Source organism: Bos mutus, chromosome 19, assembly GCF_027580195.1.
Source record: "Bos mutus isolate GX-2022 chromosome 19, NWIPB_WYAK_1.1, whole genome shotgun sequence".
NCBI lineage: Eukaryota > Metazoa > Chordata > Mammalia > Artiodactyla > Bovidae > Bos > Bos mutus.
Genome location: NC_091635.1, coordinates 59,165,735 through 59,237,823, shown reverse-complemented (window position 1 = coordinate 59,237,823; position 72,089 = coordinate 59,165,735). Strand labels below are relative to the sequence as shown.

General features: G+C 39.3%; 1 pseudogene; it reads left to right on the top strand.

Annotated features, from left to right (window-relative positions):
• The first annotated feature begins 42,131 nt into the window (after positions 1 to 42,131).
• LOC138983951 (craniofacial development protein 2-like) lies at positions 42,132 to 60,421 on the top strand (annotated as a pseudogene).
• Positions 60,422 to 72,089: the final 11,668 nt, after the last annotated feature.

Below are 72,089 nucleotides of genomic sequence, written 5' to 3'. Positions count from 1 at the left end.
TGAATATTCAGGGCTGATTTCCTTTAGGATTGACTGGTTTGATCTCCTTGTCCATCACCAACTCCCGGAGTTCACTCAGACTCATGTCCATCGAGTCAGTGATGCCATACAGCCACCTCATCCTTTGTCGTCCCCTTCTCCTCCTGCCCCCAATCCCTCCCAGCATCAGAGTCTTTTCCAGTGAGTCAACTCTTCACATGTGGTGGCCAAAGTACTGGAGTTTCAGCTTTAGCATCATTCCTTCCAAAGAAATCCCAGGGCTGATCTCTTTCAGAATGGACTGGTTGGATCTCCTTGCAGTCCAAGGGACTCTCAAGAGTCTTCTCCAACACCACAGTTCAAAAGCATCAATTCTGCACAGTCCAACTCTCACAACCATAAATGACCACAGGAAAAAAACATAGCCTTGACTAGATGGACCTTTGTTGGCAAAGTAATGTCTCTGCTTTTGAATATGCTATCTAGGTTGGTCATAACTTTCCTTCCAAGGAGTAATTTAATTTCATGGCTGCAGTCACCATCTGCAGTGATGTGGTCCACTGGAGAAGGGAATGGCAAACCACTTCAGTATTCTTGCATTGAGAACCCATGACAGTATGAAAAGGCAAAATGATAGGATACTGAAAGAGGAACTTCCCAGGTCAGTACGTGCCCAATATGCTACTAGAGATCCGTGGAGAAATTAACTCCAGAAAGAATGAAGGGATGGAGCTAAAGCAAAAACAATACCCAGCTGTGGATGTGACTGGTGATAGAAACAAGGTCCGATGCTGTAAAGAGCAATATTGCATAGAAACCTGGAATGTCAGGTAGATGAATCAAGGCAAATTGGAAGTGGTCAAACAGGAGATGGTAAGAGTGAATGTCGACATTCTAGGAATCAGCAAACTAAAATGGACTGGAATGGTTGAATTTAACGCAGATGACCATTATATCTACTACTGTGGGCAGGAATCCCTCCAAAGAAATGGAGTAGCTACCATAGTCAACAAAAGAGTCTGAAATGCAGTACTTGGATGCAATCTCAAAAACGACTGAATGATCTCTGTTCGTTTCCAAGGCAAACCATTCAATATCACAGTAATCCAAGTCTATGCCCCAACCAGTAGCTTTGACTAGATGGACCTTTATTGATAAAGTAATGTCTCTGCTTTATAATATGCTGCCTAGTTTGGTCATGGTTCCCCACCACCCCCGCCCCAAGAAACAAGTGTCTTTTAATTTCATGGCTTTAGTTACAGTCTGCAGCGATCTTGGAGCCCCCCAAAAATTAAGTCTCTCACTGTTTGCACTGTTTCCCCATCTATTTGCCATGAAGTGATGGGACTGGATGCCATGATCTTTGTTTTTTCAATGGTGAGTTTTAAGCCAGCTTTTTCACTTCTCCTCTTTCACTCTCATCAAGAGACGCTTTAGTTCTTCTTCACTTTCTGGCATAAGGGTGCTATCATCTGTGTATCTGAGGTTACTGACATTTCTCCTGGCAATCTTGATTTCAGCTTGAGCTTCATTGAGCCCAACATTTCTCATCATGTACTCTGCTTTTAAGTTAAATGAGTAGGGTGATGATATAAAGCTTTGACATACTCCTTTCCCAATTTGGAACCAGCCTGTTGTTTCATGTCTAGTTCTCACTGTTGCTTCTTGACTTGCATACAGATTTCTCAGGAGGCAGGTAAGGTGATCTTGTATTCCCATTTCTTGAAGAATATTTCAGTTATTTGTAATCTACACAGTGAGAGGCTTTGGTGTAATCAGTAAAGCAGAAATAGGCTTTTTTGTTTTGTTTTTTTTTTTTTCTGGAATTCTCTTGCTTTTTCTATGACCCAATGGATGTTGGCACTTTGACCTCTGTTTCCTCTGCCTTTTCTAAAACCATTTTGAAGATGTGGAAGTTGTCATTTCATGTACTGTTGAAGCCTGGCTTGGAGAATTTTGAGCATTATTATGATAGTGTGTGAGATGTGCATGCAATTGTGTAGTAGTTTGAACATTCTTTTGTATTGCCCTTCTTTGGGATTGCAATGAAAACTGACCTTTTCCAGTCCTGTGGCCACTGCTGAGTTTTCCAAATTTGCTGGCATATTGAGTGCAGCGCTTTCACAGCATCATCTTTCAGGATTTGAAATAGATCAACTGGAATTCCATCACTTCCACTAGCTTTGTGTGTAGTGATGCTTCCTAAGGCCCACTTGACTTCACATTCCAGGATGTCTGCCTCTAAGTGAGTAATCGCAGCATCATGGTTTTCTGGGTAATGAAGAGCTTTTTTGTATAATTCTGTGTATTCTTGCCACCTCTTCTTAATATCTTCTGCTTTTGTTAGGTCCATACCATTTCTAAACTTTATTGTACCCATTTCTGCATGAAATGTCCCCTTGATATCTCTAATTTTCTTGAAGAGATAGCAAATCTTTCTCATTCTATTGTTTTCCTCTGTTTCTTTTCATTGATCACTAAGGAAGGCTTTCTTATCTCTCCTTGCTCTTCTTTGGAGCTATGTATTCAAGTGGGTATATCTTTTTTCCCCCTCTGCATTTGGATTATCTCCTTTCCTCAGCTTTTTCTAAGGCCTCCTCAGACAACTATTTTTACTTTTTGCATTTTTTTTTTTTTTTTTTTTTTTTTTTGATTCTTTAATGGAATTTTGAGACTATTTAATCATCCTATACTATCTTAATTTTCTTAAAAAGATCTCTAGTCTTTCCCATTCTGTTGTTTTCCTCTATTTCTTTGCATTGATCCCTGAAGAAGTCTTTCTTATCTCTCCTTGCTATTCTCTGGAACTCCACATTCAGATGCTTGCTGCTACTAAGTCGCTTCAGTCATGTCAGACTCTGTGCGACCCCATAGACTGCAGCCCACCAGGCTCCCCCATCCCTGGGATTCTCCAGGCAAGAACACTGGAGTGGTTGTCATTTCATTCTCCAATGCATGAAAGTGAAAAGTGAAAGTGAAGTTGCTCAGTCGTGTCCAACTCTTAGCGACCTCATGGACTGCAGCCTACCAGGCTTCTCCGTCCATGGGATTTTCCAGGCAATAGTACTGAAGGAGGTTGCCATTGCCTTCTCCTTCAGATACTTATATCTTTCCTTTTCTCCTTTGCTTTTTGCTTCTCTTCTTTTCACAGCTAATTGTAAGGCCTCCTCAGACAACCATTTTGCTTTTTTGCATTTCTTTTCCATGGGGATGGTCTTGATCCTTGTCTCCTGTACAATGTCATGAACCTCATTCCATAGTTCATCAGGCACTCTATCAGGTCTAGTCCCTTAAACCTATTTCTCACTTCCACTGTACAAGCATAGGGGGTTTGATTTAGGTCATACCTGAACGGTCTAGTGGTTTTCCCTACTTTCTTCAATTTAAGTCTGAATTTGGCAGTAAGGAGTTCATGATCTGAGCCACAGTCAGCTCCCAGTCTTGTCTTTTCTGACTGTATAGAGCTTCTCCATCTTTGGCTGCAAAGAATATAATCAATCTGATTTCAGTATTGACCATCTGGTGATATCCATGTATAGTCTTCTCTTGTGTTGTTGGAAGAGGGTGTTTGTTATGACTAGTGCATTTTCTTGGCAAAACTCTATTAGTCTTTGCCCTGCTTCATTCTGTATTCCAAGGCCAAATTTGCCTGTTACTCCAGGTGTTTCTTGACTTCCTACTTTTGCATTCCAGTCCCATATAGTGAAAAGGACATTTTTTGTTGGGGGGGGGGGGTGGGTATTAGATCTAAAAGGTCTTGTACGTCTTCATAGAACTGTTCAACTTCAGTTTCTTCAGTATTACTGGTTGGGGCATAGGCTAGGATTACTGTGATATTGAATGGTTTTCCTTGGAAATGAACAGAGACCATTCTGTCGTTTTTAAGATTGCATCCAAGTACTTCACTCAGACTCTTTTGTTGATCATAATGGCTACTCCATTTCTTCTAAGGGATTACTGCCCACAGTAGTATATATAATGGTCATCTGAGTTAAATTAACCCATTCCAGTCCATTTTAGTTCGCTGATTCCTAGAATGTCAATGTTCACTCTTGCCATCTCCTGTTTTACCACTTCCAATTTGCCTTGATTGATGGATATATCATGAAATAAAGGAAAACAGCAGAATGGGAAAGACTAGAGATTTCTTCAAGAAAATTAGAGATACCAAGGAACATTTCATGCCAAGATGGGTGTGATAAAGGACAGAAATAGCATGGACCTAACAAAAGCAGAAGATATTAAGAAGAGGTGGCAAGAATACACAGAACTGTACAAAAAAGGTCTTCACGACCCAGATAATCAGGATAGTGTGATCACTCATGAGACATCCTGGAATGTCAAGTCAAGTGGGCCTTAGAAAGCATCACTGTGAACAAAGCTAGTGGAGGTAATGGAATTCCAGTTGAGCTATTTCAAATCCTGAAAGACGTTGCTGTGAAAGTGCTGCACTCAATATGCCAGCAAATTCGGAAAACTCAGCAGTGGCCACAGGACTGGAAAAGGTCAGTTTTCATTCCAATCCCAAAGAAAGACAAGGCCAAAGAATACTCAAAGTACTGCACAATTGCACTCATCTCACACGCTAGTAAAGTAATACTCAAAATTATCCAAGCCAGGCTTCAGCAATAAGTGAACCATGAACTTCCAGATGTTCAAGATGGTTTTAGGAAAGGCAGAGGAACCAGAGATCAAATTTCTAACATTCCACTGGATCATCAAAAAAGCAAGAGAGTTCCAGAAAAACGTCTATTTCTGCTTTATTGAGTATGCCAAAGCCTTTGACTGTGTGGATGACAATAAACTGTGGAAAATTCCTAAAGAGATGGAAATACCAGATCACCTGACCTGCCTCTTGAGCAACTCTTATATGCAAGTCAGGAAGCAACAGTTACAACTGGACATGGGACAGCAGACTGGTTCCAAATAGGAAAAGGAGTACGTCAAGGCTGTATATTGTCACTCTGCTTATTTAACTTCTATGCAAAGTACATCATAAGAAACTCTGGGCTGGAAGAAGCACAAGCTGGAATCAAGATTTCTGGGAGAAATATCAATAACCTCAGATATGCAGATGACACCACCCTTATAGCAGAATGTTAAGAGAAACTAAAAAGCCTCTTGATGAAATTTAAAGAAGAGAGTAAAAATTTGGCTTAAAGTCCAACATTCAGAAAACTAAGATCATGGCATCTGGTCCCATCACTTCATGGGAAATAAATGGGAAAACAGTGGAAACAGTGTCAGACTTTATTTTTCTGGCTTCCAAAATCACTGCAGATGGTGATTGCAGCCATGAAATTAATACACTTACTCCTTGGAAGAAAAGTTATGACCAACCTAGATACCATATTAAAAAGAAGAGACATTATTTTGCCAACAGAAGTCCATCTAGTCAAGGCTATGTTTTTTTAGGTGGTCATGTATGGATGTGAGAGTTGGACTGTGAAGAAAGCTGAGCGCTTTTGAACTGTGGTGTTGAAGAAGACTCTTGAGAGTCCCTTGGACTTCAGGTAGATCCAACCAGTCCATCCTAAAGGAGATCAGTCCTGGAACACCTTCCAATGGTGTTCATTGGAAGGACTGATAGAAAAAGGGAGGATAGAGGATGAGACAGTTGTTTGGCATCATTGACTGGATGGACATACGTTTGACTAAGCTCCAAGAGTTGGTGATGGACAGGGAAACCTGGCTTTCTACAGTCCATGGGGTTGCAAAGAGTCAACCACAACAGAGCTACTGAAGTATCTGAACTGAACTGAATCTTTAAATCACTTCCCACTCTTTTCCTTTTTACTGGAACAAAATTTTGACTCAGCTAATTGCATCAATTATGTCAATGAGACCTAAGTTTATATTTCAGCCTCATGTAAAATTTCATGTGTCCATGCAAACGAAACAAGTGACAAAGTATTGGTCTCCAAAATATACACACAGCTTCCCTTGTGGCTCAGCTGGTAAAGAATCTGCCTGCAGTGTTGGAGACCTGGGTTCGATCCCTGGGTTGGGAAGATCCCTGGGAGAAAGGAAAGGCCACCCACTCCACAGTTCTGTCCTGGAGAATTCAATGGCCTGTCGTAGTGGTCTTCCACTAAAGAAGAAACTTTATTGGGCATCCCTGGTGGCTCAGCCAGTAGAGTGTCTGCCTGCAATACAGGGCACCTGGGTTCGATCTCTGGGTACAGAAGATCCTGTGGAGAAGGAAATGGCAATTCACTCCAGTATTTTTGCCTGGAAAATTCGATGGATGGAGGAGCCTGGTATGCTACAGTCCATGGGATCACAAAGAGTCAGACTGACTCGTTCACTGGTTCACTGAGCAACTGGTTCACTTGCAGCTCAATTCCAGGAAAAAAATTAACTACCCAGTCAAAAAATGGGCCAAAGAACTAAATAAAGATTTCTACAAAGAAGACATACAGATGCCTAACAAATACATAAAAAGATGCTCAACATCATTCATTACCAGAGAAATGCAAATCAAAGCCACAGTGACCTTCTATCTCACACCAGACAGAAATGCTGCCATCAAAAAGTCTATGAGCAATAAATGCTGGAGAGGGTGTGAAGAAAAGGGGACCCTCTTACAGTGTTGATGGGGATACAAACTATTACAGCCACTATGGAGAACAATGTGAAGATTCCTTAAAATCTGGAAGTAGAACTTCCATACAACCTCAATGTGCATACACATTGAGGAAACTAGAATTGAAAGAGATTCATGTACCCCAATATTCATTGCAGCCCTGCTTACAATAGCTAGGACATGGAAACAACCTAGATGCCCATTGGCAGATGAATGGATAAGGAAGTTTTGGTACATATACACAATGGAATATTACTCAGCTATAAAAAAGATGCATTAGCGTTAGTTCTAATGAGGTGGATGAAACTGGAGCCTATTATACAGAATGAAGTAAGTCAGAAAAAGAAGCACCAATACAGTGTATTAATACATATATATGGAATTTAGAAAAATGGTAATGGTGACCCTTTATACATGACAGCAAAAGATATACAGATGTAGAGAACAGACTTTTGAACTATGTAGGAGAAGGCAAGAGTGGGACGATATGAGAAAATAGAAATGAAACATGTATATTATCAAATGTAAAATAGATGACCAGTGCAAGTTTGAATGAAGCAGGGCACTCAAAACTTGTGCAATGGGACAACTCAGAGGGATGGGGTGGGGAGGTAATTGGGAGGAGGGTTCAGGATGGGGGGACACATGTATACCTGTGGCTGATTCATGTCAATGTATGGCAAAAAACACCATAATATTTTAAAGTAATTTGCCTCCAGTTAAAATAAATAAATAATTTTTTGAAAAGTTCATGTGTCCTAATTAGAATCACTTTACTCCTTAAACATTTTTAATTCTTTCCCTTTGAAAAATAGGGGTTTACATAGCAGTTTAAAATAATTTATCTGCTACATTGTGCTTCCCATCAATTCTTCTGTGATAGACACAGAAATGCACCACTATGAATCCCCATTTAAGGAAGGACTTTCTGTCTAACTGCATGGAGAAAAATCAGCAACCCATATGAGAGAGCAAGGAGGTTGAATGGTGGAAATTAGAAATTAGTGATGGTTCTCCCTTAACTTCAAGGGGACTTTTCCCATTTAATTGTGCATCAATAAATAGTAAGATTGTCATAATTGAAAAGAAGAGAGAAATACTCAGAGATTTTGATTTTCAAAATTCAATACAATAATTTTTAGAATAAGGTGAGACCTTGGGGGTCTTTTATCAGCACAAATCCAAGCTTAAACCATAGATATAGAAGAATATCAACTAGAAAATTTTTCCTTTCAATATTTTTGTCCCCAAAGACCAAATTAAACCTATGTTCAGAAAGGTACATCATGAAAAGAGAAGTATTAGCTATGTCACAAATCTTTTCTAAGTTCTAACCACTCTGTCTCATAATTAGAAGGAAGCAGACTTTTCTCATGCCTCAGGAAGAGACCCAAACATCCTAGGAGTAGTTACAGCCCTAAAGAGTCTTTAAGTATACACAGCAGTGTTGTACCTTGTGAACTAGAGGCCAGATGCTGTTGAGCCTGACTCAGAGAACATCATCATGGGGAATTTCTGGCCATCTCTGCAGGTACTAGTGGAGATAGAAACAGATTGTCAACACCAAATGCCCACCCTAGAAAACTGAAGATTAGACACCATTTTATGGAGGCCTTCTTGGAACTGAGAAAATATATCAAGGAAAGAGGAAAAAAAGAAAATAAAATCTTAAATTTGTTGAGTTTAAATTAAAATTGATGGATAAGCCATCGCATTGAACTATATGCAAGGTAATGATAAAATGTGTTCTTGCTATAGAAAATAAGAGCTCAATTTAGAAATAACGTTTGGCTTTTCTGTATTTAGAAATATACATGAATTTTTACACTTGGATTTGAAGTGTATGAAAATTATAACCACTGCATTTGATTTCTCTACTGTTTTGTTTGTTTGTTTTTTGTCTTGTCCTTTTTTTTTTAATTTTTTAACTTTACAATATTGTATTGGTTTTGCCATATATCAACATGAATCCACCACGGGTATACATGTGTTCCCCATCCTGAGCCCTCCTCCCTCCTCCCTCCCTGTATCATCCCTTTGTGTCGTCCCAGTGCACCAGCCCCAAGCATCCAGTATCATGCATTGAACCTGGACTGGCAACTCGTTTCATATATGATATTATACATGTTTCAATGCCATTCTCCCAAATCATCCCACCCTCTCCCTCTCCCACAGAGTCCAAAAGACTGTTCTATATACATCATAAATCTGTTAAAGTGAAAGGGAGAAAGATTTGCACTGAATTGTAGGGAAGAAGCCCTTTATGGATCACTGTCTAGTAGTGATGAAGGGGCTTGGATAACACTATGAAGCAATGAGCCATGCTGTACAAGGCCTCTCAAGATGGATGGGTCATAGTGGAGAGTTCTGACAAATGTGATCCACAGGAGGAGGGAATGGCAAACTGCTCCAGTATACTTGCCATGAAAACCCCATGAACTGTATAAAAAGGCAAAAATATATGACACCAAAAGATAAGCCCCCTAGATTGGAAGGTGTCCAATACACTACTGGGTAAGAGCCAAGGAAAAGTACAAATAGCTCCAGAAATAATGAAGCAGCTAGCCAAAGTGGAAATGATGTTCAGTTGTGGGTGTGTTTGGTGATGAAAGCAAAATCTGATGCTGTAAAGAAGAGAAACTGAAGTATTAGGTCCATGAATCAAGGTAAATTGAGCATGGTCAAATAGGAGATGGCAAGAGTAAACATTGACATGTTAGAAATCAGTGAACTAAAATGGACAGAATGGGTGGATTTAATTCAGAGGACCATTATCTCTACTACTGTGGGTGAGAATCCCTTAGAATAAATGGAGTGTCCTTCATAATCAACAAAAGTGTCTGAAATGCAGTACTTGGAGGCAACCTCAAAAATGACAGAATGATTTTGGTTTCATTCTAAGGTGAACCATTCAACATCACAGTAATCCAACTCTATGCCCTAACCACTGATGCCAAAGAAGCTGAAATTGACTGGTTCTATGAAGACCTACAAGACCTTCTAGAACTAGCATCAAAAACAGATGTTCCATTCATCATAGGAGATTGGAATACAAAAGTAGAAAGTCAAGAGAAACCTGGAGCAACAGGCACATTTGGCCTCAGAGTACAAAATGAAGCAAGGGAAAGGCTAACAGAATTCTGCCAAAAGGACACAATCATCATAGTAAACACCCTCTTCCAATAACACAAGAGATGAATTTACACATGGACATCACCAAGTGGTCAATACCAAAATCAGATTTTCTTTTTAGCCAAAGATAGAGAAGCTACAGTCAGAAAAAACAAGATCTGAAGTTGACTGTGGCTCAGAGCCCATCTCCTTATAGCAAACTTCAGGTTTAAACTAAAGAAAGCAGGGGAAACCACTAGGCCAGTCAGGTATGACCTAAATCAAATCCCCTATAAATATACAGTGGAAGTGATGAATAGATTCAAGGGATTAGATGTAGTAAACAAAGTGCATAAAGAACTGTGGAGAGAGGTTCATAATATTGTACAGGAGGCAGTGACCAAAAGCATCCCAAAGAAAAACAAATGAAAGAAGTCAAAGTGGTTGTCTGAGGAGGCTTTATGGATAGATGAAGAAAGAAGAGAAGTGAAAAGCAAAGAAGAAAGGGAAGGTATACCCAACTGAATGCAGAGTTCTGGAGAATAGCAGAGAGACAAGAAGGTCTCCTTCAATGAAGAATGTGAAGAAACAGAGGAAAACAATAGAAAAAGAAAGACTAGAGATCTCTTCAAAAAAATTGCAAATATCAAAGGAATATTTCCTCTAAAAATGGTCACAATAAAGGATAGAAATGGTAAAGAACTAATAGAAGCAGGAGAGATCAAAAAGAGATGGTAAGAATACACAGAGGGACTTTACAAAAAATATCTTAATAACCCAGATAGCCACAATGGTATGGTCATTCACCCAGGTAGGTATTCTGGAGTGTGAAGTCAAGTGGTACTTAGGAAGCCCTACTAGCAATAAAGTTAGTGGAAGTGATGGAATTTCAGCAGAACTATTTAAAATCATAAAAGATGATGCTATTAAAGTGCTGTAACTCAATATGTCAGCAAATCTGAAAAAGTCAGCAGTGGCCACAGGACTGGAAAATGTCAATCTTCATCCCAATTCCCAAGAAGGACAGTACTAAATAATGTTCAAACTACTGGACAGTTGCACTCATCTCCCATGCTAGGGAGATAATACTCAAAATCCTTCAAGCTAGGCTTCAGCAGTAGTGAAATGAGAAATTCCAGATGTTCAAGCTGGGTTTATAAAAGGTAGAGGAACCAGAGATCAAATTGCCAACATTGGCTGTATCATAGAGAAAGCAAGGGAATTTCAGAAAAGTATTGACTATGATAAAGCCCTTGACTGTGTGGATCATAACAAACTGTGGAAAACTCTTTAAGAGATGGGAATACAAGATAATCTTTCCTGTCTCCTGAAAAAGCTGTATGCAGGTCAAGAAGCAACAGTTAGAAATTTGTTTGAAAGAACTGACTGGCTCAAAATTAAGAACGGAGTAGGGCAAGGCTGTTTATAGTCACCCTGTTCATTTAACTTATAGTCAGAGTATATCATGTAAAATGCCAGTCTGGATGGGTTACAAGCTGGAATCAAGATTTCTGGGAGGAATATCAACAACCTCAGATATGTAGATTGTCAGGAAGATCTCCTGGAGAAGGAAATGGTAACCCCCTCCAGTATTCTTGCCTGGAAAATCCCATGGATGGAGGAGCCTGGTAGGCTACAGTCCATGGGGTCGCAAAAGTCAGACACAACTGAGTGACTTCACTTTCACTTTCTTTTTCTTTAATGGCAGAAAGAGAAGAACTTAAGAGTCACTGGATATGGGTGAAAGAGGAATGTGAGAAAGCCAGCTTAAAACTCATTATTAAAATAAAAAAAGTCTAAGATCATGGCATCTGGTACCATCACTTCATAGCAAATAAAAGGGGAAAAGGTGGAAGTGATGACAGAGAGTTTTCCTCTTCTTGGGCTCTAAAATCACTGTGGATGGTGACTGCAGCCATGAATTAGAAGATGATAGCTTCTTGGCAGGAAAGCTATGACAAACCTAGATTGCGTATTGAAAAGCAAAGGCATCACTTTGCCAACAAAGGTCTGTATGGTCAAGGCTATGGTCTTTCCAGCAGTAGTGTATGGATGTGAGTGTTGAACCAAAAAGAAGGCAGAGTGTTGAAGAATAGGTGCTTTCAAATGGTGGTGTTTGAGAAGACTCTTGAGAGTCCCTTGACTCTCAAGAACCAATCAATCTTAAGGGAAATCAACTCTGAATACTCATTGGAAGGACTGATGCTTAAGTTGAAACTCCAATATTTTTGCTACCTGATGTGAACAGCCAACTCCTTGGAAAAGAACCTGATGCTACAAAAGATTGAAAGCAGAAGGAAAAGAGGACAAAAGAGGGTAAGATGGCTGGATGGAATCTCCAATTCAGTGGAAATTAACTTGGGCAAACTCAGGGAGATGGCGAGGGACAGGGAGGCCTGACACACTGCAGTCCATGGGGTCACAAAGAGCTGGACATGACTTGGCGACTGAACAACATGGGAAGAAGTTATAAAAGCCAACAAGAGGAAGTGATGAAATAAACATGAGGAAAAAAAAAGAAAAAAAAAAAGCATTTTCTCCTCTCAGAGATACTTGCTTTAAAGGGAAGATACAGGTGAATTTTTAGTTTAGACTTTGTCAGAAGGCTGTTTCTGCAGATGAATTTTCTGCTGTACTAGTACTGCAAGACAACTTGCATTCATTACTACTACCTAACCCTTGGGTTCTTTGGTGATCTTTTAAGCTATTGTATGTTTTCTGTTCTGGGGTATTTCATTATATGTAAGTCTAGTCAAAGCTATGGTTTTTCCAGTGGTCATGTATGGATGTGAGAGTTGGACTGTGAAGAAAGCTGAGCACTGAGGAGTTGATGCTTTTGAACTGTGGTGTTGGAGAAGACTCTTGAGAGTCCCTTGGACTGCAAGGAGATCCAACCAGTCCATCCTAAAAGAGATCAGTCCTGGGTGTTCATTGGAAGGACTGATGCTGAAGCTGAAACTCCAATACTTAGGCCACCTCATGTGAAGACTTGACTTTTCCACTCATTGGAAAAAGAGTTGACTTTTCCATTCATTGGAAAAGACTCTGATACTGGGAGGGATTGGGGGCAGGAGGAGAAGCGGACAACAGAGGATGAGATGGCTGGATGGCATCACCGACTCAATGGACATGAGTTTGGGTAAACTCTGGGAGTTGATGATGGACAGGGAGGCCTGGCATGCTGCGATTCATGGGGTCACACAGAGTCGGACACGATTGAGCAATTGAACTGAACTGAACTAACTGAAGTTATACATTTTGAGGAATGGGGCATCAGATTAGCTGAAGAGACATCATTAAGAAAAAAAAAGAAGGAGAAGGATGGAAAGGAAAGAGAGGGTTAAGAAGAGGGAGATACAGAAAAGGACCAAGTGAAGCAAGGAGAGAAGGAGGAGAAAAGGTGACAACTTCCTAAAGCTGCTAATTTGTGAAAACTATTCCTGAGAGAATCAGGAAATTGGCCAATAAACCTGTCTAAATGCAGGTTTGTTTGTTTGTTTTTTAACCAAACTGTTTCTTATCATCTTATTCCATAATAGTCAGGGTCCCACAATGTCAATTCAAAATTGCTTCTGAGATATAGTTTGGTAAAAATCAACAGTTTAGTCAATAATATTTCAAGTCACTGAATAACACATAAAGTAAATAACAAAGTAAATTATTTTCTTCTGAATGAGCTGAAGCTGAATGTTCAGAAGGAGAGAAGAAGCACTAATGCACTGCAATATTTAAACAAATCAATGTCCACTCTACTTTCAAAGTCACCAAACAAACAATTGATACCCAGTAGGCCTAGCACTTAAGGGAGCTCCAGGCAGCTACTAAGCCAGCCATTTATTTCCATTCCGTGATACCTTTGGAACATCATTAGCAACAGGGAAGCAATAAGACAAGTGAGTCAGATTCACATCTGTCTAAGTAACTGTGAGAGCTAATTTGTTTAGAATACCAGAGAGCTGCTTAGAATTTCACTGCTGCTGATGGCATTACACTGACCAGATTGTAAACATTTTTGCCAAAGGGGTTGCTTCAGCTTTGTCTGTCTCCATGAGAAAAAAATTTATTTTTTCCCTAAAAAGAGCTAGCAGGGACTGACTTTTCACTCCAAATTCAGCCCATGATTTTCAAGTCATTTATCCTTCTTGTGAAAAATGTCATGCCACTAAAATAAACCTTGCAAGACAGACCACAAAGTGATATACAAATAGCATTTCCCCCAAAAAAACCTTACACTTACAAATAGAATCTTAATGCCTTCTTATACAGACACTTAAATTCACTTTATTTTTTTTATTTCTGCTTCCCAAAAGACAAATGTTTGGGGTAAATAATTAACCAAGGTCTCTATATTCTCATTTGCTTTTCAAGTGTGTTGTCAAGCTTGGTAAATATTTTAGTAGCTGTCAGAGTAAATTTATCACCAAAGATGTCTACATTCTTATGTAACCCAGAAGGGAAAATCCTATTGATGTGATATATTTCAGTTTTTGAAGACCAAATGTCTAGCATGATTAAGATGCAAAAATAGAGTTAACAATAAGAAATCTCCAACTGCCATCTATTATGCAGCAATGAATAAAAGCAGATTGTTCTAAATTGAATCACTTGCAACTTTCCTTCAATCACATAACCAAGAACTATAGATGGAGAGAAAATTACAGATCCACATTTTTGAATATTAAGTGCACAACGGATTTATTTTAGAAAAAAGATGAGACAATAGTTTGCTGCTTCAGTGAATAATTTAAATATATATATACAGTGACTTTCCTGGCAGTCCAGCAGTTAAGACTCTGTGCTTCCATTGCAAGAGTCACAAGTTTGATCCCTGGTAGAGGAACTAAGATCTCACATGCAGCACAGCATGGCCTAACATAAATAGATAAATAAAAATAAAATAAAAAACAAAGCCATAAAAATAAAAGTTAAAAAATGAATTAAAAATTATATAAAAACAAAAAGTCAATGCACGGTACTGGATGCTTGGGGCTGGTGCACTGGGACGATCCAGAGGGAGAGTAGGGGAGGGAGGAGGGTGGAGGGTTCAGGATGGGGAACGCGGGTATACCTGAGGCGGATTCATTTCGATATTTGGCAAAACTAATACAATATTATAAAGTTTAAAAATAAAATAAAATAAAAAATAAAATAAAATATACAACATGAAAAAAAAAATGAAGTTCAGATAAAATAGAGAACAGACAAAATTGTCATTATTTGCCAAAATATCACCGATATCTGCTCCCTTAAGAGTCTGGGGAGGTCTACACTGGCATTACTGAGGGTGATAAAGAATACACTGAATATGGGCACAATAAAATGCCTCATGAACTAATGACTTAAGACTAACATAATTTTATGTATATACAATTAAAACATAATATCAAATATATACAATCATAGATTTATAATTAGCTGATAGATTTCTATGTGTTACTGCTACAAATATATAACACAAATAATATAGAAATTACTTGTGAAAATATCTAGTCTAGATGTGCTAACTGTGCTATCTGCATGATATTTTTATTCATAGAACATATAAATAATGTTAGGGAAAAACTTTAAAGGGAATGTACTTTTAAAGGACTAAAAGTGTAACAAATAGTAATCTTTGTGAAGTTTCTGTTGATCAATATAAATATAGTAGTTTAGATGAATAGTCAGCAAACAATGATCTATGGGAAAAAAATCCAGCTTTCCACCTGTTATAGTAAAGTTTTGTCAAAACCCAATTATGACCATTCTTTTATATTTTGTCTATGGATGCTTTGAACACTAGGTATTTCAATGATTTAATTCAGAAATAATTTAATACATAAGATCAGAAAATAGAAAAAGTGAAAGGAAACATTAATATAAATAATAACTGCAGTATCCAACTATATTCTTCCCCACTGTCTGCTTCCACCATGCTGGAGAAGATAAAAGGGAAGAGTTTTGGGATTATCAGAACCTAGAAGTTTGCCGACAAGACAACACAATCAGACTAGCTTTGTGGAACTGGGACTTAAGATTCTGCAGCAATATCCAGTTGGTATGGGAACAGCCACCAGGGCTTCCCTGATGACTTAGTGGTAAAGAATCCTCCTGTCAATGCAGAAGAATTGGGTTCGATCCCTGGGTCAAGAAAATCCCCTGGAAAAGGAAATAGCAACCCACTCCAGTATTCTTGCATGAGAAATCACTTGGAAAGAGGAATATGGAGGGCTACAGTGCATGAGGTTGCACAAGAATCGGAATTGACTTGGCGACTAAACAATAGGAAAACTGAAGGAGCATAATGAGGCTTGTACTATGCATGCTAATAAGCAAAATTTAAAACTAGAAATTTGGAACAAACATCTAAAGATTCTTTATCAAACAAGTAGCATTCACCAAATACAAGCTGTTTGTTATTATTTAACAATTCCAAAGTCATGAATAAAGAGTAGAAGATTTCTTTCTAACAAAGTCTAATGTTTGAGTTAGATTTAGAGATTCATATTTAGTTCAGTTCAGTTCAGTCGCTCAGTCGTGTCCGGCAATTTGCGACCCCATGAATAGCAACACGCCAGGCCTCCCTGTCCATCACCAACTCCTGGAGTGCACTCAGACTCATGTCCATTGAGTCAGTGATGCCATCCAGCCATCTCATCCTCTGTCATCCCTTTCTCCTCCTGCCCCCAATCCCTCCCAGCATCAGAGTCTTTTCCAACTCTTCACATGAGGTGGCCAAAGTACTGGAGTTTCAGTTTTAGCATCATTCCTTCCAAAGAAATCCCAGGGCTGATCTCCTTCAGAATGGACTGGTTGGATCTCCTTGCAGTCCAAGGGACTCTCAAGAGTCTTCTCCAACACCACAGTTCAAAAGTATCAATTCTTCAGTGCTCAGCTTTCTTCACAGTCCAACTCTCACATCCATACATGACCACTGGAAAAACCATAGCCTTGACTAGAAGGACCTTTGTTGGCAAAGTAATGTCTCTGCTTTTGAACATGCTATCTAGGTTGGTCATAACTTTTCTTCCAAGGAGTAAGCATCTTTTAATTTCCTGGCTGCAATCACCATCTGCAGTGATTTTGGAGCCCCCAAAAATAAAATCTGACACTGTTTCCACTGTTTCCCCATCTATTTCCCATGAAGTGATAGGACCAGTTGCCATGATCTTCGTTTTCTGAATGTTGAGTTTTAAACCAAATTTTCACTCTCCTATTTTACCTTCATCAAGAGGCTTTTGAGTTCCTCTTAACTTTCTGCCGTAAGGGTGGTGTCATCTGCATATCTGAGGTTATTGATATTTCTCCCAGAAATCTTGATTGCAGCTTGTGCTTCCTCCATCCCAGCATTTCTCATGATGACCATGCATATACGTTAAATAAGCAGGGTGGCAATATACAGCCTTGACATACTCCTTTTCCTATTTGGAACCAGTCTGTTGTTCCATGTTCAGTTCTAACTGTTGTTTCCTGACCTTCATACAAGTTTCTCAAGAGGCAGGTCAGGTGGTCTTGTTATTAACTGTAACTAATGATTAAAAGATAATAATTTAAGAGGGAATTCTGGGAGAAGTTTCATTGAAAAAATGTTATAGAAAATAGACTGGGAAGTGGAAGCTGGAAGAGTGAAGACAGATTAACAATGAGAAGCAGTGTTTGGGGGTGGAAAAAAAAAAAAAAAGAACTGTAATGTTTCTACTTTCTCCAAAGAAGTTGTAGAAACTTTAAAACTATGTTTCAGACTGAGGCAGGCTTGGAAACTGGTCGAATAACACTTTTTTGTGAAAGGTTTCCTTCTTTCTGCCTAGAAGAGAAAAAAAAATGAGTAAGAGAAAGTCACCAATTTTATTTAGTTCGCTTATTTAGAACACTGAATGTGCTCTAAATCTTGGAGCAAACAATCTCTTAGTTAAGTAGGGTAATTACAGCTATTTTCCTATGCTATCACTTCTCTCACACTACTCAACAGATACTTTTCCATTAATAGTTTCATGAAAATTATTTTTCTGTTGACTTTTAAAAATTTATGGCCAAAGAGAAGTTCTGCTAAAGCTAGACATGGAAAAAGATAGAATGTGAGAAATTAATTTTAGTAATTACTTACTTGCCCAAGGCATCATGATTGACAGATTTATATATGTTACAGCATATAATCATTGTAACAACTTTCTAATATAAATATTACCATGTCTATTATAAAGATGGAGAAACTAAAACTTATAAAGTTGAATTTGACCTATCACTGCATAACTAACCATCATAAAATATCATGTAGCTGCAGTCCTCTGATAGCTCAACTGGGGATGGGTGGTCTTGATATGACCTTAGTCTGATGTCTAGCTGTTGGTGATAATTATAGGCTGAACAATGTGTTTCTCACAGGCTAACATGGTTTTGTTACCTAACAAAAGCTCTAAAAGAAGCAAGAGAAACAGCAAGCCCAAATGAGCAAACACTTTTCAAGAAGTTCCTTGGGTAAAGTTTGCTAATGTCCAGTTGGTGAAAGCAAATCACAAGGCCAAGTCCAGAGACAATGAAGAAAGGGATTATGCAAAATCAAGGATACAGAGCCATGATTCATTGGGAACAAACACTGTAAAAAATTTTGTAGACTTACTATGTGGCTGAACTGAGATAGAAACATAAGTTCATCTGCCTTGAAAGTGTTTCCCCTATATTGGTGTTGTCTGATATAAACTTGCTGTGAAGTTTAAATCATTCAAAGTATGGATGAGTTAAATATGTTAAAAATATTTACATAAGTATTTGTTATACAGGAAACACTTAATAAAACAAGCTTTTATTATTATTAGCCACTATTCAGGGTTGCTCGCAACTAGATATTCAATAAGTACCTATTAAACTAATTTCAAAGTTTTAAGAAAATAAAATAGAGACTTCATTTTTTCCCTTTAGCAATGTATACCACTCTTATTTTATCCTATGTCTTCTAAATTGATATTAGAGCAACAGAGTTTAAAGATAACAGGGGTTATGCTATATGACGATACATTATTAATCCAGATAGCCTATGTTTGACTTCATACAAATTTGTTTCTGATCAGTTCAGTTCAGTCACTCAATCGTGTCTAACTACTTGAGACTCCATGAACCCCAGCATGCCAGGGCTCCCTTTCCATCACCAACTCCCAGAATCCCCCAAACCCATGTTCATCAAGTCGGTGATGCCATCCAACCATCTCATCCTTTGTCGCCCCCTTCTCCTCATGCCCTCAATCTTTCCCAGCATCAGCATCTTTTCAAATTAGTAAGCTCTTCACATCAGGTGGCCAAAGTACTGGAGTATCAACTTCAACATCAGTCCTTCCAATGAACACCCAGGACTGATCTCCTTTAGGATGGACTGGTTGGATCTCCTTGCAGTCCAAGGGACTCTCAAGAGTCTTCTTCAACACCACAGTTTAAAAGCATCAATTCCTCAGTGCTCAGCTTTCTTTATAGTCCAACTCCCACATCCATTCATGACTACTGGAAAAACCATAGCCTTGACTAGATGAAACTTTGTTGACCAAGTAATGTCTCTGCTTTTTAATATGCTGTCTAGGTTGGTCATAACTTTCCTTCCAAGGAGTAAGCTTCTTTTGATTGCATGGCTGCAATCACCATCTGGAGTCCCAAGAAATCAAGTCTGTCACTGTTTCCACTGTTTCTCCATATATTTGCCATGAAGTGAGGGACTGGATGCCGTGATCTTAGTTTTCTGAATATTGAGTTTAAGCCAACTTTTCCACTCTCCTCTTTCACTTTCATCAAGAGGATCTTTAGTTCCTCTTCACTTTCTGCCATGAGGGTGGTGTCATCTTCATATCTGAGGTTATTGACGTTTCTCCCTGCAATCTTGATTTTACCTTGTGCTTCATCCAGCCCAGTGTTTCTCATGATGTACTCTGCACATAAGTTAAATAAGCAGGATGTCAATATATAGCCTAGATGTACTTCTTTCCCAACTTTGAACCAGTCTTTTGTTCCATGTCCAGGTCTAACTATTCTTTCTTAATCTGCATACAGATTAGTAGTATATGTGCCATATTTTCAGAATCCACTTATTTACCAATGGACATTTGTGTTTTTTACAGTTTGGGGTTATTACAAATAAAAGCTGTCATGACATTTTTGTGTGAGATGTTTCTAAACTTATACTCTCATTTCTGTGAAATAAGTACAGGTCATATGACTGGTATGTTTAACATTTTAAGAAGCCATCAAGTCAGCTTCCAAGGTGGTTGTGCAATTTACATTCCTGTCATCTCTTTGTGACAGTTTTGGTTACTTCATATTCTTGTGAACACTTGGTATTTTCTTTCTTTATAATTTTCACCATTTTAATAACTGCAGTGATGGTTTATTGTGGTTTTAATTTTCCTTTCCTTGATGGTTTATAACATAGAACATTTTATATACACTATGTATCACATATTATTTTCTTAGCAATTGTTATAGAGAATAAAATTTAGTTCCTGGAACCCCTTGGGATATATCAATTTATTTTTTGATTTCTCACAATTACTTTAAACTCTCTATGAACAAAAACATTTAATTTTTTTTACATATTAAAATACTGTTATGTGGATTTTCTTTAAATGAATGTTATAGCAATACAGAGTGTATTCATAATAAAAGCTGTACCAACATGTATTAAACTATGGTATATTTTATAAAAGATTTTACAGTCTGAATGTTCTCAAATTGTTTAAAGTCAAAAATTCTGCATTATTTAGGAGATTTATAGGTAAGTCTGTGATACCACACAAGTATTTTTCTATTGCATGTACATTAGAATTGTCTATTTCTCTATCTATCTATCTATCTATCTGTACATATCTATCTCTATATATATAAATCTTTAATTTAAAAATTAGATTCATAAGGAGAGCAAAGCAGAAAAACCTATTTAACTATTTAAGCATAGTAAATAATAGAATAATACAACTCTTCCTAGAGTATGGGAACTTTGAAAAATTTCAGTGATAAATGCTTTTGACTCAAAGCATGCTTCTTGGAAGGCTGTGGTCTCCTGGGAGATGTCTGGGATATAGAATTTCAGTGCCCTATGTTTAGCTCCACTTATTGGATTAGATTCTGCCATTTTACAAGATTTTCAGAGGATTCATGTCCATATTAAACATTGTGAAGCAGTGTGGTCAGTGACTTGGCCTTCTGTTCAAAATGTAAGAAAATCATCTCATTTAACTGTCACTTCCCAAGCTTCAGTGATTAGGAAAAATATAAGTAATACATAAATTCTCTGTCCTAGGTGGTAGGTGTTTTGTCTCCTTTTCTATGGATTCAAGGAAGGCCAAACACAGGTGTTACTATAAGCAGTGCATTTTTAATTCATTTCACCTTGAAGCAGTTGTCCTCTTTTGCCTCAACCTAACTGAATCTCTGCATTTACATTTTGATGAATTATCTATGTCATTTACAAGCTCTGGATGCAGAGCCTCTCCAGAGATCACTTCAAATGCCTGTTAATTTTATTTCAACTGTGAATCCTATGTTTTAATGCATATTTACTCAGCTTTCTTAGATCAGCCCTCGCCTTGTTTCCACCCACTGGTGTAATGTAGCATGCCACTATTAAGCTTTTTATTAACTTTCTTATTTTCATCTCTGGCCTCATTACCTCACAGTCGTTTATGTTTTTCACATCAGTTGGACAACTGCTAGAGAGGTTCAGCAGTACATGAACCAAGAAATTTCAGATGTACAATGTGGATTTAGAAAAGGCAAAGGAACCAGAGATCAAATTGCTAACATTCATTGGATCATAGAGAAAGTGAGGGAATTCCAGTAAATCATCTATTTTTGCTTCATTGACTATGCTAAACCCTTTAACCATGTGGATCACTACAAACTGTAGAAAATTCTTAAAGAGATAAGCTTACCAGACCACTTTACCTGTCTTCTGAGAAACCTGTATGCATGTCAAGAAGCATCAGTTAGAACTGGACATGCAACACTAGACTGATTCAAAATTGGGAAAGGAATAAGTCAAGTCTGTACATTGTCACCCTACTTATTTAACTTATATGTATCATGATGAAAAATACTGGGCTGGATGAATCACAAGCTGGAGTCAAGATTTCCAGGAGAAATATTAACAACCTCAGATATGCATATGATACCAATCTAATGGCCTAAAGCAAAGAGGAACTAAAAGCTTCTTAATGAGGGTGAAAGAGTGGAGTGGAAAAAATAGGCTTAAACTCAACACTCAAAAAACTAAGATCATGGCATCTGGTCCCATCACTTCATGGCAAATAGAAGGGGAAAAAGTGGAAACAGTGACAGGTTTTATTTTCTTGGATTTCAAAATCTCTGCAGACGTGGACATCAGCCATGAAATTAAGATGCTTGCTCCTTGGAAGAAAAGTTATGAAAAACCTAGATAGCATATTAGAAAGCAGAGACATCATTTTGCTGACAAAGTTCTGTATAACCAAAGCTATGGTTTTTCCAGTAATCATGTACAGATGTGAGACTTGGAACATAAATAAGGCTGATCATTGAAGAACTGATGCTTTTGAACTATGGTGCTGGAGAAGACTCTTGATAATCCCTTGGACTGCAAGGAAATCTAATCAGTCCATCCTAAAAGGTCAGTCCTGGGTGTTCATTTGGAAGGACTGATGCTAAAGCTAAAATTCCAATACTTTGGCCACCTGATGTGATGAGCTGATTCACTGGAAAAGACCCTGATGCTGGGAAAGACTGAGGGCAGGAAGAGAAGAGGGCAACAGAAATAAGATAGTTGAATGACATCATTGACTCAATGGACATGAATTATAGCAAACTCTGGGAGATAGTGAAGGACAGGGAAGCCTGGAGTGCTGCGGTCCATAGTGTCACAAAGAGTTAGACATAACTTAGCAATGCAACAAACAACAACAAGACTAATTAAGAAAATAGATTATATCTGTTGCCCTGGCCTGATCTCAGCCATCAGTCTTACTCACTCAGTGGTGACTCATGGGGGTTTCTTTCAGTGTCTTCAATTGTCAGCCACAGATGACTGACTGTTGTAATTCATATATAAGTTAATCAGTAGAAACCAGAAGTAGTTCACTAAGATAAGGTTAACAACCATCTATAAAGTTTACATTTGCTCTCAGATGTGTGACATAACTTGAGTAATGGCAAGGGACACAAACTTATAGTGATGAATGATTTAAACTTAACTGATTTAAAATATAAATGTCCATATATAGAGAGGATCAAGATTTGAGTGGGTTAGAATATGAAACTTACCTTCTCCCCACAGATGTATGAAATATACATCTACATGTGAAATTACTCTCACAGAATTTCTGCCACTGAATGCTGGCAGAAAACTTTAGACTTCCAAAAGAAAAACCACCACCACAACAAATCACTGTGTAACTGAGTAGAGCAAATGAAAAAGGAGGAGAAAGAAAGAGAGGAATTAGGATGAGGCCTGCACTTCTGGAAGGGAGCCATGAAAAAAAAAAAAAGGTTTTTGTACACTGGGAAGTTCCCTCACTGGCAGCGATGGCAGGAAAAGCAGGGTGTGGGGGGGACTTTGGAGCCTCAGAGAAGAACACAGCAACAAGTGTACAGAGGGCAAAGTGGAGAATGCCATGCCCAGAGGGGTCAGGCTTACCAGCACTCTCCCGGCTGAAATGCTTGTCCACTTGCTCACTCAGGTGAATGGTGTCTGGGCACTGGTACTTGGGCTTCAGAAGTCAGACACCAGGGAAAGGACTGGTGTTGGCTGCATGAAGACAACATGAGGGGGCTAGGGTATAGTTCACCACAACTAAGGAAGTCTGAGAAAAAGCCTGGGTTTGCCAGAGAGATAAAGGGTCATTGTTGAGGGATGTGAGAGTAGAGCGGTGGGCCCGCCATAAGACCTTCTTTCTTTCTGCATCCATGGAAAGCAGGGTACTGCCTATACGAGCTCCAGAAATTGGTGTGAGACATAGCTGCTGATTCAGACTTCAGAAGCAGGACTGAACCACTACCACTGCTACTGCTGCCCCCAGATGTCCTATGAGCAAGTTTACAGCCCTTCCTCTAACTTCCCAGGAGCCTACATGGCCCACCCCAGCCAAGGCTTCTGCAATCTGGGGCCAACTTACCTGGGAGAGCACAGAGCATGCCCACTCTGTTGTAACTTCCTGTATATCTCTGATGCTGTAAGCATTTCACACAACACACCTTATCCCACCCCAGCCTGAGTGAATAAATGTGCCCCAATCAGCTACTTCTTTCACTCCTCTTGCCAAGGCAGCCAACAGACACCTGAGGGTGGCCCACATGAAGAGGTGAGGCCAAAACCAAAGTTGAGCCCTACGGGCTGTGAAACAAAGGACGATGAAGGGAAAACACTCCATGCAGCTGTACAAGCAGTGGATTGAATTACCAAGATCAGCTTGCTAAATCCTGCATCTGTGAAATAAATATTCAATAGACAGGGAGTGTTCCCACAACTGAGATCACTCTAGCTTTTAACAGCTATGAACTTTGGGGCAAGTACACACAGAGATTGGGCCAAGTCAGGGTCTGAACTTCCCCCACAGTGCCCATATAAGCATGCAGAGGTCAATCAAGAGGTACTGGAGGGCCTCCTGGACAGGTGAGGATTGATTGTGTTTCACTCTAAGGGCAAGGATGCTGACAGCTGAGGCCCCAGGAAAATAGTTATTAATTTTTTTTTGTTTAATTTTGTTTTGCTGTTATTTTATTATTTTTATTTCTACTTTTAATTTTTAGTTTATCTTTTTAAAATATATTTGTATTTTTCTATTTTTATGTGTTTTAATTTCTGTTTTTGTTTTCTTTTTTGATGGTTTTATTTTTTTGTTCATTTTTATTTTGGGGTTCTTGTGTTCCTTTGGTTGTTCTTTTGCTTTTAGTTTTCTTTCTTTCTTTTTTTTTTTCCTTTTTTTTGTCTATTTTGTTGCTTCTGCTTCTTTGATTTTGCGTTTACCATTATTTGGGTTTGTTTGTCAGTTTTCTTATCTTTTGTTGTTATGGGCTTCACTGCTGGCTTAGTGTTAAAGAATCCGCCTTTAATGCAGAAGGCTCCGGTTTGATCCCTGAGTTGGAAAGATCCCCTGGAGAAGGCAATGGCAATCTACTCCATTATTGTTGCCTTGAAAATCCCATTAACAGAGGAGCCTTGTGACCTATAGTCCATGAGGTATGGTGAGCTACAGTCCATTTGTTGTTATTGATGTTCCTTTCTGTTTTTGTTATTTACTTTTGGTTTTGTTTGTCTGTTTACTTTCTTTTCCTTTTTTTTTTTTTTTTGTTTGTTTTCTGCACAGCACAGCTTGTAGAATCTTGGTTCTCTGGCCAGAAGTTGGGCCTGAGCCTCTGAGGTGGGAGTGTTCAGTCCAGGATGTTGGATCACCAGAGAATTCCCAGCCTTAAGGAATATTAATCAGCATGAGATATACCAGGGTTTTACATCTTGACACCAAGACCTACCTACACCCAATTGGCTTCAGGCTCCAGTGATTGATGCCTCATGTGAAGGAGCTGACAACACAGAAACACAGCAATAGTCATCAGTAAACAGGCTGCCTGAAATCATACTAAGCTCATAGATACCCCAAAACACATAACTAGACCCGGCCTTGTCTATGAGGGGGACACAAGTTAGCTCCAAACACCAGAGGGCAGGAACCAGTTCCTTAAACCAGGAAGCCTACATAAACCCCAAGACCAACCTCATTCAATAGAGGACAGACACCAGAACGATAAGAATCTGTAAACCTACAGCCTGCAGAAAGAAAATCACACAGTGAGTTAGAAAAAATGAGATGACAATATGTTACAGACAGTTGCAAAGTTAAACCTGACAAAACCAAATAAATAAAGAGACCATAGGCAATCTACCTGAAAAATAACTTGGAGTAACAATAGAAAGATAACCCAAGAAAATAATCTGTAGCAGAGTGTATGAAACAAAAGAAAAGTAAGTGAGCTGGAAGATATAAGGGTTGAAATAACTGGAGCAGAGCAGAATAAAGAAAAAAGAATTTAAAAAAAAGTGGGGGGGGCATCTCAGAGGCCTCTGGAGCAATATTAAGTGCATGAACATTCAAATTTTAGGGGTTCCAGAAGGAGAATAGAGAGACAGTGTCTGAGAAAATATTTGAAAACATTGTAGTCAAAAACTTCCTGAACATAGAAAAGAAAATAGTCACCCAAGTCTGGGAAGTGCAGAGAGTCTCATATGGATTAAACCTAAGGAGAAACACACCAAGATATACATTAATGCAACTAATAAAAATTAAAGACATCAAAAAAATATTAAGAGCATCAAGAGAAAAACACAAAATAACATACAAGGGAGCCCCAATGTTATCGGAAGATTTTTCAGCATAAAATCAGCAGAGCAGAATGAAGAGGCATTCAGTTCAGTTCAGTTCAGTTCAGTTCAGTCACTCAGTCGTGCCCGACTCTTTGCAACCCCATGAATCGCAGCGTGCCAGGCCTCCCTGTCCACCACCAACTCCCGGAGTTCACTCAGATTCACGTCCATCGACTCAGTGATGGCCATCCAGCCATCTCATCCTCTGTTGTACCCTTCTCCTCTTGCCCCCAATCCCTCCCAGCATCAGAGTCTTTTCCAATGAGTCAACTCTTCGCATGAGGTGGCCAAAGTACTGGAGTTTCAGCTTCAGCAACATTCCCACCAAAGAAATCCCAGGGCTGATCTCCTTCAGAATGGACTGGTTGGATCTCCTTTCAGTCCAAGGGACTCTCAAGAGTCTTCTCCAGCACCACAGCTCAAAAGCATCAATTCTTTGGCACTCAGCCTTCTTCACAGTCCAACTCTCACATCCATACATGACCACAGTAAAAACCATAGCCTTGACTAGATATTTAAATAGATGAAAGAAAAAAAAAAAAAAAAAAACAAGATTAACTAGTCAGGCTGCTACTCAGATTCAACAGAGAAATCAAAAGCTTTATGGACAAGGAAACCCTAAGAGAATCCAGCACCACTAAACCAGCTTTATAACAAATGTTAATGAAAATTCTCTAGGCAGCAAACACAAGAGAAAAAAAACCTACAAAATACAAAAATGAAGCAAATAAGGAAACAGTTATAGGAAGATACATATAGATAATTACCTTAAATATAAATGGATTAGCTGCTCCAAACAAAATAACAGACTGGCTTAATGGACACAAAACACAGCCTGTATATATGTTGTCTATAAGACACCAGTTTCAGACCTAGTGGCACACAGATGAAAAGTAAGGAGATGGAAAAAGATATCCATGCACATGGAAATCAAAAGAAACGTGGAGTGTTAATACCCATATCAGAACAACAACAATAAAAAAAGACTTTAAAATAGACTATTAGAAGAGACAAGAAAAGACACTGCACAATGATCAAGGGATTGATCCATGAAGATGTAGCAATTGTAAATATTTATACAACCAACATAGGAGCAACTCAATACACAAGGCAAATGATAAGGGTCATAAAAGAAGAAATCAACAGTAACACAAAAATAGTGGGGAATTTTAACAGTGTACTTATACCAACGGACAAGTCATCCAGACAAAAAAATTAATAAAGGAAACCAGCCATAAATGACACTATAGACCAGATAGACTCAATGGCTATTTATAGGACATTCCACCAGAAAGCAGCTGAAAAAATTTTCTTCTCAAGTGAACATGGAATATTCTCCAGGATAGATAATGTTTTTTGTCCCAAATCAAGCCTCACACTGAGCCAAAATCTATGGAATGCAGAAAAATCAGTTCTAAGATAGAAGTTTATAGCAATAAAATCCTACTTCAAAAAACAGAAATCTCAAATAAACAAACTAAATGTACACGGCAGAAATTAAAGAGAGAAGAACAGCAAGAAGTTTGTTAGAAGGAAAGAAATTAAAAAAAAAAAAAAAAAAAGTAGAGCAGAAATAAATGAAATAGAAATGAAGAAAACAATAGCAAAGATCAATGAAAGCAAAGGATATTTCTTTGAGAAAATAAAGAAAAAGTAATGAAACTTTAGCCAGACTTAACAAAGAAAAGGGAGAGAATGCAACTCAAAGAAATTAGAATGAAAAAAGGTGAAGTTACAACAGAAGTTGCAGACATATGAAAATACAAAACTACTACAACCACTATATGCCAATAAAGTGGACAACCTGAAATAAATGCACACATTCTTAGAAAAGTATAACTATCCAAGACTGAACCATGAGTAAATAGGAAACAAGAATAGGCCAATCACAAGTACTGATATTGAAACTGTAATTTAATATTTCTCCAAACCAAAAGACCAGAATCCAATGGCTTCACCAGCAAATTATATCAATCATGTTGAGTAGAGATAACACATATCCTCAAACTCTTCCAAAAAATTTCAGAGGGAGGGACACTCTCAGTCACATTCTACAAGGCCACCATACACAGATACCAAAACCGGGGCGGGGGGCGGGGGGGTATCACAACGATACAACATTGTAAAGCAACTATACAAAATAAAATTAATAAAATAAAAGTCCATATAATGTCAATGAAATTAAACTTTGACTTGAATGTCACAGCATATCACCTTGTGGGTTTAGCACATTTTTAAAAATTATTTATTTTAATTGGAGGCTAATTACTTTACAATATTGTGGTGGTTTTTGCCATACATTGATGTAAATCAGCCACAGGTTCACATGTGTTCCCCATCCTGAACCCTCCTTCCACCTCCCTCCCTACCCCATCCCTCTGAGTTGTCCCAGTGCACCAGCTTTGAGTGTCCTGTTTCATGCATCAAACTTGGACTGATAGTCTGTTTCACCTATGGTAATATATACATGTTTCAATGCTGTTTTCTTAAATCATCTCACCCTCACCTTCTCCCACAGAGTCCAAAAGTCTGTTCTTTATATCAATGTCTCTTTTGCTGTATGTCATATAGGGTTGTCGTTACCATCTTTCTAATTTTCATATATACATGTTAATATACTGTATCAGTGCTTTTCTTTCTGACTTACTTCACTCAGTATAATAGGCTCGTTTCATCCATCTCATTAGAACTGATTCAAAGGTATTCATTTTTATAGCTGAATAATATTCCATTGTGTATATGTACCACCACTGATGGACATCTAGGTTGTTTCCATGTCCTAGCTATTGTAAACAGTGTTGCAATGAACATTGTGGTACACGTGTCTCTTTCAGTTCTGATTTCCTCAGTGTGTATTCCCAGCAGTGGGATTGCCGGTTGTATGGCAGTTCTATTTCCAATTTATTAAAGGATCTCTCTGTTCTCTATAGTGGCTGGACTAGTTTGCATTCCTACCAACAGTATAAGAGGGTTCCCTTTTCTCCACACCCTCTCCAGAATTTGTTTGCCAACTTTTTGATAGCAGCCATTCTGACCAGGGTGAGATAGTACCTCATTGTGGTTTTGATTTGCATTTCTCTGATAATAAGTGATGTTGAGTATCTTTCCATGTATTTTTTAGCCATCTATATGTCTTCTTTGGGGAAATGTCTGTTTAATTCCTTGGCCATTATTTGATTGTGTCCTTTATTTTTCTGGCATTGAGCTGCATGAGCTGCTTGTATATTTTTGAGGTTAATTCTTTGTCCATTGCTTTGTTTGCTATTATCTTCTCTTATTCTGAAGACTGCCTTTTCACCGTACTTATGGCACATTTTAAAATATGGGATGGAATAGAATACAAATGACTACATTTCATTATCTGTATTCAAATCCAAGTATTGTAAATAGCAAATTATTTAATAATGCTCTCACAAATTTCCTTGATAACAAGCTCAATAGGCTGAGTTATTCCTAAAAATATGAATTACCTATATATATACACTTAATTTAATATTACAAGTGTGTTCTGTACTTGATTTTAATAAAAATATTGAAGTTTAACCTGAGAATTCACATAAATATTCTATTAGAAAGGTTATTTCCATACAAAATTAGTAGATGATCATGTAAAACTTTCACATAATTATTTTTAAGCTATTACTTAGAGATAAATATGTCATAAAAATGACTTATGGAGAACAATGATTTTGATAATTGCCTTTACTTTTCTTCTGGAATATTAAGTTAAAATCATATTATTCTTCCCTATAACATTCTATAAAAATTGCACTTTTGTGATCTGCTAATTTTAGTGATCAGACTTCTTTAGTCTGAACACAAACATTTTTTGTTTCTTGCATTAAAAACATTGCAATTTTACTTTTTTTAGGTTTTGCCCTTTTTCTTTTAAAAAAAATTGGAGTATATTTGATTTACAATGTTGTGTCATTTCTAGATGTATGGCAAAGTGACTCAGCTGTACATATGCATATATTTATTCTTTTTAACATTATTTTCCCAAATAGGTTATCCCAGAATATTGAATATAGTTTTTTTGCTACACAGCAGGCACTTGATAGTTGTTTATCTTCTATATCATAGGGTTTTTAATCCAACATTTGTGATTTTTTAAATTCATTTATTTTTTAATAGAAGGATAATTGCTTTACAGAATTTTGTTGTTTTCTGCAAAATATCAAAATGAGTCAGCTATGTGACAAGTCGCTCAGTCGTGTCCGACTCTTTGTGACCTCATGGGATTTTCCAGGCAAGAATACTGGAGTGGGTTGCCATTTCCTTCTCCAGTCAGCTATATACATATATATACGTATGTATATATATATTTCCCCCTCTTGAAACTCCCTCCTATCTCCCTACCCATCCCAGTCCTCTAGGTTGATACATAGTCCATGTTTGAGTTCCCTGAATCATACAGTAAATTCCCATTGGCTACTTTACATATGGTAATGTAAGTTTTCATGTATTCTCTCAATACATCTCACCCTCTCCTTCCTCCCCCCTTCCATGTCCACAAGTCTGTTCCCTATGTCTGTGTCTCCAATAGCTGCCCTGCAAATTAATTCATCAGTACCATCTTTCTAGATTCCATATATATGTGTTAGTATATGGTGTTTATCTTTCTATTTCTGACTTACATCAGTCTGTATAATAGGCCCTAGGTTCATCCACCTTATTAGGACTGACTCAGTTGAATTCCATTTTATGACTGAGTAACATTCTATTGTATATATGTACCACATCTTCTTTATCCATTCATCTTTCGAAGGACATCTAGATTGCTTCCCTGTCCTAGCTATTGTAAATAGTGCTGTAATGGAACACCTGCATCTTTCTCAATTTTTGTTTCCTCAAGGTATATGTCTAGTTGCGAGAGTGCTGGGTCATAGGGTGGTTTTATCCCTATTTCTTTTAAGGAATCTCTATACTGTCTTCCATAATGGCTGTATCAATTTATATTCCAAACAACAAGTCAAGAGGGTTTCCTTTTCTCCACACCCTCTCCAGAATTTATTGTTTGTAGACTTTTTGATGGTAGCCATTCTGACTGGTGTGAGGTGATATCTTATTGTAGTTTTGCTTTCCATTTCTATAATAAAGAGTGATGTTGAGCATCTTTTCATTTGATTGTTCGCCATTTGTATGCCTTCTGTGGAGAAATGTCTGTTTGATCTTTTCCCCACTTTTTGACTAGGTTGTTTGTTTTTAATGTCTTGATTTGTATGAGCTGCTTGTATATTTTGGAAATTAATCCTTTGTTAGTTGTTTCATTTGCTATTATTTTCTCCCATTCTGAGGGTAGTCTTTTTATCTTGCTTATAGTTTCTTTGCTGTGCAAAATCTTTTAAGTTTAATCAGGTCCCATTTGTTTATTTTTGCTTTTATTTCCATTATTCTAGGAGGTGGGTCATAGAGGATCTTGTTTTGATTTATGTCATTGAGAGTTCTATGTTTTCCTCTAAGAATTTTATACTTTCTAGTCTTACATTTAGGTCTTTAATCCATTTTGAGTTTATCTTTGTATATGGTGTTAGGAGATGGGAATACCAGACCACCTGACCTGCCTTTTGAGAAATTTGTATGCAAGTCAGGAAGCAACAGTTAGAACTGGACATGGAGCAACAGACTGGTCCCAAATAGGAAAAGGAGTACATCAAGGCTGTATATTGTCACCCTGCTTATTTAACTTATATGCAGAGTATATCATGAGAAATGCTGGGCTGGATGAAGCACAAGCTGGAATCAAGATTGATGGGAGAAATATCAATAACCACCCTTATGGCAGAAAGTGAAGAAGAACTAAAGAGCCTCTTGATGAAAGTGAAAGAGGAGAGTGAAAAAGTTGGTTTAAAGCTCAACATTCAGAAAACAAAGTTCATGGCATTGAGTCCCATGACTTCATGGCAAATAGATGTAGAAACAGTGGAAACAATGGCTGACTTTATTTTTGGGGGCTCCAAAATCACTGCAGATGGTGACTTCAGTGATGAAATAAAAAGACGTTTACTCCTTGGAAGAATTTGGAGAAGGCAATGGCAACCCATTCCATTACTCTTGCCTGGAAAATCCCATGGTTGGAGGAGCCTAGTAGGCTGCAGTCCATGAGGTGGCTAGGAGTTGGACGCAACTGAGCGGCTTCCCTTTCACTTTTCACTTTCATGCATTGGAGAAGGAAATGGCAACCTACTCCAGTGTTCTTGCCTGGAGAATCCCGGGTACGGGGGAGCCTGGTGGGCTGCCGTCTATGGGGTCACATGGAGTCGGACACAACTGAAGCGACTTAGCAGCAGCAGCAGCAGACAGTATATTAAAAAATAGAGACATTACTTTGCCAACAAAGGTCCATCTAGTTAAGGCTATGGTTTTCCCAGAAGTCATGTACAGATGTGAGGGTTGGACTATAAAGAAAGCTGAGCACCAAAATATTGATGCTTTTGAACTGTGGTGTTGGAGAAGACTCTTGAGATTCCCTTGGACTGCAAGGAAATCCAACCAGTCCATCCTAAAGGAAATCAGTCTTGAATATTCATTGGAAGGACTGGTGTTGAAGCTGAAATTCCAATACTTTGGCCACCTGATGCAAAGAACTGACTCACTTGAAAAGACCCTGATGCTGGGAATGATTGAAGGCAAGAGGAGAAGGGGACAGCAGAGGATAAGATGGTTGGATGGCATCACCGACTCAATGGACATGAGTTTGAGTAAACTCTGGGAGTTGGTGATGGACAGGGAGGCCTGGTATGCTGCAATCCATGGGGTCACAAAGAGCTGAACAGAGCTGAGAGACTGAACTGAACTGCACTGATGGTATTAGGATGGTCTAATTTCATTCTTTTACATGTAGCTGTTCAGTTTTCCCAGCACCACTTATTGAAAAGGCTACTGCTGTCCCATTGCATGTTCTTGCCTCCTTTGTCCAAAATAAGGTACCCAAATGTATCCTGACATGAGGATTGTTACTCCAGCTTTCTTTTGCTTTCCATTTTCTTAGAATATATTTTCCATTCATTCACTTTCAGTCTATATGTGTATTTAGGTCTGAAGTGGGTTTCTTGTAGACAGCATAGATACCTGAATCTTGTTTTTTCATCTATTCGGTCATTCTGTGTCTTTTGGTTGGAGCTTTTAATCCATTTACATTTAAATAAATTGATATATATTTCTTAATTTCTCCTTCTGATTTTTCATTATTAATATATAGGTATGCAGGTGATTTCTCTGTATTGATTTTATATCAGCAAATTTACCAAATTCATTGATAAACTCTAGTTATTTCCTGATAGTATCTTTAGGGGTTTCTATGTATAGTGTCATGCCATTTGCAAGCAGTGAGAGTTTTACTTATTCTCTTCTGATCTGGATTCTTGTTATTACCTATTTCTCTGATTGCCATAGCTAGGACTTCTAAAACTATGTTGAATAATAGTGATAAGAGTGGACACCCTTGTCTTTTCCCTGGTATTACAGGGTATGCTTTTAGTTTTTCAGCATTTAGAATAATGTTTGCTGCAGACTTATCATATATGATCTTTACTATGTTGAGGAAGGTTCCTTCTCTGCCCATTTTTTGAAGTGTTTTTATCATAAATGGGTGCTGAATTTTGTCAAAGGCTTTTTCTGCATTATTTGAAATTATCATATGATTTTTATCTTTCAATTTGCTAATATGGTGTATCACATTGATTGATTTGCATATATTGAAGAATCCTTGCATCCTAACTTAATATGACATGATAAACCTGCCTTGATCATGGTGCATGAGCTTTTGAATGTGTTGTTGAATTGTATTTTCTAGAATTTTGTTGAGGATTTTTGCATCTATATTCATCAGTGCAATTTTTTTTTTTGTATTGTCTTTATCTGATTTTTATATCAGGGGAATGGTGGATTTATAGAATGAGTTTGGATGTGTTCCTTTCTTTGCAATTTTTTTGAAAGAATTTTAGAAGGATAGGCATTAGCTCTTCTCTAAATGTTTGATAAAGTTCGCCTGTGAAGTGATCTGGCCCTGGGATTTTTTTTTTTTTCAGAGATTTTTTTTTTTTTTTATAACAATTTCGGTTTTAGTGCTTGTAATTATGTTGTTCATAATTTCTATTTCTTTCTGGGTCAGACTTGGAAGATTGAACTTTTCTAAGAATCTGTCCTTTTATTTCAGGTTGTCCATTTTGCCATACAGTTGTTCACAATAGTCTCTTACAATCTTTTGTACTTCTGCATTGTCTGCTGTAACCTTTTATTTTTTATTTCTATTTTGTTGATTTGATTCGTCTCTTTTATTTCTTGATGAGTCTGGTTAAAGTTTGTCAATTTTGTTTATCTTCTGAAAGAACCAGCTTTTAGTTTTATTAATCTTTACTTTTGTTACTTTCATTTCCTTTTCTTTTTTTCTACGTTGAACTTTATGGTTTCTTTCCTTCTGCTAACTTTGGGGTATTTTTTTTTTTGTTTTTCTTTTACTAGCTGCTTTAGGTTCAAATTTAGGTGGTTTATTCAATGTTTTTCTTGTTTCTTGAGGTACAGTTGTATTGCTATAAATTTCCCTCTAGAATTACTTTTGCTATATCCCATAGGTTTTGAGTTGTTGTGTTTTCATTGTCAATTATTTCTGGAAATTTCTAAAATTTCCCTTCTGATTTCTTCAGTAACCTATTAATTACTTAGAAATGTATTGCTTAGTCTGCAATGGTTTTTTTTTTTTTTTTTAACAGTTGTTTTCTTGTAATTGATATCTAGTCTCATAATTTTGTGGTCAGAAAAGATGCTTAACATAATTTGAACTTTGTTACATTTACCAAGTTTTGATTTGTGACCCAAGACTGGGTATATCCTGGAGAATGTTCCATGTGAATTTGGGAAGAAAGTGTATTCTGAAGTTGGATGAAATGTCTTGAAGATATTATGGAGATCCATCTAGTCTAATGTGTCATTTAAGACTTGTTCTTCCTTGTTAATTTTCTGTTTTGATTATCTGTCCATTAGTGTATATAGGGTGTTAAAGTCTCCTACTATTATGTGTTACTGTTAACGTCTCCTTTTATGATTGTTAGTGTTTTTCTTATGCATATAGGTGCTCTTATGTTAGTTGCACAGATATTTACACTTGTTATGTCTTCCTCTTGGATTGATCCTTTGACCATTGTGTAGTGTCCTTCCTTATCTCTTGTAATATTTTTTTTTTCCAACCCATTTTGTCTGACATGAAGACTGTTACTCCAGCTTTCTTTTGCTTTCCATTTTCTTAGAATATATTTTCCATTCATTCACTCTTAGTCTATATCTGTCTTTAGGTCTGAAGTGGGTTTCTTGTAGACAGCATAGATACCTGAATCTTGTTTTTTCATCTATTCAGTCAGTCTGTGTCTTTTGGTTGGAGCTTTTAATCCATTTACATTTAAAGAAATTGATATATAGTTTCATATTACCATTTTCTTAATTGTTTGGGATTTGTTTTTGTAGATCTTTTTCTTCTTTTGTATTTCCTGACTATATAAATCCCTTTAACATCTGTTGTAGAGCTGGTTGAGTGGTACTAAATTCCCTTAAGTTTTTCTTCTCTGTAAAGCTTTTGATTTCTCCTTCAATTTTGAATGAGATCCTTGCCTGGTAGAGTAAGCTTGGTTGTAGAATTTTCCCTTTCATTCCTTTTAAAATATATCCTGCCATTCCATTCATGCCTGCTGAGTTTCTGCTGAAAGATCAGCTGTTATACATTTGGGCTTTCCCTTGTATGTTGCTTGTTACTTTGCCCTTGCTGCTTTTAATTTTCTTTCTTTATATTTACTAGTTTTTGGTTTGCTTAGTATGTGTCTTGACACGTTTCTCCTTTGGTTTACCCTGTATGAGACTCTGTACTTCTTGGACTTGATTAACTATTTCCTTTCTCATATTGGGGAAATTTCAACTATAATCTCTTCAAAATTTTTCTCATACCCTTTCTTTTGCTCTTCTTCTTCTGGGACCTCTATTATTCGAATGTTGGTGTATTTAATATTGTTCTAGAGATCTCTGAAACTATCCTCAGTTCTTTTCTTTCTTTTTACTTTATTCTGTTGTTCAGCAGTTATTTCCACATTTTCTCTTTCAACTCAATTATTCATTATTCTGCCTCAGATATTTTGCTATTAATTCCTTTTAGAGTATTTTTAATTTCAGTAATTGTGTTATTTGACTCTGTATGTTTATTCTTTATTTCTTCTCTGCTAAGTCACTTCAGTTGTGTCCAACTCTTTGTGACTCCATGTACTTTAGCCCACTTGCTTCTTCTGTCCATGTGACTCTCCAGGCAAGAATAATTGAGTGGGTTGCCATTTCCTCCTCCAGGGGATCTTCCCAACCCAGGGATCATACCTGGATTTCTTATGTCTCATACATTGGCAGGTGGGTTCTTTACCACTGGTGCCGCCTTGCATTTTCTCCATTTTAATTTCAAGGTTTTTGGATCATCTTTACTATCATCATTCTGAATTATTTTTCTCAGAGTTTGTCTATTTTGTCTTCATTGATGTGGACTTGTATGTTTCTAGGTTGTTCCTTCATTTGCACAGTATGTCTCTTCCTTTTAACAATTTTTATTAACTTATTTTGTTTGAGGTTTCCTTTTCCCAGTCTTCAAGGTTTAATTCTTTCTTCCTTATGGGCAGGTTTGAGTGAGGAGATAATCCTTTCTGTTGATGATTGGGTTTATATTTTTGTTTTGTTTTTTATTCGGATGAAGTGTCCTGCCCATGGTGCTGCTGGCAGTTGGATGATGCTGGGTCTTGTATACAAGCAGTTGACTTTGTGGGAGACCTCACCATTTGATACTCACTAGAGTATCAAAGTAGAGTTAGGAGTTCTTTGGTATTCTATGGTCTTGGAGTTAGAGCTCCCACTCCAAAAGCTTGGGACTTGATCTCTGGCTGGGAATGGAGATTACACAGTTGGCTTGTTATAGCATTAAATGGGATTAAAACAAATACACAAAATGTGAATTTTGTGAGAAATAAAACAGAAATAAATTAGAAATAAAACAGAAACCCCAGGCAAATGGCAATTTAAAAAATCTGGCAAATAATAACTAAAATAATGGTATATACACACATACATGTACTTCAATAAACAAAGCTGAAACTGTTCAAAAAAAGAAATAAAGTACAATAGATTGACCCAGTGAGCAAAGGAAATTAAAAATGATATCTACCATTTAAGAGCAAAACTAAGTGAAGTAGAAACTGGGAAGCAAAACTACCACAAGGTGCCAACTGGGGAATAAAGAAACAAAACAAAACAAACTAACAAATATGGTGAGAAAAAGAAAGAAAGAAGAAAGAATGGAAATGCAAAGTTAAATAGAGGTAGATAAAGAATATTTACAAATAGTAAAGATTTTTGTAATGGGAAAAACAGTAGAAAAAGAAAAGTAAGGAATAAATGTAGAAAAATAATAAATTCAAAAATTAAAATTCAAAAAGTAAGAGAGAGAGAGAGAGAAAAAAAAAAAAAAGGCAAAAATCCCACAGAACCCCAAAGGGCCAAAATAGAGGCAGAAGTATATAACAGAAATAAAAGTGTTATAAAAAATATTTCAAAACCTTAAATAGATTTAATAGTACTAATACAGTCAATAGTTACAGAAGAATAAAAAAGAAAGGAAAAAAAAAATTCCAGAAGCAACTACAGAACAAGTCAAAATATAAGAATGATAAATGTTTGGATTGAGTCTTTACTGTCAGTGTTCTTTCCCTTGCTAGGAGTCCACCTTACCTCCCTAGGATATCCTCCAATGCTTGGCTGGTCTCTGGACTTGTTGTTAGGGGCAGTTCAGACTCTAATCTGGTCCTACTCCTGTGTATTCTTGCCTCCAATGTCCAAGACTGTCAGAACTAGTGTTTTATTTTGTGAGAACTCTCATTGTCCTTTAATATATTCCAAAAACACAGAATCTATCTAGTTGATTGTGTGAATTTAATCTGCCGCTTGTACAGCTGTGGAAAGGTTTTGGATCCTATTCCATTCACACCCTGCCCCTGGGTTTCAATTGTGATTTTATCTCCACCTCTGCACGTGGGTCATCTACAGGGGCTTGCTCCTCAGACTGCCGTGGAGGACTTGGGCCTGCTCCAGTGAGAGCCAGGTGTGGAGGTTGCACAGGTGTTTGGGTCAGAGGGGCCCTGGCTTCACCAGGTACTTAGGGAAGATGATGGCTAGGGCAGCAGAAAATATAGTGCTTTAGAAAGGTATGGCAACCCACTCCAGTATTCTTGCCTGGAGAATCCCCAAGACAGAGAAGCCTGGCAGGCCACAGTCCACAGGGTCGTAAAGATTTGGATATGCCTGAAGCGACCCCATATACACAGATGCAGGACTTTTTATAGCCCCTAGCAGCTCTGTCCCAGTGGGGATCGTGCATGGGGGTGGTGCAGTTGCTTGGATCACAGGGGCCCTGGCAATGCTGGCCAGTCAGGAGCTCCGGTGGCTATTGTTACAGGAGATATGGCACTTTAGGGTTTTCTCTATCCTGTGGTAGCTCTTCCCCAGTGAGAACTGAGTGTGAAGATGGTACATCTCCTTGGGTCTTGGGGACCCTGGTGGTGCCAAGTGTGCAGGGACACAGACTGCCTCAGCCGCAGGAGCTATGGCCCAATCAGAGTCTTTTTCTAGCCTTGGACAGCTAGTGATCAGAAGATCTCTTTGGCTAGTCCTTCTCCACTGCTCTACCAGTTCAAGCTCTTAGAGAGCTCCCCTGGCTGGGGTCCTTCTCTGGTGTTCAGCACATCACAGCAGAACTATACAAAAAATATCTTAAAGACCCAGGTAACCACGATGGTGTGATCACTCACCTAGAGGCAGGCATCCTGGAGTGTAAAGTCAAGTGAGCCTTAGAAAGCATCACTATGAACAAAGCTAGTGGAGGGATGTAATTCCAGCTAAGCCATTTTAAGTCCTAAAATATGATGCTATTAAAATGCTGGTCTATAGGTATAACTGAACAACACTGTAAGATTATTTCTTTCAGATGTATATATGTCATGTGTGTGTGTTAGTTGCTCAGTTGTGTGCCACTCTTTGCAACTCCATTAACTGTAGCCCGCCAGGCTCCTCTGTCCATGAAATTCTCCAGGCAAGAATATTGAAGTGAGACGGACTGAACCCAGATCTCCTACATTGCAGGCAGATTCTTTACAGTCTGCACCACCAGGGAAGCCCTATAATGTATAATTATGTATAAATAATATACATAAATTATATGATATAATTATAATTATGTGATATAATCATAATATATAATTATTTATACACTAATTCTTATATTAATGGATATATACACACACCTCCACAGATGCCCATACATATTTGTTTCCTCAGAGAGTGAAAATTCAGCAATTTTTAAATCTTATGTTGCTTTTAATATCCAGTGGGCTCTATTCTCCTACATACTGTTACATACAAATAATTACTTTGGTTTAAACTTCACTAAGCTTTCTTAGTCAGAGTAGTCAAGACTAACATATCTAGAATAGGTGTGATATTCCTTCCAAAGTGCTTCTCAATCAGGATAAGAAGTAGATGAGCAAAGTCAAATAAGGAATCTATCAAAAGTTATTTTAGTTTGGCAATTAATTCCTTGTGGGTCACTGATGCTGGGAAAGATTGAAGGTGGGAGGAGAAGCGGACAACTGCCGGGGTCCAGCCCTGGTGGATCCAGGGAATTCGAAGTGGGGACAGCATCGGCGAGGATCAGGAAACAACTGCTTAATTAAATGTTAATTGAGGATATAAAGAGTGGTTAAATAAGGATAGCTCAGTGAGGAAATTCAGTGGAGAAAAGAGGCTGAATAATTCAGCCAGAAGGTGAGAGAAAGAACGACATGGGGAGACCAAGTTTTGGTGAACAAGGCCAGCACTTAATTTTTCAAAGTAGTTTTTATACCTTAAGTTATGCATAGAGGATAATGGGGGAAGGGGTAGAGTCATGCAGTAAGCCAGGCTTTCTTCCTGCAAACATATCATATGCAAAAGTTTAGGTGATTTGCATCATCTTCTGGCCCGGAGGCCTGTTAACATTTTAAAACCCTTTCTTCAGAAAACTTATTTTTCTTTAAAGGTGACTAGTCAGGCGCCACCCTCCAAAAGCATTAGATAAACTTGCATTCCTACAGGGCAAAGGTGTGGTAGGCTATAACAAGAAAAAAGAATTAACTCAAGGGTCCAAGATTACAAACATTAAAGCTACTACTTACACCAATTATATTAATCAATACACTGCCAGGGACACAGCAGGTAAGGGATATGGAAACTTAGCAGCAAACATTGGCCAAACAAGTGAAAAACCCTTCACCAATACAATTTCTAATCAATCTTTTAACTGCTCAAAGGAATCTGTATTCAGACCGTTTAGAACATCTCATGCCTCTCACAGCTGGGAGGCTCTGAACAATCACATGTGGCTGGAAAAACCTATTCAGGCAGGCTAGAGGACTTCCAAAGGAGTTTGTAGGTTGAAACACTGTCACACCCAGGAATTATTAACAAGCTGTAAGTTAATTCTTTTTTTCAGAGAGAGGTAGTGGGGGACAGCCCCCCGTAAAGTCAGAGGTGTAGGTGAGAGCACAAAGCAGAAAGTAGGCAGACTCTGGTTTTGGGGGCAGATGCTCGAGAATTTCCAGGGGGACTCCTGAGGCTCCATCCCACCTTTGCGTATGCCGAGCCTCCTTCCTCATGACCTTTGCCATGGCGGAGCTCCTGCTCCTGGCAGACAACAGAGGATGAGACGGTTGGATAGCATCACTGACTCAATGGATCTGAGTTTGAGTAAACTCGAGGAGTTGGTGATGGACAGGGAGTCCTGGTGTGCTGCAGTCCATGGGGTTGCAAAGAGTCAGACACGACTGAGCAACTGAATTGAACTGAACTGAAAACACACTCTCCTATTGTTTCAGGGAGAAGTCAATTCTAGCTCCAGGTTGGAACCGTTTCTTTGACTTGCTCCTCATTTTTTCTGTTATTACAATCATACATAAAAGACTGCCTCAAAGGACCTTGCTCCTCTGCCTGACTCTTATACTGAAGTCCCTTTGTTTAGTTCAGAGGAAGATAATCTGACTCTGCACACTTTTGAAAAGAAGAGATCAACACATTCCTTCTTTGAGGCTGGCCATTCCCAGAGACATTTTGCAAGACTGAGGCCCTTTCATTCTATTTCCCCACTGCCTCTCCCTCTCTATTCTCCTTTTGACTTCAGTTCCTTATTGCTTCTCTCTGCCTCTACAGAAGAGCCTGGCATCCACATCCTGATATAATGGTTAGTTTGAGACATTAATCTACCATCTTCTTGGTCAACTAATTTTCCAAATAAAGTCAGGTTTCTTTCCTCAATATCTTGTGTCTCAGGTTCATTAGCCTATCAAGAAGCAAGAAGATGAAGATTGGATTCAATAACAAATTTGGCTTAGACAGCCAGAAGTCTTGCTGCTAATGGCTAGACACCCCTTGTCAGGGAGTATTGGTGAAGGCCCTAGTAGCTGCCAGGACCAGTTGTCCTGAAGATCTTTCCCTCAAGATTCTCTGAAGTGAACTGAAGCATGGAACTGTAGATTAAAAGATGTATAATTAGAGAGTTAAATTTTATTTGGGGTAAAATGAGGGCTGCAGCCCTGGAGACAGAATCTCAGATAGCTCTGAGAGACTGCTGCAAACTAGCAGTGGGGGAAAGTCAATATATATAATGTTTTGGTGAAGGGGGATTTCAATGCCATGAAGCACTCATTTTACAAAAGATTTTTGTTAGTCATGAGAATCTGATGTCACCCTGAAGGGATTTAGTACTTCTCTAGATATAAGGAGATGCAAGGATTGAGATAATAAAATATCTTGGGGCCACCCAAGATGGACGGGTCATGGTGGAAAAGTCTGACAGAATGTGGTCCACTGGAGAAGGGAATGGCAAACCACTTCATTATTTTTGCCTTGAGAACCCCATGAACAGCATGGAAAGGCAAAAAGATAGGACACTGAAACGTGAACGCCCCCAGGTTGGTAGGTGCCCAATATGCTACTGGAGATCAGTGGAGAAATAACTCCAGAAAGAATGAAGGGATGGAGCAAAAGCAAAAGCAATACCCAGATGTGGATGGGACTGGTGATAGAAGCAAGGTTCAGTGCCATAAAGAGCAGTATTGCATAGGAACCTAGAATGTTAGGTCCATGAATCTAGGCAAATTGGAAGTGTCAAATAGGAGATGGCAAGAGTGAACATTGACATTCTAGGAATAAGCAAACTAAGATGGACTGGAGTGGGTGAATTTAACTCAGATGACCACGAAATCTACTACTGTGGGCAGGAATCCCTTAGAAAAAATGGAATAGCCATCATGGTCAACAAAAGAGTCCAAAATGCAATACTTGGATGCAATCTCAAAAACAACAGAATGATCTCTGTCCGTTTCCAAGGCAAACCATTCAATATCACAGTAATCCAAGTCTATGCCGCAACCAGTAATGCTGAAGAAGCTGAAGTTGAACAGTTCTATGAAGACCTGCAAGACCTTCTAGAACTAACACCCAAAACTGATATCCTTTTCATTATAGGGGACTGGAATGCAAAAGTAGGAAGTAAAGAAACACCTGGAGTAACAGGCAGATTTGGTCTTGAAGTACAGAAGGAAGCAGGCCAAAGGCTAAGAGAGTTCTGCCAAGAGAACACACTGGTCATAGCAAACACCCTCTTCCAACAACACAAGAGAAGATTCTACACATGGACATCACCAAATGGTTGACACCAAATTCAGACTGATTATATTCTTTGCAGCCAAAGATGGAGAAGCTCTATACAGTCAGCAAAAACAAAACCAGGAGCTGACTGTGCCTCAGACCATGAACTCCTTACTGCCAAATTCTGACTGAAATTGAAGAAAGAGGAGAAAACCACTAGATCATTGAGCTATAACCTAAATCAAATCCCTTATGACTATACAGTGGAAGTCAGAAATAGATTTAAGGGACTAGATCTGATAGAGTTCCTGATGAACTAAGGACAGAGGGTCGTGACATTGTACAGGAGACAGGGATCAAGATCATCCCCAAGAAAAAGAAATTCAAAAAAGCAAAATGACTGTCTGAGGAGGCCTTACAAATAGCTGTGAAAAGAAGGGAAGCAAAAAGCAGAGGAGAAAAGGAAAGATATGCCCATTTGAATGCAGAGTTCCAAAGAATAGCAAGGAGAGATAAGAAAGCCTTCCTCTGCGATCAATGCAAAGAAATAGAGGGAAAAGATAGAATGGGAAAGACTAGAGAGCTCTTCAAGAAAATTAGAGATACTGAGGGAACATTTCATGCAAAAATGGGTGTGATAAAGTACAGAAATGGTATGGACTTAACAGAAGCAGAAGATATTAAGAAGAGAATACACAGAAGAACTGTACAAAAAAAGATCTTCACGACCCAGATAATCATGATGGTGTGATCACTCACCTAGAGTCAGACATCCTGGAATGTGAAGTCAAGTGGGCATCACTACGAACAAAGCTAGTGGAGGTGATGGAATTCCAGTTGAGCTATTTCAAATCCTGAAAGATGATGCTGTGAAAGTGCTGCATTCAATATGCCAGCAAATTTGGAAAACTCAGCAGTGGCCACAGGACTGGAAAAGGTCAGTTTTCATTCTAATCCCAAAGAAGGGCAATGCCAAAGAATGCTCAAACAAACTGCAAAATTGCACTCATCTCACACACTAGTGGACTTCCCTGGTGCCTCAGACGGTAAAGCGTCTGCCTGCAATGCGTGAGACCCGGGTTCAATTCCTGGGTCAGAAAGATCCCCTGGAGATAGAAATAGCAATCCACTCCAGCACTCTTGCCTGGAAAATCCCATGGACGGAGAAGCCTGATAGGCTACAGTCCATGGGGTCGCAGAGAGTCGGACATGACTGAGCAACTTCACTTTCACTTCCACACACTAGTAAAGTAATGCTTAAAATTCTGCAAGCCTGGTTTCAGCAGTATGTGAACCATGAACTTCGAGATGTTCAAGCTGGTTTTAGAAAAGGGAGAGGAACCAGAGATCAAATTGCCAACATCCGCTGGATCATTGAAAAAATGAGAGAGTTCCAGAAAAGCATCACTTTCTGCTTTATTGACTATGCCAAAGCCTTTGACTGAGTGGATCACAATAAACTGTGGAAAATTCTGAAAGAGATGGGAATGCCAGACCACCTGACCTGCCTCTTGGGAAACCTATATGCAGGTCAGGAACAGTTAGAACTGGACATGGAGCAACAGGCTTGTTCCAAATTGGAAAAGGAGTATGTCAAGGCTGTATATTGTCACCCTGCTTATTTAACTTCTATGCAGAGTACATCATGAGAATCTGGACATGGAGGAAGCACAAGCTGGAATCAAGATTGCCAGGAGAAATATCAGTAACTTCAGATATGCAGCTGCCACCACCCTTATGGGAGAAAGGGAAGAAGAACTAAAGAGCCTCTTGATGAAAGTGAAAGAGGAGAGTGGGAAAGTTGGCTTAAAGCTCAACATTCAGAAAACGAAGATCATGGCATCCGGTCTCATCACTTCATGGGAAATAGATGGGGAAACAATGGAAATTATTTTGGGGGGCTCCAAAATCACTGCAGATGGTGACTGCAGCCATGAAATTAAAAGATGCTTACTCCTTGGAAGGAAAATTATGACCAACCTAGACAGTGTATTAAAAAGCAGAGACATGACTTTGCCAACAAAGGTCTGTCTAGTCAAGGGTATGGTTTTTCCAGTGGTCATGTGTGTATGTGAGAGTTGGACTATAAAGAAAGCTGAGCACAGAAGAATTGATCATTTGAACTGTGGTGCTGGAGAAGACTCTTGAGAGTCCCTTGGACTGCAAGGAGATCCAACCAGTCCATCCTAAAGGAGATCAGTCCTGGGTGTTCATTGGAAGAACTGATTTTGAAGCTGGAACTCCAATACTTTGGCCACCTGATGTGAAGAGCTGATTTGAAGACCCTGATTCTGGGAAAGATTGAGGGTAGGAGGAGAAGGTGGTGACAGAGGATGAGATGGTTGGATGGCATCACTGACTCAATGGACATGGGTTTGGGTGGACTCTGAGAATTCGTAATGGACAGGGAGGCCTGGCATGCTGCAATTCACGGGGTCGCAAAGAGTCGGATACGACTGAGCGACTGAACTGAACTGAACTGAAAAGTATCCAACTATCCAAAGACCTGTCCCACCAGATTCCCTGGAGCAGAGTTCCTCACTCTACCCTGAACTCCCTCAGGGGTTTTTGAAAGTCAACGGAGGTAGTATCATGGGGTTCAGTCTCCATAGAGGCAGATGGCAAATGCCTTTGTTATTCAGTTTTGGCAATGCTCTTGGTTTCTGTCAATTTGTAGTTGACAGAATTGACAAACTACAGGTCAACAGACTCAAATTTGTTGGTAAGTTTTTGTTCCTTTTGTGTTGTGAGTCAGTATATCCCTTGTGCCCAATTTTTGGAGAGGGGAATTGTTGGACTCTACAAAAGTTGGAACCAGTTTATTGGGGAACTCGTTATTGTGGCGACAAGCCTACCCTAGTTGGGATTAGTTCATCTGTTTTATAGGGTACAATTTATTTACCTGATTAGGGAACTGGTTCAGTTGGAACCAGGGCTTCCCTGGTGGCTCAGATGGTAAAGCTTCTGCCTGCAATGTGGGAGACCCAGGTTTGATTGCTAGGTCGGGAAGATCCCCTGGAGAAGGAAATGGCAACCCACTCCAATAGTCTTGTCTGGAAAATCCCCTGGACAGAGGAGCCTGGTAGGTTATGGTCCATGGGGTCGCAAAGTGAGCGACTTCACTTTCAGTTGGAACCAGTTCATTAGGGAACAAGTTCATGTGGGGGTGGGCAGCCTAGTTGGGGTTAGTTCAATTGTTTTGTAGGGTAAACTTTATTTATTTGATTTAGGAACTGACTTGTCTGTGCTGTATGTCCTTTTTGTTGCAAGTTGACAGACTCAATTTTGTAGGATAAGTCACTCTGATGTGCATACCAAGAACATACCCTGCCCCCCAAATTTGGGATTTTCCTTTATGGGACAAGCCAGTTTGGTTGGGGTATGCTCTTGGAGAACAGAAGTGTTTGATTCTACCTGGAACCATTTCACTGGGGATCTAGTTCTTGTGGGCACAAGCCTACAGTAGTTGGAATTAACATATTTGTCTTGTAGGGCAAATTTATTTACCTGATTTGGGAACCAGTTCATTTGTATCTTGATGCTGGAATTTGTTTTTGCTCTCTTTGCTAGAATTTGCCTATGTTTTCTATGTTTTGGTGTTATCAAACTTGTAAAAATGGGAAATACTTCATCCATCCCAAAAGAAAGCCTTTTGGCACATATATTAGATAAATGAGCAAAATATAACTGTGAGCCTATGATTAAGAAAGATACAGTATACTATTGTAAGAGGGTGTGAACCCAATATATGTTAGCATCAGAAAAGCAATGTCCTCTGTCTCACAATTATACAATCTGACAGTTAGAAGCACTTTGCAAAGAAGAGGAACATACTAATAATAAATGAACAGGCCTAGGGCCTCCCTTGGATTTGAGGTGTCTGATTCTAATTTCCCTATAGGAGCCCTGGGTAATTTTGAGAGCTAGGAGCTTCAGCTCCAGTTTGAAAACTTTTCCTTTGAAGGAAAACTCAGACCTTTCAGGTCTAATGGGATCACTTTAATGTGACTTCTCAGCTGGCTAGATTTTGTTTTTTTTTCTGATTACTTTTGTAATGCACAGGTATTTGGCAATGCAGAGATATACTAACTGCTTTCTCTAACTCTTCCTCTATGGTTTCTCATTTCTTTCTCCTAGAGCTCTCTGTGAATAGGCCAGTGGCTATGGAAGCAGTTGAGGAACTCTGGCCAGGGTTACTCTCAGGTGTGTTCCTAGGGCCCCACAGCCCTTTGTGTCCCAATAGCTGCCACCCAAGCAGGTCAGGGCCCTCCTTTCCTCTTTCTCCCTTAAGCTGAGGACCAGACCACTTAAAATTGTGTGGGCATAGGTCAGGCACTTAAAAGCCATTAAGGCACCTGCTGATTGAAGACCCCTGTGACAGGATAAGGGGATCACAGAATGGATCAGACATTTAGTGTCTGCCCCTGTCAAGACATTTCCATGCAACATCAGGCATATATTGATTCAAGCAAAATACTGAGTCCACTCTCCCTTGTGTGCTGACTATGTGAGGAAATTCTTCAACCTGTCTTTCCTGTTACCTTCAACTCTTAACTCCTTGGTCTATATTGATTTACAGGAGTCTAGATACTGCATGTGAGTCTTCCCAAGAGGCCTTCTCCACTAAGGTACGTGAGGAAAAGTAAAACTAATGGGTATGTCAGTCCTTCATTTTCATTGAGGTAGTCACCTAACACTTTCAAAAAGAAAAAAAAAAAAGCTGTCTTGTATTGCATATGTGGTCTTTACAAGACCAGAAGGGTGGCTCCAAAAATGCTTTTACCACTCCTAAAACCTTCCCTGATAAGAGGCTTGTAAATATTAAACAAAAGGGAAACAAAATCATCCTAGGAAGAACTTGCTTGTATCTTTAAAGATGCAGAAATCCTATTGGGTCTTCTTAGGAACACTTATCTTTGCTATCTTTTTAAAACACAAATTTTAAAGAGAGTAAGTAGAAGCTTGCTTGTCCAAGGTAATTGGAAATTGCTTTTTCTGCAAATATTTATCCAACTAGTGAAGTGACCTTGACTTGTTCCATTTGTCTGAAACCTAATTTTAATTCCATCTCTTTTGCAAAATGATGGATTTTACATTGCTGTACCTGACTCAGGACTGAAATCTTGAAATAAGGACTGAAGCCTTTCTGTTGGTCTATTTGCATATATCTTTGTCTTTGGAGAAGGAAATAGCAACCCACTCCAGTACTCTTGCCTGGAAAATTCCATGGATTGAGGAGCCTGGTAGGCTACAGTCCATGGGGTTGCAAAGAGTTGGACACGACTGAGAGACTTCACTACTTCACTACTTGTCTTTGGATAGTGTTGCCATGGGTGATTTGTAAAACAGTTCAATTTAATTGGTTTAAATAAACCAAACAATTCTAAATACAAGAGAAATTAAGTTAAAGGAGTTTCAGATTGACATGAACTAGGAAATGTTTAATATTAAATTAGTACCTTGTATTAATATTTCAAGTTTGGTGATCTAAGTATGATGTTTTTATTGTCCCTAGGTTTAACATAAGCTAAATAAGATCTTATACCTGTTACGCATTCATCAACAAGGAAAGCAACTCAATGTGAAGAAACTTTCGAGGGAGGAAACAACAAATGAGAAAGGGTTTTAAATGAACTTCTAGAAATACATGTTTTAGGATTTCTCTAGATATTCTGTAACTTGAAAGTTAACACTGTGCTAAAGCAAGTTAAATGATTAAAAATTTCTGGAAAATGCACCCCAAAAAGAGTTGTATATGATCATTCAGGACTGACTAATTTTAAAACAAGTTTAACTTGGTAAATTAACCTTTAAATTAAGCTGGTACAAAATGTAAATTTGGTTTTTCTCTCTGTTAAAGCAGAAAAGTTTTCTGAAGATGCCGAAATGCCTTTGATATCAGACTTTAAGTTTCTTTCTTAACTGATCTGTTCTGTATTTGACTTTGAAATCTTTTACTGACACTTTGGCTAAGTAAATAATTATTGCTTCATAAAGCCTATGCTACTTTTGAGTTTTAGAGAAAAAAAAAAAAAAAGTTCTTCTAACAAACCTTCTCAAATCAAATTAACTCTGGATAACTTTTTGCCAAATTCAGACTTAAATTGAAGAAAGTAGGGAAAACCACTAGACCATTCAGGTATGACCTATTTAAAATCCCTTATGATTATACAGTAGAAGTGAGAAATAGATTTAAGGGCCTAGATCTGATACATACAGTGCCTGATGAACTATGGAAAGAGGTTCGTGACATTGTACAGGAGACAGGGATCAAGAGCATCCCCATGGAAAAGAAATGCAAAAAAGCAAAATGGCTGTCTGGGGAGGCCTTACAAATAGCAGTGAAAAGAAGAGAAGTGAAAAGCAAAGGAGAAAAGGAAAGATATAAACATCTGAATGCAGAGTTCCAAAGAAAAGCAAGAAGAGATAAGAAAGCCTTCCTCAGCGACCAATGCAAAGAAATAGAGGAAAACAACAGAATGGGAAAGACGAGAGATCTCTTCAAGAAAATCAGAATTACCAAAGGAACATTTCATGCAAAGATGAGCTCGATAAAGGACAGAAATGGTATGGACCTAACAGAAGCAGAAGATATTAAGAAGAGATGGCAAGAATACACAGAACTATACAAAAAACATTTTCACGACCCAGATAATCACAATGGTGTGATCACTGACCTAGATCCAGATATCCTGGAATATGAAGTCAAGTGGGCCTTAGAAAGCATCACTATGAACAAAGCTAGTGGAGGTGATGGAATTCCAGTTGAGCTATTTCAAATCCTGAAAGATGATGCTGTGAAAGTGCTGCACTCAATATGCCAGCAACTTTGGAAAACTCGGCAGTGGCCACAGGACTGGAAAAGGTCAGTTTTCATTCCAATCCCAAAGAAAGGCAATGCCAAAGAATGCTCAAACTACCGCACAATTGCACTCATCTCACATGCTAGTAAAGTAATGCTCAAAATTCTCCAAGCCAGGCTTCAGCAATATGTGAATCATGAACTTCCTGATGTTCAAGCTGGTTTTAGAAAAGGCAGAGGAACCAGAGATCAAATTGCCAACATCTGCTGGATCATGGAAAAAGCAAGAGAGTTCCAGAAAAACATTTATTTCTGATTTATTGACTGCCAAAGCCTTTGACTGTGTGGATCACAATCAACTGTGGAAAATTCTGAAAGAGATGGGAATACCAGACCACCTGATCTTCCTCTTGAAAAATTTGTATGCAAATCAGGAAGCAACAGTTAGAACTGGACATGGAACAACAGACTGGTTCCAAATAGGAAAAGGAGTACATCAAGGCTGTATATTGTCACCCTGTTTATTTAACTTATATGCAGAGTACATCATGAGAAATGCTGAACTGGAAGAAACACAAGCTGGAATCAAGATTGCGGGAGAAATATCAATAACCTCAGATATGCAGATGATACCACCCTTATGGCAGAAAGTGAAGAGGAACGAAAAAGACTCTTGATGAAAGTGAAAGTAGAGAGAAAAAGTTGGGTTAAAGCTCAACATTCAGAAAATGAAGATCATGGTATCCGGTCCCATCACTTCATGGGAAATAGATGGGGAAACAGTGGAAATAGTGTCAGACTTTATTTTTGGGGGCTCCAAAATCATTGCAGATGGTGACTGCAGCCATGAAATTAAAAGACGCTTACTCCTTGGAAAGAAAGTTATGACCAACCTAAATAACATATTCAAAAGCAGAGACATTACTTTGCCAACAAAGCTCCGTCTAGTCAAGGCTATGGTTTTTCCTGTGATCATGTATGGATATGAGAGTTGGACTGTGAAGAAGGCTGAGCGCCGAAGAATTGATGCTTTTGAACTGTGGTGTTGGAGAAGACTCTTGAGAGTCCCTTGGACTGCAAGGAGATCCAACCAGTCCATTCTGAAGGAGATCAGCCCTGGGATTTCTTTGGAAGGAATGATGCTAAAGCTGAAACTCCAGTACTTTGGCCACCTCATGCTAAGAGTTGACTCATTGGAAAAGACTCTGATGCTGGGAGGGATTGGGGGCAAGAGGAGAAGGGGATGACATTGGATGAGATGGCTGGATGGCATCACTGACTCGATGGATGTGAATCTGAGTGAACTCCGGGAGTTGGTGATTGACAGGGAGGCCTGGTGTGCTGCAATTCATGGGGTCTCAAAGAGTCGGACACAACTGAGTGACTAATCTGATCTGATCTGATTTGTACTTTGGGATATGTTAAAGGACCCCCCAAACACCCAATTCAAGATATTAAACAAATTAGGTCCACTTAGTATGTTAAACTACGTGGGAGGTGTTGTCAAATGAGTGATACATTTTAAGTTATATGGCAAATGATACAGATATTCTAGAGATCATATGGAGTGCCTAAAAATATATGTCTTCTAGTTATTATATGAAAGTGTTGTATGTCACAGCAGGAACCAGGTTGCTTTGTCAATTACATTGAAATCATATCTAAACTTGTCTTCATAAGTCTTTTGTCAGTACATACAGTTATGGTTTTACTCTGATGTCTTTGCAAAAATGCCTCTTCTTCAAAAAGATTTATAAAAGGAATTTAGATAAACACAAGTTTCTGACTTTCTGGTAATCATGCTGAAATGAGTAAAAAAAAATAAAAAATTCTAATGGGAAACCTGATGGCTTCATAAAACTGTTAACAAAAAGAATTAGTTACATAGAACTGAGTGAACTGTAAATATGGTTATAATTTTTGTGGTTTCTTTCTAAAAGAATTATTGCTTTAAAATCTTTGTTTTCCATGTGTAAGAGAAAACTTCTCCTTAAACTAACTATGGAAGAGGAGATGGTTGGATGGCATCACCACCAACTCATTGGATATGAGTTTGAGCAAGTTCTGGGAGTTGGTGGTGGACAGGGAAGCCTGGTGTGCTGCAGTGCATGTGGATGCAAAAGGTCAGATAAGACTGGCAACTGAACTGAACTTAAGCTAATTATGATTTGCAGTAACTTGGTAAATTATGTCTTTTCTGAGCAAAATTGAAGCAGTTATCTATTTCTCTCTACCTTGCTGATCCTGTCAGAAACGTATGCTTGTGTCAAATATTAAGTCATATCTAAGCATGCATTACCAGTATATGAAACTGCAGTGAAACTTATTTATCTCAATAAATAAGTTATCTCTCCCTTGATTGCTTGATTATTGCAGTTGGATTGCAACTAGTTATAACAATCATTGTTTAAATTTGTTATTTATTTTCAAATTGTGTTTTGTGTCTTCCTGCTGCAATATGTCATTGTCAGTGTTACAAGCTGCATAACTTAAATCCTGTCTAAGATTTATAAGATTATTTTCCCTTGCAGTAAACAATGTGTAACTGGCCCCCAACAAAAATTATATGGCTAAATATTTTGAGAAAGTCAGTGGGATTCCCTCGTATCTCAGTGGGTAAAGAATTTGCCTGCAATGCAGAAGACCCAGGTTCATTCCCTGGGTCTGGAAGATCCCCTGGTGAAGGAAATGGCAACCCACTCTAGTATGCTTGCCTGGAGAATCCTATGGCCAGAGGAACCTGACAGACTACAGTCCATGGGGCTGCAAGAGTTCGACACGACTTAGCGACTAAACCACCACACCACAATTGTAATAGTGTGATTCTAGGTATGGGAAGAAGCAACAAGAAAGGGTAAAGGTATCCTGGATTACAGTTAGAAAGAATTCAGAGAATTTTAAATTACTGATGGGGCCTGGTCCAAAATTTAACAGCTTGAGTGGCATGTCAAGAATTTTTGCCTACACTGGGATGAGACTCTCAGTGTCATGGGACAAAAGTTGATCATGAAATGTCTTACAAATATTGGTCAAATTTCTGACCAAGAAGGAAAGACCTGAGAAATGGAATCAGCAATTGCAACTCTCCAACGTGAGATGATGAATCCTGAGGAAGGAGAATACCTGCCATCTAAGGCATTCCCTATAGTGAACCCTGTGACTACTCTTAGAATACAGAATCACAGGCCCCAGATAGTGGAGGTATATGCCAAGGATATGATGTTAATGAACCCTGACTTTTGTACCTTACCCTAGATAGATAAGCACTAAATTCCTTAACATGAAATGTAGCTTCCTGGGTTTAAAGTCCTATATTTCTAAGTATATAGGTGTAAAATAAACACTTTCCAACGGGGGAGCAAAATGAAGACAAATAACACTTGAAACACTAGCCCCAATGGTGACCACTCCCAGAAAAATCCATCTGATGAAGCAGACAGTCATCATCCCCTTTTTTTCAAAAGATTTTGGAATGGACTCTGACAGTGGGGAATTGTTGCATGGAGAAGCCAATTGTGAGTCCATTTGGAACTGTTTCTTTGACCTGCTTTTTGTTGCTTTTGTTATTACAATGATATATAATGACCTGCCTCAGAGGACCCTGACCCTTAGCTTGACTGTTGTACTAAAACACATTCGTTTAGCTCACAGAGAGATAATCTGACCCTGCCCAACTGTGAAAAGAAGAAACTGAAACATCTCTTCCCTGAGGCTGGCCTGGAGATGTTTTGAAAGACTGAGGGCCTTTTTCATTCTACTTCTCCACTGTCTCTCCTTCTCTATTTTGCCTTTTGAATTTACTTCCTTATTGCTTCTTTCTGTCTCTATAAGACAACTTGGCATCCAGATTCTAATAAGATGGTTACTTTGAGACAATAGTCTTCAATTTTCTCAGTCAGCTGGCTTTCCAAATAAAGTTGTAGTCCTTGTCTCAACACCTCATTTCTTGGATTCATTAGCCTGTCATGCAGTGAGTAGAGTGCGTGTGAACTCAGCAACACCATTAATGCTATGTAAAAAAAATAAATAAATGAATAAATAAACAGGCAGAGGCTCTAGACAGTTCTCCAAAGACATATAGATTGTCATAAAGAACATGAGAAGATGCTCTACATCACTACATCTGTGAGTATAAACTCACAGAGGTCAGAATGGTCATCATCAAGAAGTCTACAGACAGTAAGTGCAGCACAGGGTGTTGAGAAAAGGGAACCCTACTACACTGATGGTGGGAATATAAATTGATATAACCACTGCAGAGAACAGGATGGAGGTTCCATAAAAAACTAAAAATAGAACTATCTTATGACAACAATCCCACTACTGGGTATATATTCAGAGAAAACCATAATTCAAAAAGACCCTTGTTCCCCAATATCCACTGCAGCTCCACTTACAATAGCCAAGACATCAAAGCAATGTAAATGACTATTAACATATTAATGGATAAAAATATGGTGTTTATATACAGTGGAATATTATTCAGTCAAAAAATAATGAAAGGATGCTAGGTGCAACAACATGGATGGACCTAGAAATTATTATACTGAGTGAAAAAAGTCACCCAGAAAGACAAATATCATATGATATAGGTTGTATGTGGAATCTAAAGATAAATAAATAAATAAAAATGAACTTATTTAAAAACTGAAACAGAGTCAAAGATGTAGAAAGCTGGGTGGTGGTGAAGAAAAAGAAATAAAATAGAAAATTGAGGTTAGCATATAGACATTAGTATAAATAAAATAAATAACTAATAAGAACCTACTCTATAGCACAGGCAACTCCATTACAATAGTCTGTAATGAACTATATGGGAAAATAATCCTAAAAAAGAGTGGATATCTGTTTATGTGTAAATGATTCACTTTGCTGTACAGCAGAAACTAACACAACATTGTGAATCAATTATATTTCAATTTAAAAAAATTGTTTACTCACTACTGAGGGTCAAAATCATATTTTAAGGAAAAACAAAAGCTCTCTTACTTTCCAAGCTGCTATTATCTGAGATGCTAATATCCTCCTTCATTGATTTAAGGCATCTTCTGTGTGTGTGTGGTTTATCAGAATTAGAGTGTAAAAGAGATGAATTGAACAACATTGTTACTCTAAGTAGAGCAAGATAAACTGAGCTGAAAATTTAGACTGAAGACTGGTTATGTATGAGAAATTACTCTCTTGAAACTATTATGAGAAATTACTTGTTTTTAGCATTAATATAAAGAATTTATGTACCAAAATAATGTTTCAGGGAACCAAAAAGAATGAAAACTTATGTAAATTTATCACAGTCACAGTACAATATGGGTTTATAATAGAAAATAGCATTCCTACTCATCCCAGAATGATGTTGAGTCACGAAGTCATGTCTGACTCTTTGTGACCCTATGGACTACAGTACACCAGGCTTCCTTGTCCTTCACCATCTCCCAGAGTATGCTCAAACTCATGTCCATTGAGTCAGTGTCCAATCATCTTGTTAGGTAGGTAGAATAGGGAAAAGGAATCTAAAACGGAGGTGGCTAAAAGACAAGGAAAGTCAAAGGAAGGTCCAAGGACCAGAGTGAAGACTTCAGGCAGAACAAACAGCACTCCTGGCTGAGCCCAATTTGAATAGGGCAGGCCCAGGTGGAGGGCAAAACCATATAAAAGGAGGAGCCAAAGTGCTTTCGGATGGACTCTGTCTCTCCCATGTGTGAGCGCTCTCTCTCTCTCTCTTACTCTCATTCTCTCTCCTGCTATCTACTAAATGAAATAGAGCTACTAAATAAAATAGAATAACATTGATTTGCCTAAGAGTTGTAGCACGGTTTGTCCAAGACCCGAGAGCTGTGACACGCAGAGGGCTTTAATGTCTGTCGTTCCAAATCTTTGTTGTGATGAGACAAAGAACCTAGGAACATACACTTGCGTGACATCTATGGTGCCGTGACTCGGATTTAACCTGGCTGAAACAACCTCTTCGAGGAAGAGGCCAAGCACAGCAGGAGCCCAACTCAGCGAAGCTCCCACACTTGTGGAAGGCAAAGAAACCCAGCTCAGGGGAAGGCCCATTGTTCTGGAAACCGGGACAGCGAAAAATGAACTCAGCAGAAAGCTCACGCAGGCCAGTCTCAGATTCCAGAAGACCTCCGGTTTAGGTAAGAGGTCCTCACTCCTATGGCTGGAGGGACCATTACAATCTATCGTTTCTTGTTTCCTCAAACCTCCCATGAACAGGTGGGCAGCAGGGGGCACAATTGAGGAACTCTGGAGAGGCTACTCCTCAGCATGTCCCAAAGGCGCTATCTGCTGAGTCCCAGTAGCTGTTACCCAAGCCGGTGGGGGTTCTTCTGTCCTTTCTTTTCTCTGTGCCAAGGATTAGACCAATGAAATTGTGAGCACCGGTCAGATATTCAGCAAATTTTCCTGCGGGCTATGAAGGGGATTCCTTGGCACGTTTTTCCCACTGCTTTTTCTTCCCATCCTTCAGCTCTCTCCCGGGACTCAAGCCCGGCCAAAACTAATGAAACTCAGACTCTGATGTCTCATTGCAAAAATTCGTTGAGAGACAAAGCGATAAGAGGTAGATTTGTTAGATTCCAGAGAGAAGCCACCCTTCAGGATGTGAACTGTTGCCGAGGGCAAGGGCTGAGGCCATGGAATTAGGCCTGGCTAGATTTTTGTGAGGGGATGGAATTCATATGCTAATGAGTGAGAGGATCATCCCAGCCATTGGGGAACCACCCACTCCTCCCTCTTTTGACCATGCCTTGGAGCTGTCCTGCCACTTCTGGGTGGCAGATTGGGGATTAAGGTTTACTTGAATCATCTTGGAACCAAATGATTTTAATTGGTTTACATTATACCCTTGTGCTATGTTATTCCTTCAAAGGTTGTGCTCTGCCCCCTTCCCTCCTGTTTCATGCTCTTTTCCTGAGCCCCATCCAGACCCACAAGGTTGCCTCTACAATCTTCTGGAGAGACAACCAGAAAATAGCTGGCCTTGGGAGGGAAATACTCTATAATATCCAACCCCCTAATCCTACCCAGCACTGGTCACACTGGAGATCTTGGGGATGCCCAAACTCCAGTCTGGGGGGGTCCCAGGAGGTCATTACGCTTTGACCTGCCTAGGGATCTGTCTTTGAAAGGTTGTCATGCCTCGGGGATCCTCTAGTCCCAGGGGTCCCAGGAGGTCGTCACACCTCGACATGCCCAGGGACCCAATTCTCGGGAGGCCATCATGCCTCGACCTGCCCAGGGATTCGATCTCTAGGAGGCTGTCATGCCTCAGCCTGCCCGGGGATCTGCACCCTGACCTGGGGATGCCTGGCTCTCAGGTTGTACCAGTTCTGGGTAGGATAAGCTTCAGAAAGACTCACCCCTAAGGAAGTCGAAAGAGGTCTTTTTCTTTTCTCCCTGTCATGACTATCTTTCAGATGGGAAATAACCAATACACTTCCTGGCAGACGCCCTTGAGATGCATCCTTGATAACTGGAAGCTGTTCGGCCCTCTAGCTCTAAGGAGAAGTCATTTGAAATTCTTTTGTGCCACTGCATGGCCACAGTATCCACTGGTGGACGAGGAACACTGGCCTGAGGATGGAACTTTAAATTACAATACCATCCTGCAATTAGAATTATTCTACAAAAGACAAGGGAAATTGACAGAGACCCCCTATGTCCAAATTTTCTTCCAACTAACAAAATGAGCCCACTAGGCAAATGGTGTTAAGCACAGGCAACCAAGAAAAGGAACCTCCTCTTGAAGGCTCACCTCCCACAGCTCCCGAGTTGCCTGGTGCTCCTTCCTCATACCCAAACTTGCCTCCATATCCGGGAGCACCTCCTCCACAAAAGCCAGCTCGAGTATGTCCCTTAGTTGAAACTGGAGGAAAATTCGGACCAACCCGGGTCCATAAGCCCTTCTCCCTCTTAGAACTAAGACAGATCAAACAAGATCTGGGAAGCTATACAGATGACCCAGGCAAATATATAGATACACTCCAACATATTACCTTGGCCTTTGACTTGACGTGGAAAGACATCATGGTCATATTTAGTCAAACTTTATCTGATCCTGAACATACCAGGGTCTTAAAGGAAGCCCGGAGGTATGCAACAGGGCTCCACATGTCCAGTGATAGATACCCAGTAGGGGAAACTGCAGTCCTGTCCTTCAATCTTAATTGGAATTATAATGATCCTGAGCACATATGGGAAAGAGATAATTTTCTAATCTGTGTGAAGGCAGGACTGAAAGCAGCCCAATAAAAAGCAATCATCTATGCCCAGGTCTCAGCAATAACTCAGGAGCCCAATGAGAACCCTATTGCCCTTCTGGAGAGGCTAAAAGAGGTACTCCAAAAGCTTACCAACCTGGACTTAGACTCTTATGAGGGACAGGTGGTTTTAAAGGACAAATTCCTGTCCCAATGTGCATCAGATATTGGAATTAAGTTACAGCAGCTACAACAGCAGGACCCTGCTGCCTCTTTAGATGAGATGGTCCAGACAGCCACCAATACCTTTTATAACAGAACAGGAGAAGGAGGCCAAGGCCCAGGAGAAGGAGAGAAAGAAAGAGACAAGGCATGCCCAGATGCTGGCCGCCCTCCAGAGAAACCCTATGGCAAACCCCGAGTCCTTGAGGGGCAAGGCACAAGACAAATGCCTGATCTGTAGACAGGCGGGGCATTGGGCCAAAGAGTGTCCAAACCTTGACAAGTCTCCTAGAATGGCTTGCCACAAATACCATCAACTGGGACATTGGGCAGCACTCTGCCCTGGGGACCCAAGAGCCTCAAGGTCAAGTGCCAAGCTTACCTTCACGATGGTGTAAGAGGACTGAAGCGACCTGCTCCAGCCAGCCCGCCTATCACAGATAACCATCACGGGGCTGGAGCCAAGGGTGCGACTGGATGTGGCAGTTAAGTCCGAGAATTTCTTAGTTGACACAGGGGCTACCTACTCTGTCTTGATCTCCTACTCCGGGGCCTTCTCCTCCCAAACCTGTACCATTTTGGGTGCTACAGGAAAAGCAACTACTAAAGGATTCACCCGACCACTTCTTTGTTGCTGGGATGGACAAATAGTTTCCCACCAGTTTCTGGTGGTCCCTGAGTGTCCTACCCCCTTATTGGGAAGAGATATACTCACTAAACTGGGGATCACCCTTGTGATGGGAAGTTTTTCAGCCCTAGAGCTCTACAGCTCCTGGTTACTACTGAAGAACCCATTACACCTTCATAGAGAGGGACCAAAACCCATGGGAAGACAAAATTAACCCCCAGGTGTGGGACCAGGGGATTCCTGGACGAACCCACCAAGCTGAGCCGGTCATCATTGTCCTCCGGGATCCCACTTGGTTTCCTAACCAGAAACAATATCCTCTCAAAAGAGAGGGTCGGGAGGGATTACAGCCTTTAATAAATAAATCCCTTGCTTGTGAGCTATTGGTCCCCACCAGTTTACCATGTAATACCCCAATCCTCTCAGTAAAGAAAAAAGATGGAACCTGGCGAATGGTTTAAGATCTCTGGATCATAAATGAAGCTGTAGTCATCCTCCATCCCACAGTACCCAATCCCTATGTAATCTTGGGAGAAATCCCACCCAGTGCCAAGTGGTTTACAGTCTTGGATCTCAAAGATGCATTTTTTTGCATACCACTGGCTAAAGAATCCCAATACCTTTTTGCCTTTGAGTGGGAAGCTCCAGGAGAAAAACACCAACAGATGACTTGGACAGATGACTTGAACCCCTCAGGGGTTCAGAGATAGCCCCCACCTGTTTAGAAAGGCCCTTAGCCAGGACCTCCTAGATCTGGACCTGGGACCTAATGGGACAATATTACAATACATAGATGACCTACTAATCTGCTCTTCAGATGAAAAAAGTGCCCAACAACATGCAATTCAGGTTCTAAACTTCTTGGCAGAAAGGGCTCTAAACTTTCTTGGCAGAAAGTCTCCCGTGCTAAGGCACAGATGGTCGAGACAAAGGTCACCTACCTGAGAGTTCAGATTGCACACGGGTCCAGGAGGCTGTCTGCTGATCAGGCACAAGAAATCCTCCAGTTGCCCTCCTCCACGACTCGAAAACAATTGCAAGCTTTCCTGGGGCTAACTGATTATTGTAGAATCTGGATACCCAACTGTGGTTTAATTGCCAAGCCCTTATATGAAAGCTTAAAGGGATGAGATGATTTAATCCCACTGATGTGGGGAACTCCTCAAAAGAAGGCAGAGGCTACACTAAAACAGGTCTTAACTCAGGCACCTGCCTTGAGGTTGCCAGACCCAGAAAAAGCATTCCAACTTTATGTCCATGAAATAGAGGGAATAGCCTTGGGAGTGTTAACTCAAAGGTTGGGATCTGAGCCCCAGCCTGTAGCTCACTTATCCAAGAGGCTCAATCCAACTACCTGAGGCTGGCCCCTCTGCCTTTGAAATCTTGCAGCTATTGCAATCATGGTAGAAGATGCTTTAAACTCTCCTTTGGGGGCAAACTAACTATTTTTACCAGCCACCAAGTAAAACAACTCCTAAATGGGAGAGGCCATTTATGGATGTCTTATCAAATAATCCTCAGATATCAAGTAATGCTGATGGAAAATCCAGGCCTCACTATATCCTCTTGTGAGGTTCTTAACCCAGCCATACTCCTACCTACCCCTGAGGGCTCTCTCCCCTTTCACTCTTGTCTAGAAATCTTGGACCACTGGGCAAAACCCCGAGAGGGATTGTCAGAAGATCCTCTGACCAATCCTGAGGAAATCTGGTACACTGATGGAAGCAGCTTTGTCTTGGATGGAAAAAGAAGATCTGGGTCAACCAGCTACAACATGCAGTGCCAGTTCAACAAAGATATAGAACTACAGCCGACCACGGGAAATGTCACACACCCTTGGACACTGCTATAAGGACTCTGAGGATTGAGACTAGCAAGAGCGGGAGGCCCAATACCCCTCACCGTCCCAGTTCAGCAGGAAGTAGCCAGAAAGACCCCGACGTCCCTATACCCAAAGAATTGGGCCTCCCATCTCTTGAGACGGGAATGTTAGGTAGGTAGAATAGGGAAAAGGAGTCCAAAATAGAGGTGGCTAAAAGACAAGGAAGGTCATAGGAAGACTTCAGGCAGAACAAACAGCACTCCTGGCTGAGCCCAGTTTGAATAGGGCAGGCCCACGTGGAGGAAAAAACCATATAAAAGGAGGAGCCAAAGCACTTTCGGATGGATCCTCTCTCTCTCCCACGTGTGTGCGCTCTCTCTCTCTCTCACTCTCACTTTCTCTCTTGCTGTCTTCTAAATAAAATAGGGCTGTAACACTGATTTGCCTAAGAGCTGTAGCACAGTTTGTGCAAGACCCAAGAGCTGTGATGCGCCGAGGGCTTTAATATCTGTCTCTCCAAATCTTTGTTGTGACGAGACAAAGAACCGAGGAACATACACATGCGTGACAATCTCAACCTCTGTCAAACTCTTCTCCTTCTGTCCTCAATCTTTACCAGAGTCAGCATCTTTTCAAGTGAGTCTACTCTTCTCCTCAGATGGCCAAAATATTGGAGCTTCAGCTTCAGCATCAGTCTTTCCATTGAATATTCAGGGTTGATTTCCTTTAAGATTGACTGGTTTGATCTCCTTGCTGTCCAACAGACTCTGAAGAGTCTTCTCAACCACTACAATTTGAGAGAATCAATTCTATGGTGTTACAGCCTTTATGGTCCAACTCTCATATCTGTACATGACTAGTAGAAAACCATAGCTCTGATTATACTCACCCTTATCATAAAAGTGATGTCTCTGCTTTATCATACATTGTCTAGTTTTACAAAAGCATTTCTTTCAAGGAGCAAGTGTCTTTTGATTTCATGGCTTCAGTCACCGTCCACAGTGGATTTCAAGCCAAAGAAAATAAAATCTGTCACTGTTTTCACTTTTTCCCATATATTTGCCATAAAGTGATGGGACCAAACACTATGATCTAAGTTTTTTGAATGTTGAGTTTTAAGCCAGCTTTTTTATTCTCCTCTTTCATTCTCATCATGAGGCTTTTTAACTTCTCTTCACTTTCTCTCATTAGAGTGATATCATCTGCATATCTATGGTTGCTGATATTTCTCCTGGCAATCTTGATACCAGATTGTGATCTGTCCAGCCCTGCATTTTTCATGATGTACTCTGCATATAAGTTGAGTGAGCAGGGTGACCATATACAGCCTTGATGTACTTCTTTCCCAATTTTGAACCAGCCTGTTGTTCCTAGTCCAGTTTTCACGGTTGCTCCTTGACTTCCATACGTGTTTCTCAGGAAGCAAATATGATGGTCTCTTATTTCCATATCTTCTAGAATTTTCATAGATTAAGATGATCCACACAGTCAAAGGTTTCCATATAATCTGGAATTCCCTTGCTTTTGCTATGATCTAACGAATGTTGGTTATTTCATCCCCGTTTCCTCTGCCATTTCTTAAATCCAACTTGGACATCTGGAAATTCTCAGTTCCTTACTGTAGAAACTTTGCTTGAAGCGCTTTGAAAATTACCTTTCTAGCACATGAAATGAAAATAATTTTACAACAGTTTGAACACTCTTTTGCATTGCTTTTCTTTGGGAAAACTGGTTTTTCCTGTCCTGTGACCATTGCTGAGTTTTCCAAATTTGCTGACATATTGAGTACAGCACTTTAACAGCATCAACTTTTAGGATTTTAAATAGCTCAGCTGGAATTCCATCACCTCCACTAACTTTGTTTGTAGTAATGCTTCCTAAGGCCCATTTGACTTTACACTCCAGGATATCTGGCTCTAGGTGAGTGACCATATCATCATGGTTATCCAGGTCATTAAGATCTTTTTTGTATGGTTCTTCTGTGTATCTTTGTCACCTTTTCTTATTATCTTCTACTTCTGTTAGGTCCTTGCCACTTGTGTCCTTTATTGTACCCATCTTTGTATGAACTGTTCCTTGGTAATTCCAATTTTCTTAAAGAGACCTCTTGTCTTTCTCATTCTGTTTTTTTTTTTTTTTTTTCCCTTCACTTTATTTGTATTACTCACGTTAGAGAGCTTTTTCATCTCTCCTTGCTATCCTCTGGAACACTACATCAGGTTGAGTAAACCTTGCCCTTTCTCCTTTGCCTTTCACTTTTTTTCTCAACTATTTGTTGCCTCCTGAGACAACAGGAATAAATGCAATAAATGCTTTCTTGCATTTATTTTCTTGTGGATGGTTTTGATCACTGGCTTCTGTATGAAGTTACAAACAGTTGTCCATAGTTTTTCAGGCACTCTCTCTTCAGATCTAATCCCTTGACTCTACTTGTCATCTCCACTGTATTGTCATAATTAATTTCATTGGTCATACCTGAATAGTCTAGTGTTTTTCCCTATTTTCTTCAATTTAAGCCTGAATTTTGACATAAGGAGATAATGATCTGAAGCCAGTCAATTCCAAGTCTTGTACTTACTGGCTGTATAGAGCTTCACCATTTTTGGCTATAAAGAATATAATCAATCTGATTTCAGTGTTGGCCATCTGGTGATATCCATGTGTAGAATTGTCTCATGTTGCTGAAAGAGAGAATTTGCTATGATCAGTGTGTTCCCTTGGAGAACTATGTTAGTGTTTATCCTGCTTCATTTTTTACTCCAAGGCCAAAAATTTTTCTGTTACTCCAGGTATCTCTAGATTTCCTATTTTGCATTCTAATACCCCAGGATTATATATATATATATATATATATATATATATATATATATACACACACACACACACACACACACACACACACACACACACACACACACATACATACAGGTGTTAGTTCTAAAAGGTCTTTCAGGTCTTCATAGAACCATTTGACTTCAACTTCTTCAGCATCAGAGTTAAGATGTTGGGGCATAAACTTGGCTTAGTGTGATGCCAAATGATTTACCTTGGAAATGAACCAAGATCTTTCTGTCATCTTTGAGACTACACTGAAGTACTGCATTTTCAACTCTTTTGTTGACTATGAGGGCTACTTCACTTCTTCTAAGGAATTATTTTCCAAAGTAGTAGATATTATGGTCATCTGAATTAAATTCACCCATTCCCATCCATCTTTAGTTCACTGATTCCTAAAATGTCAACATTTACTCTTGCCTCATCCTGCTTGACCATGTTCAATTTACCTTGATTCATGCACCTAACATCTCAGGTTCCTATGCAATGTTTTTCTTTATAGCTTTGGACTAACTTTCATCACCAGGACATTCACAACTGGGCTTAATTTCTACTTTGGCTTAGCCTCTTTATTTTTTGTGAAGTTATAGCTCTATTCTTCCCCAGCAGCATATTGAAAGCCTACTGACACGGTGGACTTATATTCCAGTGTTATATTTTTTTGAATTTTTACTCGGCAAGGGTACTGAAATGGTTTGCCTTTCCCTTCTTCTGTGGACTACGTTTTGTCATAACTCTGAGTGAGTTAATTCTTAGGTAGGTTGATAAGCTGGTTTTAGAAAAGGCAGAGGAATCAAAGACCACATTGCCAACATCTGCTGGATCATGGAAAAAGCAAGAGAGTTCCAGAAAAACATCTACTTCTGCTTTATTGACTATGCCAAAGCCTTTGACTGTGTGGATCACAATCAACTGTGGAAAATTCTGAAAGAGATGGGAATACCAGACCACCTGACCTGCCTTTTGAGAAATTTGTATGCAGGTCAGGAAGCAACAGTTAGAACTGGATATGGAACAACAGACTGGTTCCAAGTAGGAAAGGAAGTACGTCAAGGCTGTATATTGTCACCCTGCTTATTTAACTTCTATGCAGAGTACATCATGAGAAATGATCGGCTGGAAGAAGCACAAGCTGGAATCAAGATTGCCAGGAGAAATATCAATAACCTCAGATATGCAGATGACACCACCCTTATGGTAGAAAGTGAAGAGGATCTAAAAAGCCTCTTGACGAAAGTGAAAGTGGAGAGTGAAAAAGTTGGGTTAAAGCTCAACATTCAGAAAATAAAGATCATGGCATCTGGTCCCATCACTTCATGGTAAATAGATGGGGAAACAATGGAAACAGTGTCAGACTTTACTTTTTGGGGCTCCAAAATCACTGCAGATGGTGACTGCAGTCATGAAATTAAAAGACACTTGCTCATTGGAAGAAAAGTTATGACCAACCTAGACAGCATATTAAAAAGCACAGACAATACTTTGCCAACAAAGGTCCGTCTGGTCAAGGCTATGGTTTTTCCAGTGGTCATGTACGGATGTGACAGTTGGACTGTGAAGAAAGCTGAACACCAAAGAACTGATGCTTTTGAACTGTAGTGTTGGAGAAGACTCTTGAGAATCCCTTGGACTGCAAGGAGATCCAACCAGTCCATTCTGAAGATAAGCCCTGGAATTTCTTTGGAAGGAATAATGCTAAAACTGAAACTCCAGTACCTTGGCCACCTCATGCGAAGAGTTGACTCATTGGAAAAGACTCTGATGCTGGGAGGGATTGGGGGCAGGAGGAAAAGGGGACGACAGAGGATGAGATGGCTGGATGGCATCACTGACTCGATGGACATGAGTCTGAGTGAACTCTGGAAGTTGGTGATGGACAGGGAGGCCTGGCGTGCTGCAATTCATGGGGTCACAAAGAGTCAGACACGACTGAGCGACTGAACTGAACTGAGATTGATAAGGAGTCCAAGGCCCTCAAGGAGGAAGGGATCCAGGCCTCTCAAGGAGGAGAAAAGGACAAACTTTTTTTTTCCCCCTACATTTCTTCATCTTTATCAAATAAAATGTTTTCTCTTTAAGCCCAAAGCCCATGGCTAAACTGTATGTTTATTCCTTAAGCTCTCTACTAATGATTATATAACAACAGTGTATCTTGCTTCAGTCAGTTCAGTTCAGTCACTCAGTCGTGTCCGACTCTTTGCGACCCCATGAATTACAGCACGCCAGGCCTCCCTGTCCATCACCAACTCCCGGAGTTCACTCAGACTCACGTCCATTGAGTCAGTGATGCCATCCAGCCATCTCATCCTCTGTCGTCCCCTTCTCCTCCTGCCCCCAATCCCTCCCAGCATCAGAGTCTTTTCCAATGAGTCAACTCTTTGCATGAGGTGGCCAAAGTACTGGAGTTTCAGCTTCAGCATCATTGACTCCAAAGAAATCCCAGGGCTGATCTCCTTCAGAATGGACTGGTTGGATCTCCTTGCAGTCCAAGGGACTCTCAAGAGTTTTCTCCAACACCACAGTTCAAAAGCATCAATTCTTTGGCTCTCAGCTTTCTTCATAGTCCAACTCTCACATCCATACATGACCACTGGAAAAACCATAGCCTTGACTAGACAGACCTTTGTTGGCAAAGTATTGTCTGTGGTTTTCAATATGCTGTCTAGGTTGGTCATAACTTTCCTTCCAAGGAGTAAGCATCTTTTAATTTCAAGGCTGCAGTCACCATCTGCAGTGATTTTGGAGCCCAGAAAAATAAAGTCTGATACTGTTTCCACTGTTTCCCCATCTATTTCCCATGACGTGATGGGACCAGATGCCATGATCTTCGTTCTCTGAATGTTGAGCTTTAAGCCAACTTTTTCACTCTCCACTTTCACTTTCACCAAGAGGCTTTTTCGTTTCTCTTCATTTTTTTCCATAAGAGTGGTATCATCTGCATATCTGAGGTTATTGATATTTCTCCTGGCAATCTTGATTCCAGCTTGTGTTTCTTCCAGTTCAGCGTTTCTCATGATGTACTCTGCATATAAGTTAAATAAGCAGCTTGACAGTATACTGCCTTGATGTACTTCTTTTCCTATTTGGAACCAGTCTGTTGTTCCATGTCCAGTTCTAACTGTTGCTTCCTGACCTGCATACAGATTTCTCAAGAGGCAGATCAGGTGGTCTGGTATTCCCATCTCTTTCTTAAGGACATGTTTTTCCTTCTTAACAGGAACTTTCTGACTAAACTTTTTATCTTAAGACAAATGTTGTGGTAATGTGTCTAGTAAGAACTTTTTATTTTTAGTTTTAATTTTGTTAATTTAAGATGTATGTTGTGGGAGTGGGTCTGGTAAAGGTATATAAGGCCTTCATAAGATTAGCGAGGGGGCCACTCTCCAGCCCCCTTCTAATGTTTTTGTCAGAAGTTCTATCTGTTCTTTTTCACTGTAATAAAACTTCTGCCACACCAAAGCTCTGAATAATGAAGCCTGGTCCCTGATCCTGAAGCTAAATGTTCTTTGGAGATCACAAATCCAACATCGTACACTGTAAGCTATCAACTATCTACTATGCCCTGTCCATCCTCACTGGCCCTGCACAGCATGACTCCTAGCTTCATTGATTTGCACAAGACTGTGATCCATATGATCACTTTGGTTAGCTTTCTTTGATTGTATTTTCCTTATGGAGGCTGTGGAATTGTAGTTCTCACTTCCTCTGTTTGCCTTTTGATGGATGACAATAAGAGGCTTGTGCAAGTTTCCTGATAGGAGGTACTGGTTGTGGGGAAAACTTGGTCTTGCTCTGGTGGGCAGAGCCATGCTCAGTAAAACTTCAATCTAATTTTCTGCTGATGGGTAGGGCTGTGCTCCCTCTCTGTTAGTTCCTTGGCTTAAGGCTACCCTGACCTGGAGTATACAGACTTTATGGCAGAAGTAGAGGTGACCTCCAAAATGACTTATGCTAACACATGCCTCTGAGGACAGTTCCTCCCAGTGCCTCTGTCACTGCTGTGGGCCACTGCTGACCCAAGACTCCACAGGAGATCCTCAGACACTCACAGGCAGATCTGGCTAAGTCTTTTGTGGGGTCACTGCTCCTTTCCCCTGGGTCTTGATGCATGTAAGGTTTTGTTTGTGCCCCTGAAGAGTCTCTGTTTCCCTTAGTCTTGTGGAATTTCTGTAATTAATTCCGAGTATCCTTCAAAGTTAGATTACTTGGCGTTTCCCAGGCCTTTTGCTAGATCTTCAGGTTGGGAATTTGGATGTGATGCCTAAACCTTTCACAACAGTGAAAGGACTTGTTTGGTATTATTGTTCTGTAGTCTGCAGTTTGCCCACCCAGTGGGTATGAAATTTGATTTTAATGTGATAGCACCCCTCCTACCATCTCATTGTGGTTCTCCTTAGTTGTTAGATGTGATGTATCTTTGTGTGTGTGTGTGTGTGTGTGTGTGTGTGTTTCAACATCCTCCAGTTGACGGTTGTTCAGCAGGTGGTTGCAAATTTGGTATTCTTACATAAAATGAGCACACATACTTTTATTCCACCATCTCACCCACAATTTATGATTAATTTGTTTGCAATTATTATATTTTTTTCTTTTTTTAAGCTATAATCTTAAGCATTATCCTTGTAACAAGAGTTAAACACAATTAGAAAAAAAAATTATTTATTAAATTGTTATTCAATACTCAAAGAAGCCCTTATATGAAAGTCCTTACTTACTTTATGACACTGGTTAGCAAATATTTCTGCACAAAATTCAATTCAGGAAAACATTATTTATAAATCACACTTTAAGTTTTACTCCTTTGTTGAACAAAATATTTATAAGCATGTTTAATAATTATTTTTTTCTGATCAAAGAAAGGCTTTATTTTGGACTACAATTTAATAAACTACATACATTGCATCCAGGACAGTTTTTACAACATTTAACACAAGTTTTTTCAATAGTGTTCCTTTGGAGTTGCCTCTTTTTGTCTTTACTTGAGCTAGTAAATTGCTAAATATGGTTTGTCTCATGTGGTCATTTGAATTTTATAAACTAAACTTTGAAAACTTCAAATGAATCAAACAACAATGCATTTTATACAGTTTATTTACAATAAAATTAATATTTTGTTAGCTATTTTTCTCTAACATAGATTTCAATTGTAATTAGCCAATAGTTAACTCAGTTGTCAACAAAGATGAATCTCTGTTGTGGTGGTCTATGAGCCATATTTTCAATGAAGGAACGGGATCAGTGTAAAACATTAAAAACACATGCACATTGATATTCTAGAAGAAAGCTTAGGAAAGCATCTTTATATCCTACAACATGAAAAGCACTATCTATAAAACAAACAACACCTGATAAATAATACTATGTTAAAATTAGAACTTCTGTGTATCAAAAGACACATTAAGAGAGGAGACAGGCAAGCCACAGAGTGAGTGAAAATTTGCATAATCTAGAATGCATAAATAAAAACTTCAATTTATTATTTTGAAATATGACTCAATAGAAAAGAAAGGAAAATACTGTTGTTTGACACTTCACAAAAGATAATATCCAAAGACAATAAACATGAAATATGATCAGTGATATTACTTTTCAAGGAAAAAGAAATTTAAAAATAATTACAGAGTTGCTACTTTGGATTCAGGATAAGATAAATCCTTACAATAGTGGCTACCATATTTATATAAAACAACTTTCACAATATAATGTCTATCACAAGAAGCCAAGAAAATAAAATATTTTGTACAAGATGAATCATTTACATAAAACTATAATTTACGTAAAACAAAAATTAGTGAAACTAATCTGTCATGTTAAAAGTTAGTACTACCTTGCAGGAGGGTAGTCAAAGAAACTGCACAGGGAGACTTCTGGCATAGTGATTAGATTCTGTTTTTAACCTGACTTTTGGTGATATAGTTGTTTTCATTTTATAAATATTTATTGTGATTTTTTGCCTGTGATTTATGCAGTTCTGCAGGTGTATTATTACTGAAATGTACATTTTGGGGATGAATAAATTGATGTAATAATGTAATGCTCTCTATGTATATTCCCTTATCCCTAAAAATCATTGAGCTAATACAACCATAAATAACAATAGTGGATCAATGGATCTGAAATAGTAACAAGTCTTTAAACAAAAGAAAACCAGGATCAGCAATATAGAAGAACTAAATCACTTTTCCTCTTAAAATTATCGGAAGTATGATTCTGTGAGAAGGTTCTGTGAGAAGGAAATGGAGCAGGACACTCCAAGGCTCCCAGGTACAAACTCCTTTCTGTGTCTCCTGTTTCTCACTTGTAGAAAATAGGCTTCATTCTGCCTCCTTGATCTTTCCAGAGTTCCAAATGGCATATTAAAACAGTTACTAATCAGGTAAGGGAAGGATACAGAGAAAAGGGAGTGGCAATCAGCAAAAAATAGTGCAGTCTAGGGGCAGTGTCCTGGTTCCTCTTCAAGGTATATACATAACAATATCATCCCCTTGTTACCTCACAACCAACCAATCAGAAGAAAGCCATGCATCCATTCTGCTGTCACTCCAAAATTTGATTACAAAAATTTTTCCCTGCAAGCTCTTGGGCAGTTTGAGGTTTTTTAAGATCAGTTCAGTCAGTTCAGTCGCTCAGTCCTGTCTGACTCTTTGTGACCCCACGAAACACAGCACCCCAGGCCTCCCTGTCTATCACCAACTCCCGGAGTTCACTCAGACTCATGTCAATCGAGTCAGTGATACCAACCAGACATCTCATCCTCTGTCGTCCCTTTCTCCTCCTGCCCCCAATCCCTCCATCATCAGAGTCTTTTCCAATGAGTCAACTCTTCGCATGAGGTGGCCAAAGTACTGGAGTTTCAGTTTTAGCATCCTTCCTTAAAAGAAATCCCAGGGCTGATCTCCTTCAGAATGGACTGGTTGGATCTCCTTGCAGTCCAAGGGACTCTCGAGAGTCTTCTCCAACACCACAGTTCAAAAGCATCAATCCTTCAGTGCTCAGCCTTCTTCACAGTCCAACTCTCACATCTATACATGACCACTGGAAAAACCATAGCCTTGACTAGATGGACCTTTGTTGCAAAGTAATGTCTCTGCTTTTGAATATGCTGTCTAGGTTGGTCATAACTTTCCTTCCAAGGAGTAAGCATCTTTTAATTTCATGGCTGCAGTCACCATCTGCAGTGATTTTGGAGCACCCAAAAATAAAGTCTGACACTGTTCCCACTGTTTCCCCATCTATTTCCCATGAAGTGGTGTGACCAGATGCCATGATCTTCGTTTTCTGAATGTTGAGCTTTAAGCCAACTTTTTCACTCTCCACTTTCACTTTCATCAAGAGGCTTTTTCGTTCCTCTTCAGTGTTTGCCATAAGGGTGCTGTCATCTGCATTTCTGAGGTTATTGATATTTCTCCTGGCAATGTTGATTCCAGCTTGTGCTTCTTGCAGTCCAGCGTTTCTCATGATGTACTCTGCATATAAGTTAAATAAGCAGAGTGACAATATACAGCCTTGACGTACTCCTTTTCCTATTTGGAACCAGTCTGTTGTTCCATGTCCAGTTCTAACTGTTGCTTCCTGACCTGCATACAAATTTCTCAAGAGGCAGATCAGGTGGTCTGGTATTCCCATCTCTTGAAGAATTTTCCACAGTTGATTGTGATCCACACAGTCAAAGGCTTTGGCATAGTCAATAAAGCAGAAATAGATGTTTTTCTGGAATTCTCTTGCTTTTTTGATGATCCAGTGGATATTGGCAATTGATCTCTGGTTCCTCTGCCTTTTCTAAAACCAGCTTGAACATCTGAAAGTTCACCATTCATGTATTGCTTAAGCCAGCTAAGAGAATTTTGAGCATTACTTTACTAGTGTGTGAGATGAGTGCAATTGTGTGGTAGTTTGAACATTGTTTGGCATTGCCTTTCTTTGGGATTGGAATGAAACGGACCTTTTCCAGTCCTGTGGCCACTGCTGAGTTTTCCAAATCTGCTGACATATTGAATGCAGCACTTTCACAGCATCATCTTTCAGGGTTTGAAATAGCTCAACTGGAATTTCATCACCTCCACTAGCTTTGTTCGTAATGATGCTTTCTAAGGCCCACTTGACTTCACATTCCAGGATGTCTGGCTCTAGGTGAGTGATCACACCACTGTGATTATCTGGGCCATAAATATCTTTCTTGTACAGTTCTTCTGTGTATTCTTGCCACCTCTTCTTAATATCTTCTGCTTCTGTTAGGTCCATACCACTTCTGTCCTTTATTCAGCCCATCTTTGCATGAAATGTTCCCTTGATATCTCTAATTTTCTTGGAGAGATCTCTAATCTTTCCCAGTCTGTTGTTTCCCTCTATTTCTTTGCATTGGTCGCTGAGGAAGGCTTTCTTATCTCTTCTTGCAATTCTTTGGACCTCTGCATTCAGATGCTTATATCTTTCATTTTCTCCTTTGCTTTTCACTTCTCTTCTCCTCAGACAGCCATTTTGCTTTTTTACATTTCTTTTCCATGGGGATTCTCTTCATCTCTGTCTCCTGTACAATATCATGAACATCCTTCCATAGTTCATCGGGCACTCTATCTATCAGATCCAGTCCCTTAAATCTATTTCTCACTTCCACTGTATAATCATAGGGATATTATTTAGGTCATACCTGAATGGTCTAGTGGTTTTCCCTACTTTTCAATTTAAGTCTGAATTTGGCACTAAGAAGTTCATGATCTGAGCCACAGTCAGCTCCTGGTCTTTTTTTTTTTTTTTTTTTTTTGACTGTATGGAGCTTCTCCATCTTTGGCTACAAAAAATATAATCAATCTGATTTTGGTTTTGACCATCTGGTGATGTCCATGTGTAGTGTCTTCTCTTGTGT